This window comes from Phyllostomus discolor, chromosome 3 (assembly GCF_004126475.2).
Source record: "Phyllostomus discolor isolate MPI-MPIP mPhyDis1 chromosome 3, mPhyDis1.pri.v3, whole genome shotgun sequence".
Taxonomy (NCBI): Eukaryota; Metazoa; Chordata; class Mammalia; order Chiroptera; family Phyllostomidae; genus Phyllostomus; species Phyllostomus discolor.
The window spans coordinates 146,989,094-147,061,182 of NC_040905.2; positions in this window are offsets into that span (position 1 = coordinate 146,989,094).

A 72,089-nucleotide genomic window follows, 5' to 3' on the forward strand; every position below is an offset into this window, starting at 1 on the left:
TTCAAAATTGTTCACACAGAGGATTCTTTCCATATTTATTGAAAATGCTGACATCAATAATTGTTCCTGTTAAATCCATATTTTTATGTACATGTCTTATGCTTCCTTTTAGTTAAATTAAATTTATTGGTGCAACATTGATTAATAGGATTAAATAAGTTTCAGGTGTACAACTGTATAATGCATCATCTGTATGTTCTATCATGTGCTCACCACTCAAAGTCTAGTCTCCTTCTGTCACCAAATATTTGACTCCCTTTCCCCTCTCCATCTTCTCCCACCCTCTTTCCCTTCTGATAACCATCATACTGTTATCTGTAAGTCTGTTTGTTTGTTTTGTTTGTTGCTTTTTATTTTATATCCCACATATATGTCAAGTCATATTGTTCTTGTCCCTTTCTGACTTATTTCACTTAGCATGACACTTTCAAGATCCATTCATGTTCTCATAAATGGCAACATTTAATCATTTTTTATGGCTCAGTGTTATTCCACTACATAGATGTACCACATCTTCTTTATCCAACCATTGATTGAAGGACACTTAGGTTGTTTCTATATCTTGGCTATTGTGAATAATTATGCAATGAACTTAGGGGTACATACATCTTTATAAATAAGTGTTTTTAAATTTTTAGAGTGGATGCTCAGAAAAGGGATTGCTGGGTCATATGGCAATTCTATTATTAATATTTGAGGTACCTCCATACTGTTTTCCATAGAAGCTGCACCAACTTACATTCCCACCAGCAGTATACAAGGGTTCTCTTTCCTCCATGTCCTCTCCAACACTTATTGTTTCTTGTTGTTTGATAATAGTTATTCTAACAGGTGAGAGGTAACATCTCATTGTAGTTTTGATTTGCATTTCCCTTATAGCTAGTGAAGTTGGGCATTACTTAGGTGTCTTATACATGTAATCAATCGAATCTTACAATAATCCTTTAAGATATTATCCAATAATATTATCCATTATTATCCTGTACAGAAATTGAGGCTTTGAATATTTTAATCACTTTCCCATGGTCACACTTTCCTAGTCAGATTTGGTATAGGACCTGGGTGCCTGGGTTTTTTCCACTTTTAAAATTTCTTCCACATAATTTCAAAAGTACTGCACCAGATATCCATAGCAAGAAACTGACTAGGGCATCAGAGTAGTAAAGCAAAATGGGGATCTCTGAGGTTCCCAGAGGTTTGTATTATGAGACATTGGGGTTGTTTTTGGAAAATCTGATCTAATGGTTGAAAAAAAACGGCTAACAATTTCAGTATTTTGTTACTTTTGCCCAATTTTTTAAAACTGATTTTTTTATTACCTTGTCCAAAGGTAAGGTTTTGAGGGCAAATATGTGCTTGAGAGTTATAGAGAAAAAAGAAAAATACACTCTGAAGGAAAAGATGTTATGACTATAATGTTATAACAGAATAAACTTCAATGTTAAGTCTTCATGTTAGAGTATTTTGTTATACTATTTAATTTATGCTCATGCATCCAAGTTTGCTTTTTCTTGCTCATAGCTCCTGATTTTTAGATTAAGGTAAAAACCAATATTATATTCATGCAGCTCAGAAAACTCAGTGGCTTTCTTTCTGCAGGACTCAACCACAGGCTGACAGAGGGTGATGTCAGCTCCCAATTAACAAGGCAGGAGTAGCATTTACTGCTATGAAACTTAAGTGTGTGCAGACCATATCCTGTACTTTAAATGACATACCCCAGCAGTTAATTTATGCTGATTTATGAATGACATAAGAAAAAAGCCAACATTAGCTTTCTTTTGCATGGGGGCATGGACATAGATATTCATCTTGTATCTGGCTTTGCCAGGCGATTCTACTTACACATTAGAGTCTGGCCTTCCAGTTACTTGGTTTAAAAACAGTGGGATCCTTGCCCTGACCTCCAATGTCCTGGACAGGTTATTAATGGGTCTGTGGATTAGTCAATGTTCCTGACACATCCACCAAAAATTTCAGTCCTATGTTCTATGAATATCACATTGCCACTCCTTTTGCTGTGAAATGAATTTCTTGGACAGAGGCTTCACTGAGGACAGCATGGCAGTGAATAGGTACTCAGCAGTCTAGGAATGGTGGTCTAGGTAAAAGCACTGAGAGCATGGAAAAAATTGAATCTGGAACACATAACTATTCCAGATCAGCCTTGCCAACGTGAGTTCCATGTTGTTTACACATGGCCGCATTCCTGCCATTGGAAAAGTTTTCTGATTCTTCACTCGTGCTTTGAGTTGGAAATTTAAGGCCTAAACTTATTGTTTTCTCTTCACAAGCTCCCTAACACAATCAGATGCAGTTAACACATCTGCAGTCTTTGTCACCATGTTGCTGCATAGCAGTTGGATGTAACCTCTACTTGATGATGCAAAACCTTCAGCCACCCACCATCCCACACCATCACCAGTGAGAATGCAAGGCATCATGACACCACTACCTGCCACTCATTACCAGGGTTCAATTTCTACCTAGCAAGGTGGCCATTCATGTGACCACAAAATACGTGGGCAACCCTAGTATCAGACTCTCCTCCAGAAGGCCTGTTTCCTGAGGCTGCTCTTACTACAGACTATTATATCAGACAGAATATTCTCCTAGCAAGAGAACACAAACACAGAGCAGTGCAAACTAGGTGGATCATAACGGTGGGCAGTAGGAAGGAATGATGAGGTAGAACCCTTTAAAAGGGCGAATTACCAAAAACTGGGATGATTACTTCTACCATTTCAAGCCTGCTGCTTTATGGAGTTCTACGTATAATTAGCAGAAGCTAAAGAAGATAAGTATAAAAATGCATGGAAACCAAGCCCTTTGGAAAATTACATGTTTTAAGGACTTTTCATTGGTTCTACCACTCTTCCATGCAGATATATATGCATGATTCTTTCTGATTTCTGCTTCTCTTCCCCAGAGTTCTAGCTCTTGGCTTTTATGTGTTTCACCCAAACACACCATTGATTCAATGTCTGGCTTCACTGCTGACTTAATGGCCCTATAAAGTGACCACTGCAGAAATCTCAGGTGTTAGCACCAATGACAATACAAACTGTGTACTCGTGATCTACTGATCTGAGGACAAGCTCTACAGAGACATCTAATTCCCTAGTTTACTTAAAGTTATTTTCCACCACATTGTGGGATGTTGCTTGGCCTAACATGATGGGGCATGACATAGTGAGCATCATGGAAGTGAGGAAAATATTGGAGAAATTTTATCAAAAAATAAAGAAAACGTAAACCTTCATTCCTGACTCGCTGGAAACTTGGACCTACCATCGTAGGCTTCGGTAGTCAAAGCAAACTTCGGTGCTAAGAAACTTTGATGTGTGTAAATTGGCAGCCGTATTGCTTCTGATTCAGCATAATTTCTTAAGCTACTTGGCATGTTTGTTAGAGGTTATGAAGCACAAAAGCTTATGTCTCTTTTAGAAGAAAGCCTATTGAGTAATTTGACAACTTATAGGATCAAGAAGACTGACACTTAGCAGTTAGTGGCTGCAGCTGGTCGCTCAGGTGCTTGGTGGATGGTGTGGAGATTTTAGTCTTGTTGTCTCATGAAACTAACATTCCCTAAGACCTCTACTCCGAAACTCACAGTTCTGCTTTACTTACATGCCATTGTCTTGTCAGAGGTGGTTCCTTCTTGGATCTGCTAGATCTGGATTAGATGTCCAGTGTTTACCATCACCTAGACACGTTAACAATAATATGTCAGTGGCCAATTAATTTGTTTGTGGGGAACAAAACAGTTCTCCAAAGGCAGGAATATGTTCAGTCCTTTCAAATTTTAAACTTGCTATATTTCATGATCCTAATTAAAGACATAAATCCAACTATCCAACTCACAAGTGAGTTACAGAGGCCGGCAAAAGAGTGCAGTTGGGCTAATACAGTTCATTCAGAAAGTGCCCCTAAGTGTCCATTCTCCTGCTGTGAAACACAGCATGCCATACTAGACCTTACCACCCCCTGTCACAGCCTGTCAAATTTTCTAGCCAAAAAGAGAGCAGAAGTAGGTTATGTTAATCTCTGGCTTTACTCCAAAGCAAATAAATATTCACTCAAGGTGTCTTAACTGTAGTCAGAAGTTACTTTTTCTGGAAAGCATTCAATTTTTCAAGTATTTGTCGAGAACCTACTACATGTCCAGCACTATTCTAGGCACTATAGATTCAACAATAAACATGAACAAGCAAACGCAGCCTATATTCCAGAGGAAGAAGACAGATATTAAAAAATAAATGTGTAGAGTATGTATAATATATAAAATGGTGAGTAACAGAGAGAAATAAAGTATAAAGATAGGTGTCAGGGAAGCAGGCAGGGATCAGTTTTAAATAAGGTGGTCAAGGAAGACTTTATATATAAGGAGTCAACATTTGAACAAGAACCTGAAGAAGGTGAGGACCAGGTCACATGGGTGTCAGGAGAGGCCAGCATAGCAGGACCAAAGAGATGAGCTCAAAGAGGGAAAGAGGAACCAAAGTGCAGGGTGAGCACTACAAAGGTGTCTCATCTTTGTAGTGATGAGACACCTTGGAAGGACTTTGAGCACACCAATGAATCCTATAAAAACAGTACATGTTGTATGATCCCTCTGTTAGAATCAGCCTGGCTGCTTTTCTGGAACTGACTGCAGGGGAGCAAAGGTGAAAGCAGACAATCTAGCCAGAAGGACATTGCAATGATCCAAATGAGAGATTGTGGCTTGGGCTAAGGTAAAAGCAGTGGGAGTGGTGAGAAATGGTTAGGTTTTGAGTATATTTTGTAGCTAAAGCTGACAAAATTTGCTGATGGATAGAATATGGAGTGAGAGAGAATGAGAGATGTGAAGCTGGATCCCACAGTGGTTTTTTAAAATATTTCATTTATTTATTTTTAGAGAGAGGGAAAGGAAGGGATAAAAAGAGGGAGAGAAACATCAGTGTGGTTGCCTCTCGAGCGCCCCCTACTGAAACCCAAGTATCTGCTTGAACTGGGAATCGAACTGGTGACCCTTTGGTTCACAGGCCAGCACTCAATCCACTGAGCCACACCAGCCAGGGATATTTTAACCATTCTTGAACTTGCTGTGCCTAGCAAGTGTCTGGCACATCTAAATGCTCAGGTTGTTAGACTGATATTTAAGAATCTAAGAATATTTAAAGGCATAGAGAGGTATTATTTAGCCAGACTCAATAGTGGTTTCTTGATGCCTCACATTCTCACTGCTAATGGTGTGAGATGGCGGGTGGCTGAAGAGCAAGGTTTTGCATCATCAAGTAGAGGTTACATCCAACTGCTATGCAGCAACATGGTGACAAAGACTGCAGATGTGTTAACTGCATCTGATTGTGTTAGGGAGCTTGTGAAGAGAAAACAATAAGTTTAGGCCTTAAATTTCCAACTCAAAGCACGAGTGAAGAATCAGAAAACTTTTCCAATGGCAGGAATGCGGCCATGTGTAAACAACATGGAACTCACGTTGGCAAGGCTGATCTGGAATAGTTATGTGTTCCAGATTCAATTTTTTCCATGCTCTCAGTGCTTTTACCTAGACCACCATTCCTAGACTGCTGAGTACCTATTCACTGCCATGCTGTCCTCAGTGAAGCCTCTGTCCAAGAAATTCATTTCACAGCAAAAGGAGTGGCAATGTGATATTCATAGAACTTACTGGTATTAGTGCAAATTGCATCATCCAAAACCAAACCGAGCTGGAGAAGGAATGAAGGTGGTAAAAGCAATCCACCTGAGGTACAGGGAATAGGGGAATGTATTGCTTGCTGAGAACTAAAGATAGTAATAAAACTGATCAAAAAGTCAATCTGCTTTTTATATAATTTCCATGTGCTGGCAAATCTGAGCATCAGTGATCAAATTCTTTGCAAAGGTGACTGTTTCCTTTACCCTTCTTTGGTTTTTACTGAGTACTAATTAAAGTAGTATTTAAATATCCAGATTATTCTTTACAAAAATTATTAGGCCACTATCTGGGGCAGAGGTTTTCAAAAAGATTTTTCTGTAGAGCATGGGTGTCAAACTCATTTTCACTGGGGACCACATCAGCCTCGAGGTGCCTTCAAAGGGCCAAATGTAATTTAGGACTGTGTAAACATAACTACTCCTTAACAGGTAAGTGAGAGCTTGGCACTTCCACTGGGTAGAAACAAGGTGCCAGGCCCGATAAAACAAGGTGGAGGGCCAGATTCACCCAGAGGGCCTTGTGTTTGCCACTTGTGCTACAGAGTCTCCCTCCCTTCATAGAGTAATCTTAGAGTAGTCTTACATTCTATTTTTTTTAATTTAAAAAGATATATTTTATTAACTGTGTAATTACAGTTGTCCCAATTTTTCCCTCTTTGCCCCCTCCACCTTGTACCCCCATTCCCTCCAGCGTTCTCTCCTTAGTTCATGTCTATGGGTCATGCATATAAGCTCTTTGGCTTCTCTATTACCTGCACTATTCTTAACATCCCCCTGTCTATTATTCTGTACCTACCAATTTGTGCTTCTTAATCCTTGCAGTTTTCCCTCATTTTCCCCTCCCCCTCCCAACTGATAATGCTCCAAATGATCTCCATATCTATGATTCTGTTCCTGTTCTTCTTGTTTGCTTAGTTTATTATTTGAATTTAAGTATTGATAGTTGTGAATCTATTGCCATTTTAATGTTCACCATTTTGATCTTTTTTCTACATTCTCTTACATTCTGAAGTAGAAAACTATGATTGTACCTGAGAATTGCACTTTTAAAAGAATTGATTAGAGTGCAAGCATCACATTATAAAAAGGATCTTGGCATCTCTTAAATTAGATTCAGATCATTAAGTAAGAGACAGAACAACTCAAAGCTAAAATATTGTAGACCATTGTTGAATAAGAATCAATCAGAAAACAAGACAAGCAGACATGAAATTATAACAATAAAAATAAAGGAATCATTTAAAAATATTTCTTTCATTTTACCAGATAGGATGCAAAAATACTCATCTGCTCTGTTTAATTTTGTAAAACTACCAAATTCTTCAAGTGTGCCAGACAGCAATTCTTCAAGGAAACAATTCTCAGAAGGTCTTGAGCCAAAGGTGGAAAGAAGCCCATGATGGGACTAGGTTGGGCAGACAGGTATCACTTGGTAGACCTGGATATGCCAGAGACCATCCAGATTTCAAGGCTTATTTCATCCTTTAGGGGTGTCCATCTTCTGGTGTCTCTGGGCCACACTGAAGAAGAGTTGTTTTGGGTCACACATTAAATACATAAACACTAACAAAAACAAAACATTCTCAAAATGTTTTAAGTAAATTTACAATTTTGTGTTGGGCTGCATTCATAGCCATCCTAGGCCACATGCTGCTGGCAGGCCACGGGTTGGTCACCCCTGGTAGGTGCTCCAGGCATGGTGCTTATGATCTTTTCAAACCTGGTGTGCTGGACACTGTCCTGCCCAAATGCCTTGCCCCCAGTCTTTTTCACCAGCACTATGCTCTTTCCCAGAGTTCCCCAGCCTCTGTATTCTTTGCTGCCAAAGTCTCCTCTTTGGCAGAGGACTGTCCTTGGGCACATAAACTGCCTTGCCAGTAAAAGAACTGTCTGGGACTATTTCCATCCACTGGCTCCCTGCCAATGACAGACTGAGGTGAGGGTGGAAAAGCCCAGCTCCTTTGTCTCAAAAGGTAGGACAAATCCTGTTGTGTCATTTATGTTCCAGAGTTTCCCAAGGGACAGTGCTGAGACCGGGATGCCACCATGCTCCTGCTTGGCTTTTTCCTCTTCTCTCTCATCCGTGTCATTTCTCTCAACTCCCGAAGTCACTTCTGTAATAAACCACCCATTCATGAATCCTTATCTCAGGTTCTGCTCTTAGGAAACCTGGCCTAAGTTAACTAATAAAAATATTTGAAACCTAAAAATGAATTGACATGAAAACTAGAAAACTACCAAATTGGAATACATATTCATATATCATATATACACAACCACAATGAAATAAATTCCTATGAAACCTGACAACAAATCAATGTCTATTGCAACTGAACTAAATTGATTTAATTACATATATATTTAATCCACAATGTGAATATATTCCAATGTAATATTAACGATGCCGGGGAATATCATCTTCAAAGGTAACAGGGCTGTGGCCCTGTCTGATTCCAGAAGCTGGTGAGGAAGGACGCTGCCCTCTTACCCACATCATTTACAGCATGCATTCTGCTCAGGAAGTAGGGACCCATTTGGGTGGGGAAGATGACATATTTTCCTTGAAGAAAAGTCTCTCTCTTCTCAAATAAGATAGACCCAGTGTACCTGCAGTTGTCTGACATCTGCTAAATAGGTAAAAAAGCCTTTCATTCTATAATCATAGACCAATTGCAGAGTAGAAATATAAATACTCTTTGAGTAGTATATAGACTAATAGCCACCCTAAAGTGTAATTGGCTAATTCATCAGCTTAAGTGGATAGCTCATGTCAGATCCTTCTCATTTGGATTGGAGTTGGAGCCAAGGCTGGCAGGCATATTGGAAGAAAAGTGCATCCCTGAAGAAGAGATGGTAATAAGGAACATAGGGAAAAGGCACTCACAAGGAGGCTGTTGTGCATAGGACAATCTCAAGACAATTATGTTCAAGCACAGCTTAGCCTTTCTTCAACTGGATAGTGTCAAAGTAACTATATTTTGGAAACCAACTGAAAGAAGATTTAACATTACTGGTAAGGTAGCTTAGTATAATGAGAAATCACTGTAGATTTCTCCTGTTTCCTAATTTAGATCTTAGTTTCTTAGAGTAGTGATGTTAAGTTAGTTTCTAAAAATTCTTTCAGCAGGATGCTTTGTCAGAAGCTTAGTTAAATATTAGTGGCAATAATACTCACCTGGTTAATGCCAGCACTGCTTCAGGCACCTTAACTTGGGTGAGCTTTCTTGAGGGAATGGCACTCAATCTGTGGTTGTTCCAAAGTGGCCTGCAAATTCTTTTCATTGGCCTGTGGATTGGGAAAGCCGGGGACCCAATATTTAGTATTTGTTGCATGTATTACAAAGTATACATGAATGCTGATGGTTTACTAGAAATTTTCTTCTCTTACAAAGAATGGGAGCACATTGGACACATATTATTGATTGGTGAGGTGGATTTTTTTTAAGATTATGAAAAAATCTTTTCAGATTTTCTCAAAATAGAGCCATTCTTCAACAGACCATTTTCACATTAGGAACTTTAGGACAATATTTCCTTTGATATGCCCTCTTACCTTGTAAATCACACTTCTGTAGGGCCATTGCCTCTGTGAAAGAGTGGTTTTTGGTGCTTCAGGGGAAGGGTACCAGAACTCAGTCCCCAAGAGAATACAGGGAGTCTGCTCAGCTTTGATTGTTAAATTAGATTTTATTTTGTGTATACAGCTTGCAAATTAACTCAAAACATAGGCTTTGCTGAGAATTAAAGATGTCATAAATTTCTTAAGCATGTTGAGGCTCCAGTGTGGTGAACTCACCTATTTCTTCCATTCCACATACAAGGTGCCTCTTCCATCTGTGATTCCAGGCATGAAGCTTACTGCATAGAAGGTAGGATGATGAAGAGCAGGGCTTCTCAAACTTGTGGGGAAGGACCACTTTCCTAAAGTTTTCATATGCCTTGAACCTATGATTTTGTAAAATGTAATGAAAATAAATTATGAAAAATCAAATAGGAAAACAAATACATATAAAATATAAGCCCTACCTTTTAAAATTAGATGTAACATATAAAATTACTTTGCCAAATTACTTATGTGATCATAAAAATGTACTCTCAATTTCTGTGTGTATCTTGTTGTGGGCCAGTAGTAATTCATGGGCTGGAGGCTGTTTGAGTGGCACTGTACAGGAATTGAAAGGCTAGAAATCTGTACCTTCCTGCCCTGGAAATTTTAGAGAAGAGAGAGAAGCAGATCAAGAAGACAGAATACAAACCTCTTTTGTTCTTCCCACTGACATTGACTTCCCTCATAGCTAAGGGCAATGGCATATCTTATTGGCAGAGCTAGCAATGGAGATGAAGAACTCAGGGGTGCCTGCCTGTCCCTTGGAAAATGCTGAACAAAGCTGAATTGTGAGCATTGGGTCTACTATAGGTCACTGAGGCAAGGCATTAAGTGACCATGTGATAGAGGTTGTGGGTTGGGTAGGTGAGGCCAATATATAGATGGAGAACATGCCAGAGTCTCAGAGGGGTCTGCAAGCAGCAGTGTGACCCATGGCAAGATGAAATCACTCAGAGATAGTAAGATGTGATTGGACTGAGGGAGGAACTACAACTGTGCCTGTTGCAATCTTTAGCAGCACTTGCCTGCAAGCTGGGGGTGGAACTGGTCACACTTGGTGGTTCCTGGAAAGCACCAGAAAGCAGTCCAGAGCAGCCACTCTTCAACAAAAAAAAAAGAGAGGGGAGCACAAGGTATGAACCCACACAACCAGGGCCTTAGAGAGGGGCTGGGCAGGGGCAGAACCTATAGGACTGAGCCTTGTACCCAAAACAGATAAAGTATTTACTCCAATAGACTATTTATTATATAAGACAAAATTTATGAGGCTGAACTGAAGCCCACTGCCTTCCAGGTATTAAGGAGTATCCAATAGTTTACAAGGAAAATTTTAAAAAAAGTATTTTCTCAGCATGTCTAGGTGCAATTTTTAAAACTGCAACCATTACTCCCAAGAATGTGCATATCTGTGGACAGAGGACTGAGACCTTCATAAATTAATCACCCTGATGTCTTTCTTTGAAGAAATATAGAAACAATAAACTTATTTACTGTTGTATCATTTCTGGGGTAAGCAAGTTCTGCAGAAAGATTTCTAATTTCCTAACCTCACTATTACTCATTTTATTTATGAATGTCCAAAAATGACTGTAAATACTCATGGCTGCCTTCCAGTCAAGACATTTGGCCCTTCCTCATGTCATTCTTTCAGAGCTTCCCTACAAGTGAAAGTATATTAGCAAACAGAAAAAAAAAACAATGAATCAAATTTCCAAGGTCTTTGTAGGCTCTTAAATAACACAGTTAAAACCTCACTTTGAAGTAGATAACAAAAGTATTACTACAGGGACTAATTTCTAGACTTAGTAAATACAATTCCTGGTGCATGGCACATCTCCACCAACCTCTGGGAAAAGAGGGAGAACTCATTTGTTTTCATTTATGAAATCACCTCAACATTATTTTTCTAACATAATCATTTTACAAAATAGTATGGAAAAATTGTATGAGAGACATTCTTAAAAAGTTACTTGATACTTAAAATTTATAGAAGTTATAATCACTAAATAAATTATTAGTGAAAATATAAACAGAAGGGGATATTTTATATTTTCTGGACAGACTTAATGATAATTAAGTAACTACTCAAATATCACGACAGCCAATATTTATTAAGACATTCTAGTACAGTGTATCTCCCACTTTAATATGCAAAGGAAACACTTGATTCAGTAGTCGTAGGTGGGGCCCAAAATTTGGCATTTTTACAAACTCCCACTTGATGCCAGTGCTGTCGGTCTAGCAACTATACTTTAAATAGCAAGATATAGAGAAGCTTCTGAACTTTCTATTATGCAGAGCTACTTTTCTTGTTTCTGAAGTCAAAAACTGTCCAGTGGAGTCAAGGGACCTTGACATAAAAAGTTCTTGAAGAGAGTAGGAGAGATACTTCATGTCCTTACCTGTCGATCCTGGTACATATTGCTTGGAGGTCTTCCTGAAGGTGGAAGGGTTACACTTTCACTCCCCCAATGTATTTTCCCTGCTCCTGCATCCCACATTGGTCCAAGATTGATTCTACTGATTTTTCTCCAAGGCAGAATTAACTCCCTCTGCATTGCTGATCTAGGTGATTGCAGGAAAACAGTTAATTCTAACAGGTCTGATGCCACATTTTTAATGCCTCTTCATGCAGAAAACTGGCTGTCATAGTATTCTATGGCCTCAGTGACAGATCTTAGATAAAACAGTGACTACTTTTGATTTGTTAAATTGTATATTCTATGACTCATGATGCCCAGTAGTCTATTTTGAATTGGGGTAATATTTTGCCTGCCAATGTTTGGTCCTGCCTTTTCACACTTTTTTTCTTATAAACATTTCAAACACATGTCGCTATGAACTGTAAAATGATTAGTTCATTCATTCATTTGTTCATTCATTCCTATTTTATTGAGCAAACGATATATGCCAGGTAGTTGATGTAGAAATTGACAAAAATGGTTCATGCTCTTGAGGGGTGATTCATCCTGGGATTAAATTTCAGCCAAGTGGGACTGAAAAACTTGAACATTTTTGGTTTAGAAAACACACTTATTTTTCTCACTGAAGCCTGAAGGTGTACAGTTGCTAACATTGGCTTCACACCTTGAGAGATCAGAGAGAAGTCTGCAATTCTCTGACTTTTTCCTCGAGGCCACCTGATAGTTGTTGCAGCTCCAGCTCCAGTCATTGTGCTCAGGTTCCAGAGAGTAGAAGAGAAGAGAATACTGTTCATTCCCGAAAAATATTGTCAGATATCTGCACCTGACTTCTTATGTTTCATTGACCAGACCTGTGTCACAGACCTATCCTTAGCTTCTAGAAAGCTTATGAGATGCTTATATTTTTTGTTTGTTTTGTTTTGTTTTAAACTGAGCACATTGAGATCTCCAACATAATTATGAATGTTAGAAAGAAGTGGAGAATGAACATTAGGTAAGCATTTACATTTTTAAAAATATGTTTAACAAATTAAAAAAAAACATGTTTATTGACTTTAGAGATAGAGGAAGGGAGAGAGAGAGAAACATCAGTGTTAGAGAGAAAACATCGATCAGTTGCCTTCCGCATGTGTCCTGACCAGGTGTCAACCCGCAACCCACTCAGCCACTCAGCCAGGGTAACACAGGCTCTTTTTGAATACCTTCAGTTAGAAAATTAAGAGTCACTGCTAGTTAATTATGACCTTTCTAGATAACCTGCTGGAATTTTTACGAGAAAAATATCAAAAATATTGCACGTGTTCAGTTGAGGAGGTTTGTTTCATTGTGTGAATTAAGGTCCAGGTAGTGTTTCTTTTCTGAATTGCTGGTGTTCGAGGCAATTTTTAGCTATGCATGACTGAATATAGATTGTTTATATAAACTTCATTTATCTCTATGCAAGCCAGTACATTGCACAAAAGAACAATTCAGTATTTTGTTTTAATTTTACTATGAATATTATTTACTTTCCCTATCTTGATCCAGGCAAAAAACAACATGGAGAAACATTGACCTCAAGGACATATACTTGCTGATGTTTTGCTCTGCAAATTATGAACTTGTTAGATGTATTTAAAAACACTGTGTTTTATATTTCTTCCTCACCAAATCATGGTGTCAACAACTTACCACTTTCCCCTTGGTTAGTACCCTTCTGACTTTAAGGTCAAAAATAGTTATTAAGAGCTTTTATTAGCTTGGACATGTTCCTGCTGTAGCATTTGATGGTCCAGCAAGTGTGCAATTAAAACCAGAAGAAAACAGGCAGTTAAGTATGATAGGCTTTGACTGACAGTTAAGCAACTGCCAAATCACAGGAAATTTCATATTTACCTGGAGAATGGTCCTAAAGTCTCCCCATCCATCAATTTATTCATCTATTCTATAGACATTTACTAAAGGGTAAACAATGGTGAATAAGATATCATATTATTGAAAAACCTAAACCCTAATAAAGAAGATGGTGTAAAAACACATTCTTGTTATAAAGGACAGAGATTATTATAGTTTGAGGTGGGGTGAGTATCAGTGATTGTTGGTGGAGTGTGGCCAGAAAAGAGTTAACAGTGACGGAGGCATTATATAAAGTTCAGACTTGAAAGATTTGAATATATTGAGATCAGGAGGTAAGGCGAAGAGGATGTTTGCATTTTAGTCAGAATAGCATGAATAAACATCTTCAGCAAAGAAACAATAGAATACATACAAGAAACTATGGACTATTTAATTTGTCAGGAACAAAGAATTTAATAAGTGGAGTAATCAGAAATAATTTATATTCTATTACTTTCTCAGGAGAATCTTTCCCATGCCTCCAAGGCACCCAGATGCCCTCACTCTGTCATCCCGCAGTATCCTGTGTTTATCTCCATCATACCCAAACAACTAGAATATATGGCTTGAAAGTACAATGGAGGCTGTGTTTTTCAAACTGCAAATTGTATTTTGAAATCATTTATCTATTTTTTAAAATTTACTGTTCATTTAGGTCTATATACCTATTTATTCCTTCTTGTGTTCTTCATTTCTTCTTGTATGATTAACCTTCCATCTGGAGTTATTTTCTTTCTGCTTGAAGAATCTCATGAAGGACTTCTGTAGTGGCAACAAAATTCTCTCAGTTTTTGTTTGCCTGAAAACATTTTCATTTTGGCTTCATCTTAGAAAGCTATTTTCCCTAGATAAGAATTTTAAGTTGGCAGCTTTTTTTTCATCACTTTGCAGATGTCATTTCATTTTCTTCTGGTCTCCAACATTTTTGTTGCAGATTTTGAATTCAGTTGGTCTTTTGTTAACCCTTTGAAGGTAATATTGTTTTTTTCTTCTGAGTGCTTTTAAGATGTTCTCTTTGTTTTGGGCTTAAAATGTTTTTTCTTTGTGGTTATTCTGCTTAGGGAACAAAGACTTTCTTAAATTTCTGGTGTCTTTTGTTAGTTTTGCAAAATTTTTGGTTGGTTATTTCTTCTCTTCTATTTAAGATGTTCAGTTACACATATGTTAAATGTATTCTCTGAGTTCCAGGTCTTTCTTATGTTCCTTTGTGTATTTTTTATCTTTTTGTCTGAGCAGGTACCAATTTGGGTATTTTCTACTGATCTCTATTCCAGGTCATTAATTTTGTATTCTGCTGTCTATGGTATTAAACTCATTTATTGAATTTGAATTTTTAAATATGGTTACTGTATTATTAAATTTTATTATTTTAATTGGATTATTTTTTCACAGATTACAGCTCTCAGTGAAATTCTCTTATCTTTAAACCACTTTTTTTGAAAATATTAATTATGATCATTTTAAAGTTTTTGTTTGATAACTTCAGCATCTGGATCATTTATTGATCTATTCCCATTGTTTATTTTTGCTCTTGGCCTTCAGTCATTTGATCCTTTGAACAAGTATGCCTGCTAATTTTGGATTGAATATTGGACATTGTCTATGAAAAATTATAGGAGATATTAATTTTCTCCAGAAAGATTTTAATTTTCTTTTGGGAAAAAGTTATAGTACAAGTAAAATATCTAGATTCAATGAGGGACTGAATTAATTTGAAATCATATTTCAGGATTTGTGAGAACTGGAATATTTATAATCTGTATTTTTATTCCTAGGGCCTAACCATTAAAGGATATTCAATGAAATCTTGGAATAATTTCCCTAATAGGATATAAACTCAACTTTTTGTCTCTCTATCACCAATGCACAGCTTAAACACTAGCAAATATTTCAGGGTAAAACACATGCAGAATGTTGGGCCCAGTTTTCTTTATAGTACTGAGCCTTTAAGTAATGGCTGTTTTTTCAGCCTTGAATGCTAATTTTTGACCTCTCAGGCCAGTGACACTGCCAGGCATTAGAACACTACTTTTGCTGGCTTTGGTGCCCTGAGTTGTGAATAAGCAGGTTTCCAAGACAAAAAAGCAGAAGCAAATATCGAATCACTGCAATGTATTTTTCTTCTCTCTGCATCTTATATTTCTGGCTGCTTTGGCTGTTCTTTAATATCTTTATACCTATAGTTAGGTTTTGATTGCCAACTAACTGTGAATAGAAGCGAAGAGCTATATATACTTCATAGGGCTAGAGAAGACAGAAATTTGCTGTGTCTGCTGATATAAAACCCATGGCATCTGGCATCTTGTGCTTGTTATATTTCTGAGATACATAGAAATATTTCCTCCACTATTCAACAATATTTCTAACATTTAAACAGTATGGTACTGGCATAAGAACAGACACATAGATCAATGGAACAGAATAGAGAGCCCAGAAATAAACCCAAGCCTCTATGGTCAATTAATATTTGATAAAGGGGGAAGAAGCATTAAATGGCGTAAAAATAGCCTTTTTGACAATGGGTGCTGGGAGATCTGGACAACTACATGGAAAAAAAAAGAAACACAATCACCAACTTACACCATACACAAAAATAAATGCAAAGTGGATAAAAGACTTAAATATAAGTTGCAACACCATAAAAGTCCTAAAGGAGAACATAGGAAAATCTCAGATATTCCATGTAGCAATATATTCACTGATAGGTACCCTAGAGCAAGCGACATAAAGGAAAGAATAAAGAAATGGGATCTCATCAAAATAAAAAGATTCTGATACTTCTGGACAAAATGGAGGTGTAGGTAGAAGCACTGCCTCCCCGCACAATGAAAAGAAGGACAACAATTTAAAAACAAAAAACAACCAGAACTGACAGAAAATTTAACTGTATGGAAGTCTGACAACCAGGGAGTTAAAGAAGACACACTCATCCAGACCAGTAGGAGAGGCAGAGATGGGCAGCTGGGCAGAGAGGACTTGTGGCAAGGCAGTGGCTGGAGGACTGAGATGGGCAAGGTGGTGGCTGGCAGACCCAGCAAGGCAGTGGCTCGTGGAGTTGTCAGTCCCACATTCCCGTGTGGATAAACTGGGAGAAACAACTGGAGCTGGACAGTCTGTGTAACCCAGGGCCCAAACTCGGGGAAATAAAGCCTCAAACCACTGATTGAAAACACCAGTTGTGGTTGAGGAGGCAGTGGGAGAGACTCCCAGCCTCACAGGAAAGTTCGTTGGAGAGACCCAGGGTCCTAGAATGTACACGAACCCACCCACATGGGAATCAGCACCAGAAGAGCCCAATTTGCTGGTGGGAAGTGGGGGAAGTGACTGAAATCCAGCAGAGAGCAGAACAAGCGCCATTGTTCCCTCTCAGACCCCTTCCCCATATATAGCATTACAACGCAGTGATGTAATCACTGACAACCAGGGAGTTACCCCCCACCCCCAGGTGAATACCTAAGGCTCCGTTCCTCACTACATAACAGGCATGTCAAGACCAAGAAAATGGCCCAAATGAAAGAACAGATCAAAGCTCCTTAAAAAATACAACTAAGCAATGAAGAGATAGCCAACCTATCAGATGCACAATTCAAAACACTGGTAGTCAAGATGCTCACAGAATTGGTTGAATTTGATCACAAATTAGATGAAAAAATGAAGGCTATGCTAAGTGAAATAAAGGAAATATATAGAGAACCAATAGTGATGGGAAGGAAACTGGGACTTAAATCAATGGTATGAACCAGACGTAAGAAAGAAATATCTAACCAGAAAAGAATGAAGAAACAAGAATTCAAAAAAATGAGGAGAGGCTTAGAAACCTCCAGGACATCTTTAAACATTCCAACATCTGAATTATAGGGGTACCAGAAGAGGAAGAGGAATACCAACAAATTGAAAACTTATTTGAACAAATAATGAAGGAGAACTTCCCCAATTGGGCAAAGGAAATAAATAGACTTCCAGGAAGTCCAGGAAACTCAGAGTGTCCCAAAGAAGTTGGACCCAAGAAGAAACACACCAAGGCACATCATAATTACATTAGCCAAGGTAAAAATGAAGGAGAGAATCCTAGAAAAAGCAAGAGAAAAGAAGACAGTTACTTATAAAGGAGTTCCCATTAGACTGTCAGCTGATTTCTCAAAAGAGACCTTACAGGCAAGAACAGGCTGGAAAGAAGTATTCCAAGTCATGAAAGGCAAGGACCTACAACCAAGACTGCTCTATCCAGGAAAGCTATCATTTAGAATGGAAGGGCAGATAAAGTGTTTCTCAGATAAGGTCAAGTTAAAGGAGTTCATCATCACCAAGCCCTTATTATATGAAATGTTAAAGGGATTCATCTAAGAAAAAGAAGATAAAAAATACGAACAAGGAAAAGTTCATATTTTTGCTGTCAGACAGCAAACTCACAATTATTGACAACCACACCTAAAACAAAAACAAAAGCAAACTAAGCAAACAACCAGAACAGGAACAGAATCACAGAAATGGAGATCACATGGAGGTTTAGCAACAGGGGAGGGGAGGGGAGAGAGAGAGGGAAAAGTTACAGAAAATAAGTAGCATAGATGGTAGGTAGAAAATAGGCAGGGAGAGGGTAAGAATAGTATAGGAAATGTAGAAGCCAAAGAACTTATATATACAACCCATGGTCATGAACTAAAGGTGGGGGCAATGTGGGTGGCAGGGGGTGTGCTGGGTGGAGGTGAGTGAAAGGGGAAAATGGGATAACTGTAATAACATAATCAATAACATATATTAAAAGATAAAAAGCTTCTGCACAGCTAAAGAAAAATCAGCAAAAAGAAAAGGGAACCAACCGTATGGGAAAAGATATTTGCCAATGATACCTCGGACAAGGGTTTGATCTCCAAAATATATAAAGAACTCACATGACTCCACTCCAGGAAACAAACAACCCAATTAAAAAATGGGCAAAGGACCTGAACAGACAATTCTCCAAGGAGGACATACAGAGGGCCCAGAAACATATGAAAGCATGCTCAGCACTAGCCATCAGGGAGATGCAAATTAAAACCACAATGAGATACCACTTCACACCAGTCAGAATGGCCATCATAACCAAATCAATAAACAACAAGTGCTAGTGAGGTTGTGGAGAAAAGGGAACCCTAGTGCACTGTGGAAAACACTACGGAATTTCCTCAGAAAATTAGAAATGGAACTGCCTTTTGACCTAGCAATACCACTGCTGGGATTATACCCTAAGGACCGTGAAACACCGATTAAAAGGACCTAGGCACCCAAATATTAATAGCAGCACAATTTACAATAGCTAAGTGCTAGAAGCAACCTAAGTGCCCATGAGAAAATGAGTGGTTAAAAAAACTGTGGCACATTTACACAATGGAATACTACACAGCAGAAAGAAAGAAGGAGCTCCCATCCTTTGCGACAGCATGGATGGAACGGGAGAGCATTATGCTAAGTAAAATAAGTCAGGTGGTGAAAGACAAATACCACATGATCTCACATATAAGTGGAACCTACCATATTTTTCAGACTATTAGATGCACTTCCCCCCCCCCCCAAATTTGGGAGGAATATGGGGTGCATCTTATATCCAAATGTAATCTACCTGGCTCACTGTGGGAGGAGGTGGCAGTGGGGTGGGGTCAAGGGTTATTAAATATTTTACCACATTTTTTGCTTCAAATTTGTTTTTCCTATTTTCCTCCTCTAAATCCCAGGTGTGTCTTATGGTCCAATGTGTTTTATAGTCCTAAAAATACGGTAACCAACAAAACAAACAAGCAAGCAAAATACAACCAGAGACACTGAAATAAAGAACAATCTGACAGTAACTGGAGTGGAAGACAGAGAGGGATAGTGGGGAAAAACAGGGGGAAACAGGAGGAAACACAGGAAGGGCCACCAAGGAACATGCATGTTCCTTGAAGGACACATGGACAAAGCCAAACGGGGTAGGTCTGAGGGTGGGAGGCAGGGATAGGTGGGACTGGGGGATGTGATGGGGTGAAAATGGAGACAACTTTACTTGATCAACAATAAAAAAAATATTTCTAATATCTGGAGGTACTTCCCATAAAACCAGAAAAATGTGAATAAGAATTCCTCTAATTTCTTCTATCATATTCATTTAAAACATAAAATAAATATTGTGAGATGCTACTTAAAACAAAAATGGAGACAAATAAACCAAACACAATTATGATAAATAAAGAGGTACTTCCATTTGGGACATACTTTTTTCTTTTTTTTTTAACGAATTATTATTATCTCTGGTGTCCTTCCTTGATTATAAAGGGTAAGAATTCTTATTGATTTTCAAAGCTAGGAATTTACTAAAGTTCTTATATGAAAATTCCTGAGACTTTTGCTAGTTTAGCTTGCACATTAAATTTGTAATATATTTTCAGAGTAGGTTTTGCTATGGACTTTAAACTTTTCCACAATTTTGGCGGTCACTTTTCCATGTTCGTAGCATTCAATTTCAATCCCAACATTTGTATTATAGCTCCTACAGGAACACAAATTCCATTGGGCCTCATTTAAAAGTCAGCACTTTTTAAAAAAGTGTTTTATTGTTTTTATAAACCACCCTGAAATGGAGATAATAATTCTTTAATTCAGCCTTGTCATTTGCTACAAACACCAGCTGCTATAATTGCAGGTATTCCCACATGGGGGATTTTTACCAAGTGTTTCAGAAAGCACAAAGCAATCTGGAAGTGTGAAACAAAAGCACACAAAGCTTGTACAAATACAGAAATGTGAGTTCATCCGTAGCTCATAATTTATATTCATTTTTGTATGCTTACTTTGGACTTTTAGTTTCTCTTTTATTGTATCAGAAATATATTTTACATAGAAATGTACACTTCAGACCTATGTAATCTTATTAACCAATGCCAGCCTAATAAATGTAATTATATATTTGTATCTATATATTTAAAATCAGAAAGCTAAGATAATATAATCATAGTTGAGAATTAGAAAAAAAATCTATAAATTCCAGAAGAGGAGAAAAGATTATTTTCAAATTGTACTAACTCATGCCAAAGAAATTTCTATTATATCCTTACTGATGCATAACAGTAATAACAATATGACAGTATACTTTTTTAATATACATTTCATATTAGGTTTATACAGAATGCTAACTTAAGAAATATGTCTCCTCATAACATATCTGTTAACATGCTCACTTTCCCCCCTCCAATGTTCTCTTCCTACTGAGATCCTTAGTCTATTAATAATCCATAATCTACTCAGTTTATCCTTGGTTTACTTTGTGTCACCTGTCTCAATATATCAACCCCTGAATCTTGTTAGTCCACATCATCATCTCTGTCTGCTTCTCCCTATCCACAATGCTACCCCCTCGGCATAGTCATGATCTCTTCCTAGGGTACCTGCATTAGCCTTCCACGTAGTCTTTTGCCTTCAGTTTCAACTCCCTTTTGTCAGTTCTCCACTCCGTACTCCAGCCAGCTATTTAAATGCAAATACAAGACTCCTTTTCATCAAACACTTCAGTGACTCCCAATCACATCTGCAGAACACCCGGAATCCTTAATGTGGTTTACACACCTCTTGTGATCTAGCAGCATTATCACTCTAGCCTCACCTCTCACCCTTCCACGTTAGATGCTACCAGTTTCTCAATTATATGTAAAGTTCTCTTTAGTCTCAGAGCCTTTGAAGACATGCTTTTAATTTAGAACCCTTTCTTTTTTCCTTCCTTTCTTCCTCCCTCTCTTCTTTCCTCCCTCCCTCCCTCCCCCCCCACTCTCTCTCTCTCTTTCTTTCTTTCTTTCCTTTTTCCTGAATTCCTTTCATCTTCCCCTAATCCCACTCATCCTTTAGGGGGTCATGGGTAGAGGTTGGAAGACTTTAAGGCTACAAAAAGCCCACATTGCTATGAATGGACTCTTGAGGGTGATTCTGGGGAGGACAAAGAAGGAAAAGCGGAGAGATGCAGAAAAAGCAGCTCTCCTGATCTTAGAAAATACATATTTCTACCTGAACAGAATGTTGGTAGAAATATAGATGGGAAAGGCCATTCTGATGACCTTTCAGATGGAAATGAGAAATGCTCTATTGGAAAATGGAAATAGGGATACTCTTGTTATAAAGTGGCCAAAAACTTGGTTTTCATATTCCTGTTCTAGTATTTTATGGAAGGTAGAGCTTAGTGGTGAAATTGGTTATTTAGCCAAAGCTATTTTTAAGCAAAATGTTAAAGATGTAATTTGGCTCTTCTTAACTGTTTACAGTAAAATTCAAGAAGAGCGAAGTGACTTGAAGACAAAATCATAAAATAAAAAAACTAGAGATTTACAATTAGGAAAACTCTCAGCCTCTCCATATCGAAAAATGAAAATGTGTTTGGAAGGGAGCATCGCTTTGATAAGGGATATGATGAGAACCATAGGTTTAATCAGCCACCCCAGCAGGATAATTGCCCATTTGAACTGAAGAGGAAGGAGATGGGAGGGAATGAAAGAAGAATGTAGTACTTCTTGGATTTTATAGGACAGGATCATAGAACTATTCAGCTGCAAACATAAGTGCAAATCTTTTCAACAAGGAAAGAATGCCCCAAAGGTGATTCAGAGATCATCAGGGCTGCTTCCTTGGTTTCAAAAAGGGAGACAATTACTTCACTCTGAGCAAGCAAGACAACCTTTTCCCAAAGTGAGGCCTCCCAGGGTTGTGGGCACAGGGCAGCCCAAAGTTGTGGGACTGACTCTGCCCAGCAGAGCTTCCAGGGCAGGACTACTACCTCAGTGTATCTGGAAGGCAGAGCATTGAGCCAAAAATAATTATTTTCTAGCCTTAAGATCTCATAAAGCTTGCTTTGCTGGATTTTGAACTTACTAGGGACATGTGACCCTTCCTTCTTTCATCCTTTTCCCTCTTGGAAAGAGAGTGTCTATCTTATGCCTGTCCCATGATTGTATTTTGAAAGCACGTAAGTTGTCTGGTCTTACAGGTTTATAGCTAGAGAGAAATTTTGCCTCAGAACAAATCTTACCTTGAGCCTCACCAATATCTGATTTACTAACTATATGTGGCCTCTTGATTATTTACAAGTACCAAGAAAATGGTGTGACTGGACCCAAGCAAAGATATTGAAAACTTGAGTGTGAGAAAAATAACTCAAGCATTCTTGTCTATCATATATACACTATATATCTTTATTCTGCCAGATAGATAGATAGATAGATAGACAGATGATAGATAGATAGATAGATAGATAGATAGATAGATAGATAGATAGATGATAGATAGATCTGAAGGATTCTTGGCTGCTGCTCTCCAGACCTTCTTTTGCCCTTCTGTAATATAAGGATGGCATTAATTACCAAAGCATGTTCTATGGAACTCAAATCCCAAAGAACATTTTAGAAAACAGTTTCCATGAGAACATGCATTTGGAAAATGTCATGCTACACATTTCACAGCAGTGCAAATGCATGAGCGATCCTTAAAACAGAGGATTGTGTTGGTAGGTGGGTGGCAACATGGAGGAAGACAAGTAACAGATTTCCCCACAGTTAAACTAGTCATCAATAAAGCTGAGAATTAGAATAATTGTTCTGGGCTCAGACTTCGGGAGGCCCCTTGTGGTCTGAAACCTGAGCACTGAAGTAACTACATGAGCTATCTGGGTGAGGGTGAAGTGAGCATATGAGTCTGACTGGATAGAGTGGCAAGAGATGGAGAGAATTTGTAAATTCTTCCTGTTATTGAGCAATAGGTTTGCAATTACGTAGACATGCAGACTTTACACATGTTAATTATCATCATTAAATTTCAACTCCCAAAAGGGCTAATAGTTTTGTCTAAAGACCAAAGTCAGCATAGACAAATACTGCTAAAAAGAGTTTAGCATGCCCTTTGATGAAATAATATTCTGTTAGATTTCTTTAAATCTCTTTTATAGAGAAAAATTTCAGACATAACCAAAAGAAAAGAATATAACAAGCCCTTAATGTACATTAATCTTCCTGAATATAAAATAAAAGCACATAATAAAAGTATAATGTGAATCTGGCCAATATTTACAATGTATCAGACAATGTTTTAGATCACCTTCTGAGTTAGATGTACAAGCTTGCTGTTTAATCTACAGGCTTCCCTGTGGGTCCATGTTATTCAATACAAACTATGACTTCTTCAACTGAAAGAGAATATCAGACAGAAAAATTGACATGGCCTTATTAACTCAGGATAGGAAGGAAATTTGACTTGACCCAAAAGGGGATTTGTATTAGTGCTTTCCTGAGAAAGAGAACTAATATTATCTATATCAATATGTATATATACACCTACATTTATCTATCTGCCTACCTACATGTGCAGAGAAAGAGAAAGAGGAAGAGAGAGAAAGAGAGAGAAGACAGAGAGAGATTCATTAAAAGGTATTTGCTCATATGGTTACAGGGACTGGGAAGTCCCACAATTCACTGTCTGCAAACTGGAGACATAGGAGAAAAAGTGCTATAAGTCAGACTGAGTCCGAAAGCCTGGGAGACAGGTGAACCAATGGTATAAACCGCAGTCCAAAAGGATAAAAGGTGATGTCCCAGCTCAGCAGACAGGTAAGAAGAGGACAGATCCTTCCCTTCTCTGATTTTTGTTCTATTCAGGCCCTCAACAAATTGGATGATGCCACTTTTATTGAAGAGGGAAAGTTACTTTACTGATTCCTTTGATTTAAAGGCTAATTAACTCCAAACACATCCTAACAGACACATCCAGGGATAATGTTTGACCACCTCTCTGGGCATTTCTTGGGCCAATCAAGTTGACACATAAAATTAACCATTATAGGAGTTTTCCTGAGGGAAAATAGCATGTCTTATGAGCCTCCAAAATAAACTCTTTAAAAGTCTTAAACTTTTTCAGATTACTTTTGCTCTTGGCCTTTCAAAGAGTGATGAAACAACATTATTGAATATTTGCTAGATAAAACAACTTTAGGGGAAGACTATCCTTGTGACTAATACTGATGACATTCCCTACTTCCTACAACAACATTTTTATCCTTCCTTTATCCTGGCTCACTCTCAACTGTCAGTCCTGCAATGGATTCTGATATAAATATTGGTTGATACTTTCCTTTACATTAATGAGCAAGACAAAAGTAAAACAATGAAGATGCATGTCAGAACCTCACTCACTGGTCAATAAATAATGTGAGTGACTTTTTCATTGAATGAGGTAACAGTTCAGTAATACTTATTTAAGTACTAAAGAAGTATTTCCTTATTTTTTTGTGTTATTGACAATGTAACCACTTTTATTAGACCTGCACACTTTTAAGTCTAATCAGTATTATAAACATTATTCCACTACATTCTTAAATATAGACAACCTATAAAACAGTAAATCAAGCCCTGATCCACAACATTTGTCCATTTCCATAGCAGAAATACTCCCATCATGGCCAATTTCAAGCTAGCAACATGAAATCATTGAACAGAGTTGGAAAGAGATGTGCAGTATCACAGCATTAAAAGTATTTCTGCTACACAGATACAATAAATGTAAATAACCCCAAGAGCATAGGACAGTTTTTTAAAATGTGGCATTTTTAATAATAACAATGACAACAGCAACAATAATGGCATTAACATTTGTTTAGTGTACCAGGCACTGTTGCAAAGTGGCTCACTGAATTTTTCGCATTTTTTATTCACTAGTGATACTTGCTGTGTTGTTCCCACAGCAGGTGAATCTTTTGAGGCTCCATCTTACTATTTTGTTCTCATGCACTTTAGATGAGATCAGTGGGTAGTTAAATTAAGTGGCTACTATTAAATTTCTCTAATATGGCTCTTTATCCACCCCCATTCATTTCATCAGTACCCACTTACCTAGATAATTAAGAGACACATGGTGTTTCAACTGCGACAAGTTAATTATCTTAAATACGAGCATATTTTGAACTTACAGTGAAATGTAAATTGTTCTTATAAGAATGTTCTAAATACACTTTTATTAGAAATAGTTATAAGGGAGAGGTGTGCATAAGTGATTTTAAGGAGATAATAGGTTAAAGAGGAAAAGAGATGAAAAAAGACAGGGGTGTAGAAACACAAGATTACTGTGATGTATGTTGACTTGACAGAATACTGAATTTATGCATCTCTGAGTTGGAAGGGTTCTCAAGGGATGGCCTGGAGCAGTGCCCAACCTTCAGGCAGGTCTCATTATCCTCATTGCACAGATGAAGCAAGGAGGCTCAGAAAGCATACACAATCTGCCTAAGGCCAACGGAAGCAGGTATTGTAGTTTCCTTGGCATTGCCCTTTCCCTTACACTAGGTTGAAAGCCTTTAGTGTCACATTATAAATTTAAAATATATTTTGTAAGTTAAAAAATGTCTTCCCCATAAAAGATCCCCAGGAATCAGCTACAGAGTCTCCCATGTGATTCTTTTAGGGAATGAGGTTTTGTCCTAAAAATGTAAAAAAAAACCCCTCCCCCCAATAGTTAAATAGAAATATGAAAAAGCCAGTAAGATTAGCTCAGAAAGAGCTTTCCAAGTATGGTAAGTGCTTGTCTGGATGGCTCAGCAAGGATGGTGTACGAATGGGCACCAAGAAAATTCAGCATACACATGAAATAGAGCAAACCCAACACTCATGTGGCTATGGGCTTTGAGCTACACATAAATGCAGCAGCAGATCGGTAAAAATATTGATACACAAAAGTGCAAAGCACTTTATTCCTCAAGCTTTATCTGCATCACAATCACACAGAATAGTATTAAGAATTTGTATTCAAAGGCCTCACTATATCTCAAGTAGGATCCAGTGAATGTGTATTTCACAAACATCTTAGGTAATCCTAATACAAGTAGTCACTGATTTCCCTTAAAGAGCTATGAATTAGAACAGTGCTTCTGAAACTCTAATGTAATATACAAATCACCTAGGGATCAATGCAGATTCTGATTCCATACCTCTGGGGCAAAGTTGGAGATTTCGCATTTCTAATAAGCTTCCAGGAGATTCCTGTGCGGCTGGTCTGTGGAGCACATTTTGAATACCAAGGAACAAGGACACTGATACTTTATCAATTAATGTTGTTATTATTCAATATAGGAAACATTGATGGCAATTCAACAGGTTGATAAAAATATGTATCTAGTATAAAAATTACTTTCCTTTAATATATCTGTGTATCTGGTGATAAAAGATAATGAAGCAAATGTTAATAATACTAAGCTTTTGTTTTTTTAAAAAAGCTGGCAGTAGTGTGGGGCATTATAATGATTTTTTAAAAATTTGAGGTTATTTTCCACAATTAAAAACTTTTTATTTTATTTCAGGTTACGTTGACATTTGGGATACAGCAAATGATTCTGGCTAGCAGTGGTTTTTAACAAGGAATGTACATCAGAATCACCTACGCAGTTATTTTGAAATATAGGAGACTAGCCTTTCTTTCCAAACCTTCTGATTCAATAGGTCTCAGTAAGGGCCTAGAAAAGTGAATTATGGTTATTATATATGAAACTTACATATGTTTATGCTAAAACAAACAAACAAAACAGGGCAAAGAGGTATAAAATGAAAAGTAAAAAGCTCCTTCCCAAGGAGGATTTGGGTAAGAAATGGGGAAAAGAGGATTTTCTTTTGTCTTATATCAAAGCCTATATTGTTTAAAATGCTTTTGAAATAAAATGCTTTTTTTCTTTTTACAAAGAACTTGATTCGGTTTTGTGTTCTAAAGTGAACCCGGTAATCTCAAACACTTATTTCAGTCAGTAACTACAATGTCTACCCCAGCCAACTTGTCTTCGCTGAGGCTATTTTGTTTGCAGGTAACAAAAGCAGCATAAAATATTTTAAAAAGCTCTTTTTGAGGAACATGCTATTCTTACTTCCCTGGGTTAACCCTGGGAACAGGTTAACCCTGTTGACAGTTTACATATAGTTTTAGAAGCACTCTATGCATATAAACTTGTACCTATATCACAAAGTAGGCATAAGCCCATAAGTATATGTGTATCTCTCCTTTTATTATTATTTTAAACATAGATGGAATTACATTATTATAGATATTCTGTACTGCAATTTGCTTTGTTCACTTAATTATTTTGGCTTCCTTCCCATGGGATCTACCTATATTTACAGAAAATCTACTTTTTTTTAGTGGCTTCATAATATGCTTTTTCCCAGTTCCTAGTAATGCTTCAGCAAACATTCCTTTAAATATATATTTAGATGCTGGTGTGAGTACAGCTATGGGATATATTCCCACTCAAATCAGATTAGTACTTGTGTACATTTAAGTATTTGATGGACCCTATTGAATTGCCCTCCAAAAAGATTATACTAATTAATATGCCCACCCATACTGTACAAGAAAATTTGTCTTTTCTACTCTCAGATGGCAATCACATTTCAGAGAAAGCTCCCTGGGTCACCTTGAAATACATCCCTTAAGATCCACTAGAGTTGAAGCCTGGTTTGTTTTATTTCTGACACTAAATTTTTATTTTTTCAATTACAGTGAATTGTCAATACTAATTTGTACTGGTTTCAGGCATACAGCTTAGTGGTTAGATCATCATATACTTTACATTTCAAGTGCCCTTGATGTTTCCAGTACCCAACTGGCACCATACAGAGTTATCGCAACATTATTGACTATATTTGCTATGCTTCACATTTTGTAACTACCAATTTGACTTCCTAATCCCTTCACCTCTTGTTCCAGTCCCCCAAACAGTTCTCCTCTGGCAACGACCAGTCTGCTCTCTGTGTCTATGAGTCTGTTTCAATTTTATTTGTTTGTTTATGTTGTTTTTTAGATTCCACATACAAGTAAGATCATATGATATTTGTCTTTCTCTGACTTTCTTATTTTACATCATGTCTATCTATGTTGTCACAAATGGTAAAATTTTATTCTTTTTATGGCTGAGTAACATTCCACTGTATTTATGTACCTCTAGCTTTTTATCTACTTGTCCACTGATGGGCATTTGGGCTGCTTCCACATTTTGGCTATTGTAAATAACATTGCAATGGACACAGGGGTGCATATAATCTTTCAAATTAGTGTTTTGGGTTTCTTCAGATAAATCCTCAAAAGTGGAACTACTGGGTTATAAGGCAGTTGGCAGTTTGTTTTAATTTTTAAAGGAAACTTGATACTGTTTTTCATCATGGCTGCACCAGTCTGCATTCCCACCAACAGTGCATGAGGGTTCTCTTTTCTCCACATCCACACCACACTTGTCATTTGTGGATTTATTAATGATGGCTATTCTGACAGGTGTGAGATGAAATCTCATTGTGGTTTTAGTTTGCCTTTCTCTGGCTATTAGTCATGTTGAGCATCTTTTCTTTTTTTTTATAGGTAGTATTACTTTATTCTTTAAAATATATTTTATTTATTATGCTATTACAGTTGTAATAGCATAACATTTTCCCCCTTCACTCCCCTCCACCCTGTACACCCTCTCCCACCCATATCTCCCCCTTAGTCATGTCCATGTGTTATACTTACAAGTTCTTTAGCGTCTACATTTCCCATACTATTCTTACTCTCCCCCTGTCTATTTTCACCCTACAATCTATGCTACTTATTCTCTGTACCTTTTCCCCCTCTCTCCTCCTCCCACTCCCCTGCTACTAACCCTCCATGTGATCTCCATTTCTGTGGTTCTGTTCCTGTTCTAGTTGTTTGCTTAGTTTCTTTTGGTTTTGCTTTAGGTGTGGTTGTTAATAATTGTGAGTTTGCTGTCCTTTTACTATACACATTTTTTCTTTATCTTCTTTTCTTAGATAAGTCCCTTTAACATTTCATAAAATAAGGTCTTGGTGATGATGAACTCCTTTAACTTGACCTGATCTGAGAAGCACTTGATCTGACCTTCCATTCTAAATGAAAGCTTTGCTGGATAGAGTAATCTGGGATATAGGTCCTTGTCTTTCATGACTTGGAATATTTCTTTCCAGCCCCTTCTTGACTGTACGGTCTCTTTTGAGAAATCAGCTGACAGTCTGATGGGAACTCCTTTGTAGGTGACTGTCCCCTTATCTCTTGCTGCTTCTAGGATTCTCTTCTTCATTTTTACCTTGGCTAATGTAATTATGATGTGCCTTGGTGTGTTTCTTCTTGGGTCCAACTTCTTTGGGGCTCTCTGAGCTTCCTGGATTTCCTGGAAGTCTATTTCCTTTGCCAGAATGGGGAAGTTCTCCTTTATTATTTGTTCAAATATGTGTTCAATCTGTATCTTTTCCTCTTCCCCTTCTGGTACCCCTATAATTCAGATGTTAGAAAGTTTAAAGATGTCCTGGAGGTTCCTAAGCTTCTCCTCGTTTTTTTGAATTCCTATTTCTCCATTCTTTTCTGTGTGGTTTTTTTTTTCTTCCTTCTGGTCCATTCTATTGTTTTAAGTCCCAGTTTCCTTCCCATCACTATTGGTTCTCCGTGCATCTTCCTTCATCTCTTTTATGGTAACCTGCATTTTTTCATGTAATTTGCGCCCAAAATCAACCAATTCTGTGAGCTTCCTGATCACCAGTGTTTTGACCTGTGCATCTGATAGATTGGCTATCTCTTGGTTGCTCAAAAGGATGAGTCCTGGGGCATTGATCTCTTCTTCTGTTTGCGACGTATCTCTCTCTCTCTCTCTTTTTTTTTGAGGGGGGGGTGGTCTGGCCTCTCCTGTTATGGTGAGAGGCAAAGCCTTAGGTGTTCACCAGGGCTGGGCACCCCAGTCGCTATCTATTGTATGTGGGGGTGGGGGCAGGGGGGAACAATGGCAGTAGCTCCGTTCTCCTGGGACTTCAGTCACTTATCTGGGATCCTGGGTTGCGCACTCTGCCCTGGTCCACAATCGCTGCCTCACTGGGTCTGCCAGCTGCCGCTTGCATACTCAGGGTCCACCCACTGCCTTATGCACCCAGTTCTCCCTGTTCTCTGCGCCGGGACCGGCACCTGGCTGCTCTTCTCCACCCCTCCTACTGGTCTGGATGAACGGGTCTACTTCAACTTCTTGGTTGTCCGACTTCCATTAAGATAAATTATCTGTCAGTTCTGGGTGTTATTCTGCCTCTAAATTGTTGTTGTTCTAATCTTGGTTGTGCATGGAGGTATGGTGCATCCACCTATGCCTCCATCTTGTCAGAAGTCAAACATCTCTTCATATGTCCATTGGTCATCTGTACATCCTCCTTGGAGAAATGTTTATTTAAGTTGTCTGTCCATTTTTTAATTGCATTGTTTGGGGTATTTTTTTTGTGTTGATTAGTATGAGTTCATTATAAATTTTGGAGATTAATGCCTTATCAATTGTATCATTGGTGAATATGTTCTCCCATTTATTTGGCTGTCTTTTCATTTTGTTCATGGTTTGCTTTACTGTGCCAAAACTTTTTAGTTTGATATAGTCCAATTTGTTTGTTTTTATTTTGTTTCACTTGCCCAAAAAGATATATCAGAAAAAAATATTGCTAAGAGAAATGTCCATGATTTTACTGCCTATGTTTTCTTCTTGGATATTTATTTATTTATTTATTTATTTATTTATTTATTTTAGAGAGGGAAGTGAGGGAGATAGAGGGAGAGAGAAACATCAATGTGTGGTTGCTGGGGATTATGGCCTGCAACCCAGGCATGTACCCTGGCTGGGAATCGAACCTGTGACACTTTGGTTCACAGCCCGCACTCAATCCACTGAGCTATGCCAGCCAGGGGATTTTTATATACAGTTTCAAGCCTTACTTTTAAGTCTTTAATCCATTTTTGAGTTTATTCTTGAATATGGTGAAAGAAGGTGGTCTAGTTTTATTTTTTTGCATGTATCTTTCCAATTTTTGCAGCACCACTTATTGAATAAATCATCTTTATTTTGTTGTATATTCTTGCCTCCTTTTTTAAGTATTAGAAGACTGAATAGGTGTGGGTTTATTTCTGGCTCTCTATTCTGTTCCATTGATCTACATGTCTGTTTTTCTGCTAGCACCATGCTGTTTTGATTACTATGGCCTTGTAGTATAGTTTGATATCAGGTAGCATGATATCTCCAACTTTGTTCTTTGTTCTCAAGATCATTGAGGATTTTTGCATCTATGTTCATCAGGAATATTGGCCTATAATTTTCTTTCTTTATAGTGTCTTTATCTGGTTTTAGAATTAGGATATTGCCAGCCTTATAAAATTAGCTTGAGAATCTTTCCTTCTCTAGAATTTTTTGGAATAATTTGAGAAGGATAGGTGTTAATTCTCTCTTGACTGTTTGCTAAAATTCACCTGTGAAGACATCTAGTCCAAGACTTTTGTTTGCTGGGAGTTTTTTTTATTACTTCTTCAGTTTCATTGGTTGTAATCAGTCTGTTCAGATTTTATGATTTTTCTTGATTCAGTTTTAGAAGATATTATGTTTCTAGGAATTTATCCATTTATTTCAGATGTCCAATTTGTTGGCATATAGTTGTTCACAACATTTTCTTCTAATCCTTTGTATTTCTTGTGGTGTCAACTATTGCTTCTCCCCTTTCATTTCTAATTTTATTTATTTAGGTTGTCACTCTGTTTTTCTTGATGAATATGGATAAGAGTTTGTTAATGTTCCTTATCTTTTCAAAGATCCAGTTCTTGGTTTCATTTATCTTTTGTATTTTTCTAGTTTCTATGTCATTTATTTGTGCTCAAATTTTCATTTCCTTCCTTCTACTCATGGCTTTTTTCATAGTTCCTTTAGGTATCAAGTTAGATTGTTTGTATTGAGATTTTTCTTGATTTTATAGTAGGCCTGAATTGCTATTAATTTCCCTCTTTGAACTGTATTCCTTGTGTTCCATAGATTTTGGGTTGTTTTGTGTTCATTTTCTTTTGTCTCAAGGTAACTTTTGACTTTTCCCTTGATCTTTTTCTTAACCTATTAGTTGTTTAGTAATATGTTATTTAGCCTTTATGTGTCTGTATGTTTGTCATTTTTTTTCTTGTAATTGATTTCTATTTTCACACGAGTGTGGTTGGAGAAGAGAGAAGGTATTTAATATGATTTCAATCTTTTTAATTTAATTTGAGTTTTAATCTGACTTGGACACCAGCTGTGTAAAACCTCCACCAGTATGATAAGTGAACAATATGAGGCTAATTTTTTAAAATCTTAATTTATAAGCTTTCCAGTATACCAAAACTGCCACATCTAATAGTAACACCAGGGTCTTCATGGGCTGTGTGTGCAGTTTCTGGCAAAAACTTTATCTCTTTTGCTCCACTCATGGGACTATATTAGAGTGCAACTAAATAAAAGTAATGATACTCATAAGTAAATTATTATTCTTAGTTATATAACCTAAATAAAGCTGAGCCTCCCTGTGGTTCTCTTCATAGAATCGCATTCAGAGAAACATTAGTCTGACATTCAAAATAATTGAGAAGCAATTTAATTTTTCACTTCACCTCCCTTGAAAACGCCAAAAGAAACTACATTCATATTTCATCCTTAAAATAAATCCTTTTTTCATCTCTATTACTTTCAAGTTTTCAAAAAAAAAAATTCTCCAATGCCCCTAACAATGTTTCTTCTCTTATTGTCCCCCAAACTCACAAACTTTTTATTCCTCTCTCCTCTGCTTTCTGGCTCAGCTGTTTATCATGTAGGTGAGCTTTACTTGTCTTGCTTCTTTTAATTTTTAAGTTCCCTCCCTTACCTGTATTCTGGGCTGTAAAGTGGCAGCGGTTCCAAAAGCTAATTCAGGGAACAAAAAGTCTTTCTTTTTAGAAGTAGGTGTCAGAGAGGAAGAGAGGGTACAGTTTTACAAATCTTTAATATTTTTTCACTGTAACAAATTATTTGCTGTGTATCTCACAAGTGATATTGACTCATTGCTTTAAACCTTTTGCTATATTCCTCTGCCACGCATATTTTTGATTATTCCAAGGTAGTGTGAAAAAACATGATGTAAGTAGTTTTGTATTTCTTACCAGGTAATTTCCAACACTCTTAAAATAAATAATTTCCTAATCTATCTATTAAAAATGTAATGACAATTTTCAAAATAGGCCTAATTTTAATTCACTTTAAAATAAGGTGTACCATATATAAAACTTTATTTTGTAAAAAAAAAAAAAAACAGCCATGACTCAATATTTTAAGTAAATCTTTAGTCAGCCGAGAGAAAGAGTGAGCCTTATAGTTTGGGGCAGGCACCACGTGCCAATCCGGCAATCACAGCTATTGGGACTAAATTGGGATATTATCATTAATTTTGAAATCAGTAGTTATCCTTTTAATAAGTGGGATTATTTATAACATGCTATTGGTCATTTAGTGCAATTACAAAAACGCTGCATGGTTTAACCTATGAATACATAAACCAGAAATTATTATTCAAAGATTCATTTAAAATTTCACAAAACTAGCCAATCTATAAATCATCTGATGTAATCACTGATACACACTCTGTTTAAGAAAGGGGTAAAAACTTTCTAACAAGCATGGGGGTTAACCAGAAATGTTGACTATTTTAAAACTTCAGTTCTAAGGACTATATTCCAGTTTGAGCTTTTGGTATGAAAGTAACATTGGCTCCGAAACTTGTTTTATAGACTTTGATACAAGTGACTTGAGCACTTTCCTAACAATTGGGAGAGCTGGGCCCTCTGCCATTCAGTCTAGAGCGAGTAAAAGCCAATGCTCAAAAACTGTACTCTTCAAAGATAATTTTGATTTTGGAATCATAGGTAAGATTGTAAAGGTATTTTTATTCTAAAGTAGATTTTCATTTATCCACGCAAAGAAAACACCTTATAAACCTTTACTTAAGAACTCTGAGAAGGTTTGAATTTTGGAGTCACAATTTTTGAAAAGTGCGATTGCATGCCGACATAGTTATTGTGTGTACATTTGAAGAGAATCTGTTGGTTACACTGGCAGTTTTGATCTGGGATTAATCTAGATTTCCTGAATGTAATTCCCATAAGAGCAGATGAATGTGTACATTGACAGACATACTAGCTCAGTTTTCTAAGAGACATTCACACGAGACAAATACGAAACAAGAGAGTTCTGGCAGACAAAGGCAGCAAATGCAGTATCCTTCCAGGCCATTGCGGGGGCCGGCCTTTCAGTCTGATGTTTAACCCTCCCACTTCAGGTTTGCTTTTCCAGGAGAGCAGTCATAATTCCCACCATGAGGGCAGAGACTATTGTAAAGTAAGCCTTGCTGGAGCATATTCGTAGCCACTGGAAAACACTCAAATAAGCAGAGGAAATGGCAAAAATTGAGGTCCTTTGTGCCCATAATTGTTAATTCTATATGCCAACCTGGCTAGGCCATCACAGTGCTCAGATATTAAGTCAAAAGTTATTCTAGATATTTCTGCAAAGGCGATTTTTAGATGAGTTTAACTTTTAAGTCAGTAGACTTTAAGTAAGCAGATTCCTCTTGATAATGTGGGTGGGCCTAAACCAATGGTTGAAGACCTTAATACAGAAAGAGAGATCTCCTGGGAAGAGGAAGGAATTTGGCCAACAGACTACCTTTGGACTCAAACTGCAAGTCTTCCCTGGGTCTCCAGCCTGACGTCTACCCTGCAGAGTTTGGACTTTTCAAGTCTCCATAATCATGCACTAATTTCTTAAAATAAATGTCACAGTATCTCTCTCTCTATCTCTATATCTGTTATCTATATCTATAGATATCTACATATAGATATAGGTATATAGATATCTATAGAATCTAGATACATAGATATCCATATATCTATAGATATAGATAGAGAGAGATATATAAATAGAGACAGAGATATCTCACACACATTCCCACAGTTAATAAATGGCAAAATTAGGATTTGAACCCAGGGAATCTGACTTTGGCATCCGTGCTCTTAATTAATATACTATAGACCCAGAAGTGGTAAAATCCTTAAGAAGGTTCAGCAGAGGAAGCCATTAGTGTGTTCCACAAAGACCAGAGAAGTACTTTTAGAGAAGTTTCTTCATGCATTCCCATAATATTAGGACACAGAACAGGGTGTCTGGGAACTGCAAAAGTGTCTTGTGATATTTGGGGCATTTCTACGCTAAGCCACAAAATAATTTAAAGAAACTCTCACTTTACTGTGCATAGGTTGAGTTTTTCTTTTTTGTTTTTATCTACCCATAGTATAAAACTTTATGGGTTATACAATGTTTAAGTTGCAAGACTGGAGGAGAAAAATCTAAATCTCTTACTTTGATACGAGGGTACAGATGTTCAAAGTGGTTGAGTTTGATTGATTAAGACTAGCCAATTAATAAAAATATAACACATATAACCAAGAAAGTATCATAAGAGCTGGAAGAGGAACTCAGATTTCAGTCTTGATTTTGTTCTTCTAAAAAGCTTGCATTCACATGGCGAACCCTCTAGTGGCCATATTGTGCATGACAACCCCACCTTCATCAGCAAAGATGATGGCATGATTTTTAAAAATTTTAAATTAAGACCAATGGAGAAAAGATTTTTTTTCTTATTTTTTGGGGGGGCGGCTGTATTTGTAGAATATAAGCTCTGAAGCTGAGGTTGGGAATCTCCCATAACAGAAAAGGATTTATAGTGATACCAGCTGCTATAAACGACAAATTTCCAGATTCCAATAGCTTCACAGAATGGAATAGAACTTCACAGCATAGAGCTCTATTTCTCAGTCACATCAAGTCCATGGTGGTTGAGAGTAGGGGGTGATATCAGGAGGGAGGAGTGTGCAGTTATTCAGGGCCCAAGCTCCTGTTATCCTGTGGCTCCCACCTTCCTCCAAGGGCTGAGTCTTTATTCTGCCTGTCATCAGGTGGGGAAAGAGAATAGAGAATTGCATAGCAGGTTCTTATGGACCAGGCATTGAAGTAGAGGATAGAATTAGGCTATATGACTACACCTAATGGTAAATGTAGTCTAGATGTATCCCCAGAAGAAAAAGAAAATGGATTTGCTGAATAACTAGCCAGTGTGTGTCCACAGAGAAAGCCAGTCAACAGGGAGCAAGAGGAATGAACAGATGGACTGAGGAAAAAAGATGAAATAAAGAGAGAATATGGTTTTCCAGATTCTTGTATTGGTCCTCTTCTGAGTCTCCACTGCATTCTCTCTGCTGAAACTAGCTGCTGTTGGCTTCCACAGTTTACAACCAAGACAATCCTAGCAAATATTCACACTCAGGAGGGTTGTAACAGTTTGGAGGAAACATACATTTTCAAAATCTTCCTTTCCATCTCTAGGAATATACTGTGAGTTTCATTTACTTATAGCCATTTCCATAATGACATTAGCAGCCTGGAGATTAATGTTTACAATTCTGCTAAACCGCTTCATGCAGATGCTACAGCTGAAGTCAGCATAAAAAAGCAAAGCAAGAGAGTGTGAGCAGGTTGTGCCAGAAAGAGCTGGTTATTATATCACTCACATTGATTTATAGGTTCAGTTTGCCTTTACCTAAATGTCTAGTTATTTAACAGCTGTTATGAATCAGACAGATAGAGGATTAAGAAGGGGTGGAGTGGGGGTAGTAGGTGAAAAATGCTTTAATCTTATGCTACAATAGAGGAACAAGTTGAGTCAGGTCTCATCTAGTAATTTTGGTTTTCTGGCACTTGTTAAAGAAGAGCATTGTTCAGCTGGAAGGTGAAACAGCTTAGCACAGACCACTGGCTGAATGCACATTAACCCCGTCACTGAGCGAGGTAGGCAATGCTGAATACATGTTAGAAAACAAATGTATCAACAGTGGGAGTAGCTGGCTCAATCAGAATAGTTCTGACTCGATTTGGCTTTAAATAGACAACTTACTACAGAAGTTTGGATAAGAACATGAATATTTAACAAGATACAATATAAAGTATCACATATATTACCAAAAATAATCAAGACAGAATTCAGTTGAGTGTTCTCTGCTGATTTGCGTCCAAACTTCATCTAAGTCTTGGATAATAGTCCGGAGGGATTTACTAAGTGGGGGTAACTTTTTGTAAGAATTCATTTTACTCAGGAATTTATAAAGGCAAAAAAGGACTTGCTGAAAATGTCTGAAACCCTTTTCTGGGATGAGACAGAAAAAAAGTTACTCTTTGTGTATGATCTGCGTTGTAAGGTGAATATCAGCTGAACATTGAGGCAACTCTCCACTGTCTTCTCTCTCCACTGTCTTCTCTCTCACTAAGCACTAAGGATGATGCTTACAGGTCTGCCGAAGGGAAGAGATGCCGTGCTGGTCCAGAGAGGATTTTCTTCTGTGTCTGGACCTGCTTTTGCCTTACTCAGTTTGGTCTGTGCTCAGAAGTTTGTCTTGCTCCAACCTTGGCCTAAGCATGAAACTTGTCAAAGTATGTCTGATTGTCTCTTATTTGATTTTTCCAGTAAGTTTTGCTTCTTCTAAATGCTCTGCAAATTTCTAGCTCTAGCCCTTTTACCTGAACCACCATCCCTCCCTCAACACACACACTGGTAATAACTTTGCTCTGTTTGGAAGACAAAAAATGTCTACTTTCTATACAGACTTGAATGCCTTGTCTTAAGGTTAAAAACCTCCTCCCCACTCCTAGCCCCTGTCACACAGCAGAAGCTACGTAGCTGACATTTCATCACTTTATGGCAAACATTGAGCAGGAAAGGGTTTTTGAAAAGAATTCCACCACAACTGAAATTCACACCGCTATTTACATACACCACACTTTATAAGTCTCTCTACAGCTACTTGGTAAAGGTATTTGCTAAAATGTACCTATATTTATTATCCCAATAAAAACAACAAGGCCTGAGAAGGGAGTGAATGTGTGATTTGCCCGAAAATACACAGCTGGCACTAGCCATCTCTTCTCAGGCTGAGATCCACAGCTCTTCCTTCCAACCAAACTGTCTCTACATCTAGATACAGAAGGAGAGGAAAATTCAGTCCTATGGCAACTTGAGGCCATGAGTCTCTGAGTGAAAAAGAATATAGTTGCAAGACCAATATGAACTATACCTGCACCTTCAACTAGTTTGCTCTCTAGCCACCCGGCCTGTGCCTAGGTTATTAGGGCAAGATACAAACAGCTGGTCAAATCTGGGGAGGCAAGAGCAAGTCAGGACACAGAAGAAGATACAGGCCTTTACACAGAAGTGCTTTTCTACTGCTACTCATTTTTCATTAAATCTCAGCACAGTCAATTCCCTTTCTGACCTCCGACTTGTCCAATATTGCAATTTTATCCTTTTGTAGCTTCATGTACCTCTACTGTATAGCTGACTCTTAATTTGTGCAGTTCTCTTCAATTTCAGTTTATGTCCCCTACTAGGCTCAGCCCTATGAGGGCAGGAACTGTGATTTTATTCACTGGAGCCCCCGTTGTAGCACTGTATTAAGCAAATCAGTATTTGTGAAATGGATGCATAAATAATTCCCTTCGGATATATGATCCAAGGTTATTATTAAGCCATAGAATCCAGAAGCAAATCTATCATAGAGAAGAGCACCCATATCTATCATAGAGAAAAGCAACCAAATCATCTCTGTTATAATTTTCACAACATGAAAAAATAGGAAAAGGATGTGACCAAAAGATTTATTCACTTGGTGGTTGTGTAGTCAAAATGTTACCCCAGGTAAAGGAAGGGTGGAGGCTGGAGTGAGTTGAGCATGATTTTCCAAGACAAGCCCCAGCGGCAGACAGTCCTGCTAAAACCAGAGAGACGCACAGGCTTCCCTCCAGCCTCCGGCGTCTTTGAAACCCATTAAAAGGCCTTTAGTAGGCACCAAGATGTTTCTTCTCTTCCAAAAGATTCTATTGTTTTTGTTATAACCAGCTGGCCAGATTGTTATATGTTATTCATGTTCCTAAAAAGTGATTTGAAAATCAAACTTCTGACAAATCACATCCTAAATACACTAGGGGACTGCTCTTTCACTTGGGATTCATGAGGGAAAAAAGCTTCATAGTCCATGAGTTTATAAGATTACATCCAAAATGTAGTTTTTGTACAAATATGTGTCTGTTTTCTGGAAAAAATAAATTTGTAATTTTTAATCAGATCACAAATGACTTCACAAGTTCAAAGACATTAAATCATACCTAGAGGAACATAGGGGGAATCCTTTAGCAAGTTCCTTTGTAAAGCAGACTAATTTATATATCTTTATATAATGATTATTTTTATATATTATTTATATAGTATATTACAATAGTATATTATCTTGTACAAAGTCATTAGAATAATTTCTTTCTAGTGTAATATATCAGCATATTCATGGAACTTGTATGTGCAGGAAAATAAAATAAATGAGTGTTTTTTACAGGGAAATTTAAAACAATTTACATTTATGTTTATTAGGAAATATTCATCATTATTACTGAGACCAAATTGAAATTGAAAACTGCAGGCTAACTAAATTATTTTTTACATTTAATACATAACAGCTATTTTTATTGATTAAAATCAAGCTTTGTCCGTTGTGGCTCACTTTGGTAGGAGCATCATGCCATGAACCAAAAGTCATGGCTTCTGTTCCCAGTAAAGGCACATGCTTAGGTTGCAGGTTTGGCCCCAGATTGGGGTGCGTAAGAGAAGTAACCAATTAGTGTTTCTCTCTCACATCAATGTTTCTCTCCCTCTTCCTCTCTCCTTCTCTTCCCCTCTCTCTATGCATGCCCTTGGGTGAGGATTAAACACACACACACACACACTCACATATCAAATTGAATAGTCATCTTGTGTGATGACCATTTTGCGTGATCACCATATTTTATAAGTATAAATTTAGGATTATTAGAAGTGACAGTTTCAGTAAACCTTTTTTTGTTCTTTTGTCTAGATCTAAAAACATCAATTTATCCCAAATTAAAGAGTTTTAGCAGTGTGCTCGGAGTGGGGAACATGGCTTATCTTACTAAAAAAATAATGTTTACTCCACATTAAGGAAAAACATCCTCATATTAAAACATATAAGATGTATTAATGAGCAAAATTTGCATTAACTTTTAATATAAATCACAAGGCTTCAACTCAATTTTAATCATCTAGTGAGTCATTGCTGTTGTATCTTCCTCACTCTAGGTCACTGAAGACTTTTTGGACACAATATTGAATGTCAATGACACTCAGTATAGAATTAAAAAAAAAAACCCTTTGTCTTGAGGCTTGAAATGCAAATAATACAGTGAATTTTCTCTAAACAATTTTGTTTATATATATAATTTTAGATGGATGCCAGGCAATTACAGCAATAGATATTTCCAGATTCTTCAGAGGTCTTATATATATTGATTTCTTGATCTACACAATTAATTATTGGTAAGGAGAATGGGGATGGGATTTTAATTTTTAATTTACATTCATGTTCATTGATACCCATACTCTTTTATTTCTCTTCTACCTATTTAGAAGAGATATTTCTCTTTCTCTTCAACAGCTAACCTTTGAATACCTTTCTCCTTTTCCACATAAAGATATAATCTATCAATAATAATAAAAAACACAATGGCTATCATCTATTGAGAGCTAACCATGCTCCAGGTACTACGATAAACTCTTTTATATACATGATTTCATTAAGTCCTCACAAACACATTTTATGGTGGATATAATTCTTTTTTATAAATGAGGAAACTGAAACAATGAACTTTTTTCAAATGATGCAGTTATGTCCAGGAAATTGGATGTCAAATTTAGCTTTGACTCCAAAGTCTTTTAACCACTACTTTCTAATTCTATTAATTTTGTATCTTCAATGTCTCACAGGGAATTTTTTTATAGAAACCAGTCTGCATAAAAATTTTATACATTGTCTTCTTGTTGATGGTACCCAGAAGGAGGAAACAGGGAATTTTTCAACAAGGAGGCAATATCTGTGTTGTATTTGCAATGATGTAAGTGCACCAGGAGGTATAATGGAGAAAGTGGATGTTGGAAGGCAGTACCAACATGTGTAAAAGCACAGAAGGAAAAGTGAGAATTTGGTGTGTCTGGATTAAAAAGTACGTAGTACCAACTGGAGAAGATGATGCTGGAGAAATTTGTTTGTTTGTTTGTTTGTTTATGAGAGAAAGAGAGACAGATAGACAAAAACATCTATTTGTTGTTCCACTTATTTATGAGGCCAGAAAAGTTTAGAGGGTTTATTCATAACAAGTTGCCATACTAAGGAGCTTTGGGTCTTATCTGAGGAAAGCAAGGAATCTTTAGGCAGCATTACAAGGGAGTGATTTGATGAGGTTTTATTTAAGAGTCACCACTCTGGTTCAGAAAATGAATACGAGGGTCAGCCCAGTGTGAGGGTGACAAGTTAGACAGCTTTTACAAAAACTGAGGTGAGAAATGGTTGGGAATAATGACAGAAATGAAAAAGGGAATGAACATTGGGTATAAAATTAGAGGTCCTGAAAGGAACATTTACATAGCTTGGTGGTAAATGGACTGAGGAGTTTGAGAGAGAAGGCAAATTTGAAAATGACCTGAATATTCTACTAAGGCCATAATGTTTCTATAATCATTCTCTCATGAGTATGGATGTATCTATTCACTCCCACTAAATTTAATTTGAACCCATCATTTGGAACTGATGAAGTTGTTGAATTTAATATGCTATTATGCTATGTTAAAAAATAAGGGAACTATTTAAAAATGTGATTTACTTTGCAATTTCTAATAAGCATAACAACAAAAAAGATTGTGGAAAATATGCAAATGAAATATTTATCAATAAGTGTATCTACTCTCTGCAGTATCTTTTAGATACCTAAAAGACAATTTATACTGGAATCCAATTTGTGTTTGTTGTGTCGGTTACCATGGGACAGTAAAATGGGACAACTGCAATAGCATAATCCATAAAATACACGTTAAAAAAGAAGATTAAAGATATGAATAGTAAAATGGCAACAAATACATATCTATCAACAATTGAATCTAAAAAACAAAATAAAAAACAAGTGAAACAGAAATAGAATCATAATTACAAAGAACATTTTGACGATTGCCAGATGGGAGGAAGGCTGGGGGATGGGTGAAAAATTTGATGGGATCTTTAAAAAGTACAAATTTGATGGGATTAAAAAGTACAAATTACAGAATAGTCATGGGGATACAAAGTACAGCACAGGAAAAAGAGTAGCCAGAGAACACATATGCATGACCCTTGGACATGGACAAAGGTGTGGGGATTGCCTGAGGGAGTGGGGTGGAAGGCTGAGTGGAAGGAGGCAAATGGGGAAAAATTGGTACAACTGTAATAGCATAATCAATAAAATATACTTTAAAAATTATATAATACAAATTTATAATAAAAATTATATAATACAAATTTAATATATGGTAAAGAAAATACATTAGCAAAATAGCTTATGATTTTATATGAAAAAATAATTGTATCATTAAAAAATGTAGCTTTGTGCACATCCTCCAGCCTGTTATTATGTTCTATTTTACATACATAGAGAACTACAGGGAAAACAAATGAGTAATAAAGTGTCTTGAAACATCAGTGTGAATACAGTAACTTTGCTTTTGCTTAACCTAACACTCCAACCATAAACGTGGTCCTTGGCTAAATGCATGTCATGGGAAAAGCCATGTTTTACTTGGGAGCACAGGTCTAAGTGGCCGATAATAGTGACTTAAAATCAGCTGGTGACCACAACACTCCCATTTTCCTTTGAAGATGACAGCATGGTCACTTTAAAGTTGTCAGTGGAATGACTCTTTAGAAAACTGTGCATCACTACGAGTACTAGAGAATTGGGTAGTAACAGCAAAATACTTGACAATACAATTACACATTACCTTTTCCAAATACTTTGAAGTTTAAGCATTGGTATTAAACTGTCAATCTGAAAAGCAGCTTAATCAAATGTCTTGAAGCTTTTGCCTTTTGTGTCTTAAAGTACTATCCATCTAGTAATGACTTACTATCAGGATTTTGCTTTTCCAGAAGCCTAAAAAAATCACAGATGATCAGAAACCATTCAGGAACAAGATGGAGAAGACAGGTAAAATCTGGCTGACTTCTGGCAAGATGGAGGAATAGGTGGACGCACCGTATCTCCTCGTACAACCAAGATTAGAAAACCAATAATTTACAACAATAATTTACTATCAGAATAACACCCAGATCCGGCAGAGGATTTATCTGAATGGAAGTCGGACAGCCAAGAAGTTGAAGTAGACGCGTTCATTCGGACTGGTAGGAAAAGACAAGCCGGGCGGGCGCGGGGCTGGCTCGGGTCGGCAGCGCACGGAGGTCGGGGGAAGGTTTGATGCGAAATCGGCGCAAAAGCCATCCGGCGTGCAAGAAGGCAGCGGTGATCCCTGAGTACGCAAGCTGCAGTGGGCAGACCCAGAGGGGTGGCGATTGTGGACCAGGGCAGAGCTTGCGGCCCAGAAGCCCAGACAAGGGTCTGAGTCCGGGGGAACGGAACTACCGCCATTGTTTGCTCCCGCCCCGCTCCCGCTCCCGCCCCGCCCCTACATTAACCGTCACAATCTAGCGACTGGGGCGCCCAGCCCTGGTGAGCACCTAAGGCTCCGCCCCCCACTGTAACAAGAGCTACCAGACCAGGGGAAAAAAAAAAAGGAGAGACAGGGGAAAAAACACCATGTTTCAACAGAGCAGATCAGTCCCCCAGGACTCATCCTTTTGAGTGACCAAGAATTAGCCAATCTATCAGATGCGCAGTTCAAAACACTGGTGATCAGAAAGCTCACGGAACTGGTTGATTTTGGACGAAATTTAGATGAAAGAATGCAGATTACCATAAAACAGATGCAGGAAGACACGCGGAGGAGAGCCAATAGTGAAAGGAAGGAATATGAGTCTCAAAACAATACAGTGGACCAGAAGGAAGATAGAATCAACCAAGCAGGAAAGCATGATGAAATAAGAATTCAAAAAATTGAGGAAAAGATTAAGAGCATCCAAGACACCTTTAAACGTTCCAATATCCGAATTATAGGGGTACCAGAATCAGAAGGGGAAAAGCAACAGATTGAGCACGTATTTGAACAAATAATAAAGGAGAACTTCCCCAATCTGGCAAAGGGAACAGTCTTCCAAGAAATCCAAGAAGCTCAGAGAGCCCCAAAGAAGTTGGACCCAAGAAGAAACACACCAAGGCACATCATAATTACATTAGCCAAGGTAAAAACGAAGGAGAGAATCCTAGAAGCAGCAAGACGTAAGGGGACAGTCACCTACAAAGGAGTTCCCATCAGACTGTCAGCTGATTTCTCAAAAGAGACCTTACAGGCAAGAAGGGGCTGGAAAGAAATATTCCAAGTCATGAAAGACAAGGACCTACATCCCAGATTACTCTATCCAGCAAAGCTCTCATTTAGAATGGAAGGGCAGATAAAGTGCTTCTCGGATAAGGTCAAGTTAAAGGAGTTCATCATCACCAAGCCCTTATTTTATGAAATGCTAAAGGGACTTATCTAAGAAAAGAAGATAAAGAAAAGACATGTATAGTAAAAGGACAGCAAACTCACAATTATTAACAACCACACCTAAAGCAAAACCAAAAGAAACTAAGTAAACAATTAGAACAGGAACAGAACCACAGAAATGGAGGGCACATGGAGGGTTAGCAGCAGGGGGGTAGGAGGAGGAGAGAGGGGGAAAAGGTATAGAGAATAAGTAGCATAGAATGTAGGTTGAAAATAGATAGGGGGAGGGCAAGAATAGTACGGGAAATGTAGAAACTAAAGAACTCATAAGTATGACACATGGACATGAACTAAAGGGGGAAATGTGGGTGGGAGGGGGGTACAGGGTGGAGGAGAGAGAAGGGGGGAAATGGGACTAATGTAATAGCATAATCAATAAAATATACTAAAAAAAAATCACAGATGATCAATGAAGAAACAAAATGAAGAAATGTCTTGGTCTGGTGGGCAAAATTATGTTAAATAGGCACATCCCTTTTTATTTTAAAAATGATATTTTAAGTTCAGTCATTTGAATTTGAAGCCCCAGCTAAAGAGAAGGGGATTAATAAAAACTGTCCTGACCAGTGAGGCTCAGTTGGTTGAAGCATTGTCCCATAAATCAGAAGGTCACAGGTTCAATTCCCAGTCAGGGCACATACCTAGGTTGCAGTTTGTTTCCTGGTTGGGAAGCGTGCAAGGCAACCAATCAATAAAAAAATAATGATGCCCCCAATTCAACACTATGGAAAACTTATTGAATGAATGAATGAATGAACAAGTAGAAAACAAATTTGTTTAAAAATGATGGTTTGACCAGTGGGGTTCAGTTAGTTGGTCGTGGTGCCCCAAAGTGAAAGGTCACCAGTTCAATTCCCTGTCAGGGCATGTGCCTGGGTTGCCGGTTCGATCCTGGATGGGGCATGTACAAGAGGCAACTGATGGATGAGTCTCTCTCACATTGATGTTTCTCTTTTTCTCTCTCCCATCCTACTTTCTCTAAAAATAAATAAATAAATTTTTAAAAACTCTTATTAAAATAAATAAATAAATGGAAATGATATCTTATCTGGAGACACTGGAAGAAGGAGAATGGCATAAACAAGCTATCACTATGGCAGGAGGCAGTTTTTCTAAAAGCTAGTACATTGTGAAAATATACAGTAAAGCCAGACTGGGAGAAAGTGTTTGCAATGCAAAGGACTTTTATTCAGAATATAAAAAATCCTGCTACAAGTGAATGATAAAATGGTAAAAACCTAATTTTAAAAGAATGGACAAAATACCTGAATATTGTACAAGAGAGAATGCATGACTAGCCAGTAAACACATAAAAAGATAAATTCACAATAAAATTACCATAATACCATTTTGTACCAACTAAAATGATGAAAATTAAAGAGCAGCCATGGCAGTCAACAAAGGAATTTGGAGCAACTGGATGGCTCATACATGCTGGTGAGTGTGAAATGAAACAACTGCTTGGGGAAAGTCTGTGACAGTTCCTTATGGGGTTAAACCTTCACATACACTACAATTTAGCAGTCGAGTCCCTGGTATATACCTAAGAGCAATGAGTACGTGTTCCCACAAAAAGACATGCACAAGCAAGTTAATGGCAACTTATTCATAATAGCTCTAAACTGAAAACAACAGAAATTCTCATTGATTGAAAAGTGGATACACAAAAATGGTATGTTTATACAATGAAATACCACCTAGCAATAAAAAAGAACAAAGAAGAATGCAACAATACAGATCGATCCAAATTAACAAAATGAAAGAAACAGACACAAGAGAGTATATACTCCATGATGCCATTTATGTTCACGACTAGGCAAAACTAATCTATGGTGGAAAAAATCAGAATTATAATTGTTTATAGAGAAGGGGGTTCACTGGAAGGGAGCATCATAGAACTTTATGCTGTGATAAAAATATTTACATCTTGCGTGGAGTGGTAGTTACATGGTGAATGTGTGTGTGTCTGTGTGTACATATATACACCTATATATTCATTGAATTATATTGACCGAATGTTTGAATTACATTGCCTGTATGTTTTGTTATGTATACATTTTACTTCAATTAAAAAAATCTAATGGGTAGTTCATATACATTTTAGATACGGATAAATGAATAAAGTAAATAAAAGCACTTTTCCCCCAAATGGGCAACTCATCATCATCATCATCAACAACAAAAATACTAGTTCTCAGGTTTTACCCTAAATCAATTAAATCCGAATTCCTGGAAGTACGTCCCGGGCTTTGGTATTTTCTAAAAGCTCTTCTGGTGATTCCAATGTACTGCCAGTGTTGAGAACCACTGGTGTAATGTAATGTATTTAAGAACAACTTAAATAGGCCAATAGCTAGATAAATTATATATAATATATAGTGTATAATTTATAGAATATTATATAACTTATATATTATTATATATAAGTTATATAATTTACATATTATATAATACAGAAATATGTACAACTAAAGTTATGTATAACATATATTTTTGTAAATAATTTAATATATAATTTATATAAATTATATAATTTGAATTAACAAATTAGCAAACAAAATCATTGTTAACTATATATGATTTTTTGTGTCGTTAGAACATTCATATTTTTACTCACTAAATAAATTAATTTGCCTAGTAACTTAGGTTCTGACTTAACAACTTATTCTAATTTCTAAATAGTTTATGTCTTAGAGAATTTTATCTGAGTAATAAGGCATTTCATTTTAAATATGCTCAGATGCAGTTAGCATTTAAAATTCGGCCCCATTTACAAGTGTTCTATGGAATTCAAATGGCCTTTCCTGAAGTTAATGGAAGCATGTTCAACAGGTTTACAAGACAACAATGATTCAACAGTTAAACATAATTTCATCAGCCACAACACAGACCAAAGAGGTTTCTTCCTTGGAAGAAAATTAATTTTTATGGCAGTTGAAAGTTTGGTTTTACTTTTTAATATGGAATAAACTGAAATTTATCAAAACCTCATCTTCATTTCCCCTCAATAAATCAAATTCCAATTAAAATTAGGACTTATAGTATATTTGTTTTTTTGCTTTAATAGTCTTTTAATGTCATTGGAATTTACCAGTAATTAGACCTGCGAGTTGATATAAGTAAATTATATACCCATGATTACTAGTAGGTACATTTTAATGAAAAAAATGTTTTTGTATTATTGGCTTATATAAAAAAATTTGCAATGCCACCAACTGACACCTAGGATATCTAACATGTCATCAGTGTGTGAACTGAGAAATGCAGTAGTATTACTGAAAAAATCAGTATGATTTCATGTCCTTTACAAAAGGGTCTTAAATTTTCAAGGAATATAAATAGCACTTCAAATATTGCATTTTGACAGAATAGAAATCTTAAAGCCACTTTTTATCTGAAAGTTTAAATGTTGGAGATTTACTAATTTAATTATATATTAATTTATTAATGTATTTAATATATTTTAAATTGAGCATCTTCTATATGCAAGATACCATCCTAAGTATTTTAGAAAAGGTTAAGGATGAAGTAGACATCTGACAGGTGTGTAATATGAGGAAATAAGACACAAACACAAATAGCAGGAATATTACTTTATGATTCAGGTGCAGGCAGAATTCTGTGAGTTCAAAGAAAAAAGAAATTCCTTGTAGGTGAGAGAATCAGGGAAGATTTCATTGTGGAAAAGAGAGAATTTGAGCATTTTGACTTAGTTATTCGAACCCTTGCCCTCCTTATTTTAAAAGTAGTGTTATTGATAGTTCCCATCTCATAGGACAGGTGAGAATATTCAATTTGATAATATAAAAAAGATCACAGCACAGTGCCTGGGTTAAATAAAAGTGCAATAAATGTTAGCATTTGTGTGTAAAATTTTTATTACTATTTTTTTCAGTATCAGTGCTAAGGATTACTGCTGCATTTATTTCTTTAGCCCATTCCTCTCTCCTTGTCCAGAGCATCAAAGCTAGAAATTAAGAATAAAAAAGTATTAGCAGGTGAAGGGGTTTAGAGATACAGGAACCATCTGTTCAACTGCTGATTCAACCTCTTCACCTTGTATTCCAGTAATGGTTAGTATTCATTCTGTCAATCAACAGTATTTACTGAGCGTCTACTATGTACCAGCATTATGCACTAGACATATGTTGAGTAAATCAAGGAGACAGTCTAGGGGAGATGTAGACATATAAACAGGCAATACAAGATCATGCAATATATGCTGTAATAGAGGTAAGTTCACAAGAAAGGGATAATTGACCAGTCTTGCAAAGGGGGAACAGGGTCTCTAAGCTGAACCCCATTCTGAGCCCTAACCCCATACTCAATACATATTAGGTCCTTAATAAACATTTGTTGCATTAAGTGGCATCAAAGCTAGAAATTAAGGATGAAAAAGTATTAGCAGGTAAAGGGGTTTAGTGATACAGGACTTATTTTCCAAGACTAAGAAATAAATGTACAAAGGCTTATGGGCTAAAGTGTGCTGGGAGTGGTCTTGAGGCAAGTGTTTTAAAATGGCTCAAGTAGGCTTCACTATAGGAGCTCAGTGAACATTAGTTCTCTTCCCTTCTTACAAAGCAATTTTATGTACATTGTCTCTCTTAGTTTTTGGACAATCATTTAAATTCCCTTGCTAGGCATAATTACTCCTATTTTACAGATTAAGAAACTGAGGCTCAGGGAGACTAAATGCCCTACAGAGTCCTACAGCCTGGATTCACTTCGTGGGCATGCCATCTTTGCAGTTGCAGAGTGCCCATCACAAGCTTAGCTTACTATTTCACTGACACTGTCTGGAAATTCTTAAAAACTTTTATCTTTGAATTCATTAAGTAAAGTCCAGTGGGACAAAGGAGTATGTGTGTGAGCTGACGGTATACAGGCAACCTGGTGTGTATTCCCCATGGCCACAGAAACCTGGCATGGGGCGCCTGGAAGTTTAGTAACATTCAGGTAAGTACAAGGGAAACGTGCTATGACTATTCAGACCAGAATTTTCTTTGAATGCAAAAAAAGAGAGAAAAGAAAAAAAAAAAGGAAATGGTGTTCTAAAAAAACACAAATAACCCGAAACCCTATTATATTCTTTTATGCTCATGTTATTTCCAGCTTGTGCTGAGAATAATGACATAGAAGGAAAGGTAGAGTTATGGAAACCCACAATTCCTTTTCCGTTAAGTCCTTCTTTCCTTATCAGTAAGTTGAAAGAAGAGAGTATTGGTAGTATGTGAGTTATCAAGAAGTGAAATAACACAGCTGAATTAGTGCAACATTTTCACTGTTCTGGTAAGAATGGAATACATAGACATGTATAAGCTCACTGCTACTATATTTGCACTTTAAAATGGTGTTGATCACTATAAAGAAAAATGGCAAAATTCATGGAACCACTCAAACTGAAATTATTCTTTACTTTGAACAACATTAAATAGCAAATAAAAACACCATAAGCTGAGAGAGAGAGACTGCAAAGCAAATAAAAAGCTTCACATTTTAGCACATTTAATGGCAGTTTTCTCTACCACTTGAACAAGGTGCTCGCATTTTCATTTGGTACGAGACCCTGCATTTTATGTAGCTGGCTCAGCTAATAAATGGTCAAGTCACAATTTGATTTTAGGTTTTCTGCATCCAAATGATACACTGTACCACACTTCTTCCTGTGATACTCACAGTATAGTGGTAAGTTAATGATGTCCACGTATCATTCATTTTTCCCAATGCCACAGCTTCTTGTGTCTTTGAGGGAAGAAAGGACATTCGTTTACTATAGCAGATGCTGAAGTTCACGACCAAATTCCCTTTCATGCCTGAGCCATTCATGCTATGTTGGCTTATGAAAGCTCACAGATAAATCCCTTGTCCAGAAATGCCTTTGGCCCAGGGGACTGCGTCCCCCAGTTGAGTACAACTCTGAAAAGTCATCCCAACCAGAGCTTCCCACAGGACCTTTGTTGCTGGTGAATCACAGATCAGCTTCTCCTTCTGCTCAGTCCTGCTTCCTTCACTCTTTCATGGATATTACTTCCTGGGGATACCTCCAATAAACCTCTAGCACAAAAATTTCTGTTTCTGAGTTTCTTTCTCATGAACTCCAACCTAGAATATCGATATAGTGAACATTAAATTTTAACAAATGTGTCCTGTGTTTTTCAAGTCAAGAATGTAGTGTCTAAATTTGCTAAATGTTTAGTTTTCTGCTTTACTTTCACTGTAGTCATAGCTGCAGTTACCTTCACTTCCATCTGTATCCAATGAGATTCTGTTGTTTCAGTGTTTTACTCTGTGGAGGCAATTTCTGTGTACTTGCCATCAGAGCCCTCGCTAAACTAGAGAAACCACAATTCCTAAGCAAGCCACGAGCCTGCATTAGAGCCACTTTAGAGTGAAGTTCTTACTCTTATAAGTATTTTCCTCACTTGAGGAAAGATGTATTAAAGCCAATTCTTTAGGGTTTGATCAGTTATCTTCCTGAATCAGTTTAAAGAAATTACTAAACAGTCATGCCTCTTTTTCACTTTAAACTGTTTGGGGTTAGATTTATTCCAAAGTGTTTAATGTGAGCTTTCTGAACTGTCATTAACATGACTCTTTTCAATGCAGACCTATTAAGATGCAGGTTACCTATAAGAATCATTCTTACTCATGTTCTTTTAATTAAAATAAAACACTACATACCTAAATGTCCCAGGCAGAAGTTGGTGCTGCCCCAGAATGAGTGTGTTGTATACAATGGCATTTCTTGTGAGTAAGTGTAATAATCTGAAACTCATTTTGGAAGCATTTGGCTGACTAAACCATAACTTTTGGCTAGCAGAATTAGGAAGATAAAAATATAACAGCTTCTGAGTCATCAGCCCATGGGTAAATATATTTTATAATGAAGAGAAAGCTGTCCAGGTAGAAGTCATTTGATAATTTTTAAGCCTTGTAGATTTTCCCAAAAGTCCACCTCAGTTCCTGGGTCCTAGTAATTAGCAGAGGGCAAATATAACACAAATTTAAAGAGCAAGCATTCTTTATTTTCACTTGATAATGAACAATAGCCTTTCTCCCTTCTTTCTTTCCACACTTACCTCCCAGCACATGGATACAGCACCAAACTCTATTTCTCAATGTTATCTGTCAAAAACCTAACTGGGTGTGAAAACAAACGAACAAACACACCATAAAAACCCCGCCTTATATCAAAGGCAGCTCTGAATGCCCAAAGGGAAACCAGGACAACTGTTTGTAACACACTGATCCAGAGCCACGTGTCTTCCTGAGTATACAGGGGTCAGACTCCTGGACGGTAGTTTCCTGAGATAGTCATTCCTATCATACAAGATAGTGATTCTTGACATATGTGTGGCTGGTGACCATTATAGAGCAACATGGATTCTCAGTCAGGACAGGAGTCCCCAGAGCCCAGAGTCACTCCATTCAGACTTTGCCTAGGAAGAGACCGAGGCAGCTCTAAGGGCGTTCCACGCACATGAGTAAATTAACTACCAAATCAACACTTGATTTATGGTGGTACAAACAAGCCCTCTTTAGATCTTAGTGGAGCAGGGCAGGTGTGAGGAAATAGGAGATGCAGTCCTGGGAGCCCTGGAGCCACGTCAGGGAGACGGCGACTGCCCGGCCTGTGGCCGCAGTGAGGTGACGTACATCTCGAGTTGCCACATCTTTTATTTTTTTCTAAAGGCATTAGAAATCAAAATGTTTATATAAAATAATTCTACTTTTTAAATGTTAGCAGCCAATTAATGATTTTAAAGCATAGGGCTGACTAAAAACACACATCTACCTACCAAGTCTTCACCATGGCAATGGCTCCCAGCAGGCCCTCGTCACCTCTCTGACCTCCTTCCAACAGCTCTGCTCACTCACCCCATCCAGCTGCCCCTTGGATGCATAATGCATTCTCCTGTCTCAAGGCTTTCTCACCAGCACATTCCTTACCTGAAAGGCCTTTCCCTAAATACAGAGCTCACCCTTCGCTGCCCTTGGGTATTGTTTTAAACGTCTTCTTCCCAGTGAGACCTTCCTTGGGCACCTTATTTGAAATCACATCCTGACCCTACACTCTCTATGTCTCTTCCTGCTTGATGTTGATAGAAAGGTCTTATCGCCATCTAACATATATGCATCTTTAAAAGGTTTTATTTATTTATTTTTAGAGAGGGGAAGGGAGGGAAACATGAATGTGTAGTTGCCTCCCATGCAGCCCCTACTGGGGATCTGGCCCAGCAAACCAGGCATGTGCCCTAGACTGGGAATTGAACCAGCAACCCTTTGGTTCACAGGCCAGCACTCAATCCACTGAGTCACATCAGCCAGGGCTAACCTGTATGCATTTTATGTATTTGACTTTTTTCCTTATCTCTTTTTATGGTGGAAGGTAAACTTTTCAAAGGCAGAGATTTCAGTTTATTTCTCTCATGGGTATATCCCCAGTGCCTAGAACAGGGTCTGGCACATAATAGAAACTTGATAAATGGTTTCGAATGAATTAATGAAAGAATGGATAAAGTTGCAGGTCATCTTTGGTCTATGGATTGGGCTTCCCATTTATGATTTCTGGTTTATACTAAAAACCTTATGGTACAATCCAAAAAGAGACATGATGAAAGTATGGGCAATGAACTACTAACCTCTTACTTTCTAAGAAATTCAAGGAATCAAGTTATATAATTCACAATCTCACAGAGCATTTTTCACAGTTATAGTGTTCTTCACATGCAAAAATAAAGCACATGCAACATTGTCAAACTTAATTCCACAGTATCTTATTCACTGTTGACTAGATGCTTATCCAACACTGACAAAGTTTAGAGTTTAAGCTACTTAGAACAGGTCCTCTTACTTACAGTGTTGAGCTACAAGTAAATAGTGTCTAAAATTAAGCATAGTTCCTTTGCTGGTTAGGAATTGAAAATAAAATAAATATAAAGAGACAGGAGGAAACAAAGTTTAAGCCTGATTTTTGTGAAGGAAGAAAATTCACAGAGATGATGTTTCGTCTCAAAGTCTTATCTACCTCTTTATTCTGGTCTAGAAGATTCAAAATTTTGGATGCTATTGTTAAGAACTCAGCTCATTTCTATCATTCTCACCTACTTTTGCTCAGAAAAGGTTCCAGCCCTGGCTGGTATGGCTCAGTGGATTGAGTGCTGGCCTGGGAACCAAGGGGTTGCTGATTTGATTCCCAATCGGGGCACATGCCTGGGTTGCAGGCCAGGTCCCCAATAGGGGGTGCACAAGAGGCAACCACACATTGATGTTTCTCTCCTTCTCTTTCTCCCTCCCTTCCCCTCTCTTTAAAAATAAATAAATAAAATCTTAAAATAAAAGTTCCAGTTGTGTGTGTTGTTTATATTTCCTGATCAACTAAAATACTTCAACCTAAATATGATCAGTATCCATATGGGGATAAATGATGTACATCAGATAAATATACATTTAACTAATATACCAGAGATGCCTTGGACCTTGAGATATTTTTAATAGGAACAAATAAATGAAACATCCATCATGACTGGGTAGCACATTTTGTAGTTCATTGCTACAAGAAGTAGTATACAATGGAAATACAAACAACTTGAGAAGAATGAATTTCTAGATGGAAGTATAAAGAATCTCCATCAATCACCTTTGCTACCTGTGGCGCCCAAGTGGGTGATATGCAGGAGGGCTCTCAGAAGTCACCCGCAAAATCTTAGGTCTGTTATCTACTAAAGACTCTGCCTCTCGTTACAACCAGAGCAATTACAATGCCTTCTCTTACATCTGCTAAATCTTGTTCAAGTGTCTCCTACTGGAAGACCTTAAACAAGGGCACTGGGTTAGGAAACAAGGGCACTGGGTTAGGAAATGTAGTCTTCAGACTTCTAGGCCCTGCTTCCAGGGAGAGCACAGAAGGTAGCAAGAAGCCTGCTGAAATACCAAGAGACAATCTGGCCCAAAGCTGAAACCAGTAGCTAGAGGAGTGACTTTTGTCTGCTTTCTAGTGTCAAACTAGATCCATTCAGACTGGACCATACAGATCCAACATGACCCAGGATTGGAATCTTCTGTTTTTGTGAAAGAACCAGGCATTCCTGGAACCATCAATGGGTTTAACAATCTCTTCTTTATGGCATTTTTATTCTTCAACTAAGACAATCTCCCAAATGTGTAAGAATTGTCTTTTTTACTAAAATTAATTGATTTCTTTAAGCCGTTAATTCTGCTGAAGAGTACTGTTGTCTGTGGACACCTCTCAGTTGGCATCCCCACTAAGAATGGGGACTAGTAAGCAAAAGTTTGGATATAAGGAAAGAACTAGTTTATTTACACAAGCCCGACTGACATTCTACGAGACTGAGCCCAAAACCATCTTGGTAACAATATACACTAGCAATGTCTCTCCTGCAACTCTGAAGCTTTCCTGTTCTGTGACTCAGTTTCCTACACAAAGGGGCTGTTGTCAGGGTAGTCAGGGGAAGGAAACACTTGCTCACCTTTGCTGTGTTTAGAATAACCACACCACATCAAAGGGCTGACTCACCCTGACCACTTGCCAGCCCTGAGCTTGCTTCCTACCTCCCACCACCCTTGCTGGCTGTGCTGTTCTTGGCTAGAGAGGCCTTCCACTAGCAAGTCCAGGTTTGTGGAGTCTGGCACACACACCTCCCGGTATGATGAGGCTTCCTGAGGTAGGTTGCTCTGCAGGTTGGGACCTGAAGGTGACCACCAATTTGTCTGACCGACGGTTCAAGGTATATGGTTCAAACACGAGAAGCTGGGCTTTTACCTCTGCTCCTCAAAGAGCACAAAGGGAAATGGAATAATTTTTTCCCCTACTCCTGCTAACAGTAAAAATGTAACCTGAAAAGGTATGATTACCTATTTTTATTGGTTTTATAGAAACATGTTGCTGCTAGAAACTCCAGAAGCCATCAGGTTCGTTTTGGCAAGCTCACCACTGTTTATTACAGCATGGGCAGACGGACGGTGCTCGGAAAGATTTATTCCCGGTGGACATACCTCTGTCTGGACAGAAGCCATCTTAGGGTAGATAACTGCACTTCAGACGTTCTTAGAAAATTCGCACTTTCTTTAATGAAATCCACTACCAGCTTCAATACTGAGGTGAATTTGGTTATGAAGAAATATGTGGGTTTGGAGTGAACAGAGATGGTTTTGAGATTAGGAGCTCAGGACAAATCCCTTAAATTCTTACCAAATAAATGTGCTAAAGGATTTTGGAGTCAGGTTGTCCCCTCCTGCCACTTATCAGTCACATGATTGTTTGCAACTTACTTCTCTTACATTTGGTCTTCTCAGTACTAGGGTAACAAACAAATTTTCCTCTCAAACTTGTTTCAAGGGCTAAATAAGATAATATGAACGATGTTCTAAATATGTTGACATTCAATAAATTTTATTTTTCCCCAGAGCCTGTTTTCTAACTTGGAAAAAGGGAAGAATAAAACACAGCATACTCTACTGCAAATGGATGTTAGCAGTCAGATGAAGTAGTACGGGGAAAGGGCTTCCCAAGTGTGATTTACTAGCATTATTTAACTCCCATTCCTTCTTTCCAGTGTCTGAATGTGGGCTTGTGGTTGTATCTCTGGGCATAGTCCTTGGTAATTTGCATGTAGATTTAACAATCCAGCATGCAGAATGCCTATGTCATATGATTACTTCCATTAACAATGAGTATGGCAACCTGCATGTGTTTAATTGAATGTTGCCATTGCCTGCTTTTCTGCATCCTGACATATTCAGGGGCACTGAGATCTACTATGGGTGGTATGGGCTCAGTCCAGGTTGGAATGGTGCCAGGACTGACACGTTAAAACCAGACCCTCCCAGGACTGTACTGGCAGTAGAATCGCCTGCCCATGATAGAGAAAAGCTCTTTATGACCTGCATTTTCTTTCAGGCAGCCAGCTAAGCTTTTTCTGGCCTATCCTGCTAAATAAAAGTGCTCTGGGAGAGGTGGGGGGGTGTGAATGGGTTTATATATTACCAAAATGGCCTCATTATTACTCATAGTCAATTGGAAAACTTCCAAACTTCTCTACTTGGTCCTAGCTACCTAAGGGACTTGACATCTGCTGTCACAACTTATCAGGAAAGAGCATACCTAAATACTATTAGGCTTCATTCAAAAGACATTAAGTAGGAACCATTAGTGACGAGGGATGGTGTACAGTAGAATAAAGTCCTTCTGGCCTCAGAAAAAGATCAATTTAGGTTTAAATTCTAACTATGCCAAGGTCATTTGTATGTCCCTGGGCATGTTAATTAACCTCAGAGCATTACTGACTGATCTATTAAAAAAAAACCCTCTTTATAATGTTATGAGGAAAAACAAAGATTTTTGCACATAACTCTCCCTAGTAGTAATGTATTCAATAAATAGCAACTATTATTAGCATTTTCTTCTTAATATTTTGAACTTTTCTAACAAAAGGAAATGTTCACAGAGACTGACCAGCTCTCCTTTAGATAGCCTTATCACATGAGATTGCTGTATTAAACAGAGAAAATGGGCAGGAATGTGCTCTGTAAAGCCACAGATATAAAGTTACCATGGTTATTTAGAGAAAAACCACTTGAAATCCAAGGAACACTGAAGCATATACCAAATGGAGTGACCTGTCTTTCTTTGTTAGACTATAGGACAAGAAGAAAAGAAAGGAATCGGCTTAAGGAATAACTGAAGTTCTTTTGTTCACATACTAATGTGTATGGCTATAACATTTCTTTTTCTTTATTTAGATTATTTATTTATTTTTAGAGAGCAGGCAAGGGAGGGAAAGAAACATCGATTGGTTGCCTCTCACACATCCAGTTGGGGACCAGGACCACAACCGAGGCATGTGCCCTTATGGGGAATCGAACCAGCAAACTCTCAATTCACAAGCTGGCACTCAATCTACTGAGCCACACCAGCCAGGGCTATGATTATGACATTTCCAAAATATTTGTTTTTGGTGGTACTTATTTATGTGTACCTATGTGTACACACATGTGTGCATGCACATATGCACACATTAAAGATTTTATTTGGCTGAACAATTTTTATTTTATTGATTTTTAAAGAAGGATTAGGACATAGGAGGAAAGAAGAACAAAAGCAGATTTTACTTTTTATATCTTAGTAAAGATTTTATATGGTCAAATTTTTTCAGAAAAATTGACCATAACAACAGGAAAATAACAAAGCTGAAAACATCTTAAAATCATTAGCTGGGTGTATTATACATTACACCCAAGATTCACAAGGCTTAGAAAATTGCTGACATTAATACCAAGTAATTTATTCTTTCTTTATCTCTGAATAATGATTAACTTTTTAAAAGTTGCATTTCTTTGCTAATCTGAGAAACCACACTTATTTGGGGGGCATTTATTCTCAGTAAGCTGTCTTAATTAAAATTCCAGCATTGGGATTGGCCATGGCAACATAAGCAATGTGACAAGGAGGTTAATAGATTACTTGGGTAATTTGATCTGTAAAGACAGCTGATGTAGGTATGTAATTCAGTACCCCAAGTTTTGTGGTAGGTTTTATTTGCCTGCTTTGCCCAAGTAATTACATCAAATTTCCACATCACTTGGCTGTGTAGACATAGTGAAGATTTTTAGCTCATGCTCACCGGGTTGAGAAAGGCTGACTTGCATAATTAGTATTCTTTCTTTAAACCATCTATCTGTGAATGTTTAACTGAGTAATATGCCTGAACTTGTCTTTTGGAGTTTCTCATGTGGGTTGATATTTGCCATCTGTAACTATGGCACTTTATTAGCTTACCTAGAAATACATCCTTCTTAAAGTTGTTCCTCTCTCCCATCCTCTTTCTCCCTTGTTTCCTCCCTTTTTTTTATTTCTTCCAAATATTTTTCATAAAAATCATATAATGACGGAATTTGCTGAGACCATAGCAATTGTCACTACTCTGTTTCTCAAATTTCATTCACTCCCATACCACATCCACAGGTTTTTACATATGTAGCTACTTAATTATTTTTAAATAGATTTTTTTAAAACCTTAAATACTTTTTACATGCATTTTTAAAAACTATATTCAAGAATCATACATTTAGCCCTGACCAGTGTGGCTCAGTTAGTTGGATGTCTTCCACTAGAGCAAAAGGTCACTTCTTCCAGTTCCCGGTCAGGGTACACACCTAGGTCTTGGGTTCCATCCCTCTGTCCGGGTGCGTACAAAAAACAACTGACGATGTTCCTCTCTCACATAAATGTTCTTTCTCTCTATTTCTTCCCCTCTCCCCCTCTCTCTCTAAAAAAGCCCCATGTATTTAATATGCTGATTTTAGTTTCCTGGTAAATGATAAAAGATACGGATAACAATTAAAGCAAATTTACACAAGTGCCACCTGAAATCATGTTAGTTAGCATTAAGAAATACTGTCCTAGTCTAGCCTACAAATGAGGAAGTTGAGGCCCAAAGAATTTTTTAGAGACATAGAGCCAGTTAGGAGCAGAGTTATTTGTTGAAACCATGCTTTCGGACCCTTAAATCCAGACTTTTGCTACTACACTACACTGACTTAGGATGTTAGTTACCTTAAGGCAGGGCTTGTAAAAACCACTAACATATTATAGAAACACCATCAGTGGCAAAGCTATGAAAACAGCCCATATTCCTACTTATTTGTCCTGTAATAACTCTTAGGCCACCAAGGAACCAGAGATACTTCGAGACAGTGGTCCTCAAACAAGAGCACTAATGTAGGAGTTTACAAAGACTTTCCAAGAACATCGATAGTGCTATGGATATTTTCCAAGCCATACCTTTCCTATGAATTCTTCCCTAAGAAAGGGTCTATGGATCCCTATTCATAATTGCCCTTTTGCCACCTTACAGAAGAGAGTCACAATATTCATCCTTGTATTGCCCTGGAGTGAAAACATATCGTCAGTGACACCAAATACTTGGATACCTGAGAAATACCATCCTGGTGTATTTCTGGGGTAAGTATGGATGAGTGGAAGAATTTCATTTGTGGATAACAAATCACTGGTCATCTCTAATTCTTTGCTTTCCATAAAACTGAAGGAGGACTAAACAAATTTTAAGCTGCTAGACTTATAAAATTAATTTTTCATGGTAGACCAATATATAAATTTGGGCATAAAAGTTGTTTAAAGGTCCAAAAATAAGTGTCATAACTATAGTAAAACTCCTTCCAAACTCATTTAGGAATAAAGTGTTTTAGCACAAACATCAATTAAAGTAACAAACAAGAATAGAATTAATACTAAAGCTATAACTCATTCTTGTAGTAAATTACATTCATAAACAGATCCACAGAGAAAAGACCTGGCTTAATTCATGTCATTAAGAGATAGATACCCAAAAAGAAGTATTTTTGAAACATTGCTTTTTATAACTTTTAATTTAATATGCTTATCAATATTTTAATGTAATTATATTAAACATAATATTAAACATACATATTAAAATTGAACAATCTATTTTGTTCAATTTTAACTACTAATAATTGTAATATTACTCAGGAGAAATATTTTTAAACATTAGGACCTATTTAGAAATTTAAAAAGTAAATTTAGTTTATATATTTTTCCTGCAAAGGAGTATAATAAAGTCATGAATAAAAGACTTTAAAAAATAAAATTATATTAGTTACATAAATAAAAGTCTATGAAATTAGAATAAAACCCATTGAGAAAGTGAAAAACAAGTTAAAAAAATAGAGATTTAAATTTTCTTTAGTTGTTAAATAAGAGCTCTTTTAAAAGCTGCTGGTTTTTAGATGCATCATGGTAGGGGATCAAATCAGTTTGGTATTTATATCCCATAGGATGCATTTAGAATTATGAAACAACTTTGTCTTAAAAAGTTAATATTTAAAATAAGTTGGAAATTACACAGCTTATAATTATTTATATTTTGGGCACATTCTAGAGGTCACCTTAAAGTTTTGCAAGGGTTGTGTTGATTTTCAAATTCCTTTAGGGAATACACGAACAGGAAGTTTGAAGACCATTGCTCTCAGGGCCAGAATCAGTTTCTTGCTGCAGAATGCTTCAAGGAGAATTCTCTGCTTCATACTGGTTTCCCAGAAATGAAAACAGTAACTGTCCAAAGGAGCACTTTAGCATCTGGATGCTGCTAGAATTCTTGGGACAAATGTTTAGATATCTAGGACCCAGGTGAGCTGAGATGTTGTGTGGCTCTTGTGCTTCTCAGACTAACATCTACAATGAAGTCCAAAACCTACTAGGGGAAGGGGCACTGGTTATAAAGGAATGTAGTCCAGCCCCCATGCCACTATAGGCTATATCTTCTGTGTTTACCAGATAAAATAAAATGCTTCTTTTTCACATTGTTTTAAAAGTTGGAACAATCTAAGAGTAGAAATGATTTGAATTAAAAAAAAAAAGCAGCTTGCATTTAAAATGTATATATATATATATACACCTAAAAAATGCGCACTTTTGAAAGTTGTGTAATCATAATGTTGTTTAGTTATTAGATTTTTTGTTTAATTTAGTATTGAAGTTTAGATGGAAGCTGTCTTTAAGGAGTTAATTCAGGTTATAATTTTCCTGTAGTGCTGGTTCTCCTATCCCAGGAAAATACAAAGGGTTCCTGTTCCATTCCAGCAACATCATGTCACCCAAAGCTTATAATTAGAGGATGGATATACATGAAGTTTCCTTTAATTTTCTTTTCTAATTTTTATGGGGTTTTTTGCAAGAAATAAAAGAGAAAGACAGGAAAAGCAAAATTTAAAGACATTTAAAATGATTGGGGTTTTAAATACAAAAGTACAAAACTTGCTAAAAATGATTCTAATCAAATTAATTTCAATTATCTTGATACTAATATATCAACACAATTGTAGGGTAGAGGCAGCTTTAACTTCAGAGCAATATGAAATGTAGATGTTACACTGTTCATTTAACTCTTAATTAAATTAAAATGTGGTTGGCTTCTCTTTCCCCAAGAGAATTTATCTTCATTTGGGGAGAAACAAAACAAAACATAATGAAATCGAACACTCAGTGAGCACATTTACACACTGTCCTTCTGCAGAACGAATCTGGAAATAAACCTAATGTCAAGGCCAACGTACTCCTTTGTGATGTTCTCTTACCCTCAATAATTATAGTCCTGCCTCATGCTGTTTATACCCTTCTCCAAAATGTTGCAAAGAAGCCATGGAAACTATTATCACTGGAAGAAAAATATTAGGAAAAAATACTTCCATTTAAGAAAATTTGCTTCAATGCTAGACTAGCAAGTGATTTATTACAACCACCATATTTCATGGAAAACCAGAAAACTGAAAATCTTCCAAGTAATTAGGAAATAATATTCTTAAGTGTGAATTGCTTCTTCAAATTGAAATGTCTTCAGATAATGTTAACAAATATAATTGTCAGACAATCCCCAGTTGTTTCCCTTATATTACCTGTCCAGATGATTTTTTAAAAAGCAAAACCCAACATTTTAATGGTGTCACAAAGATAAAATACCCCAAACAAAGTTTGTTTTGACCCATTTTGAAAGAAAATCTCAGGATTCATCCATAGAATAGGGCTCAATAGAGAAGATGGACAAGTAAGATGACATATTTTGGATTTAAGCTTAGGGTAGGTGCAGTATAGTATTCAGATCATTCACTTATGAGAAATGAAAAGATGAGTAATACCTTGCCTTTTGATAAAAATCATGCAGTGCTTCATGCTTTGTTCAGTGTTTAGTATATTTAGCTATGACATTTATAATAACCATGTTCCAAGTTGATTAAGGTTTAGTCACTACTGACTAAACAAGTAGGTATGAAAGAGAGTAAGACCTAATTACTACTGTCTTATTCATATCCTTACAATATTCAAGGATTTAGAGTCAAATTTATATTCTTTACAGCTAATTTTATCTTACCTATTCTATAGAAGATCAGTTAACCCAAGGCATATAGAGAAACTGAAACTATAAAATATATGTGTGTATATATATTTATTTAATAGTCTCTGATGTTATCTAAAACTCTGCTAAGCTTTTTACAATGTTATTAAGAAAGGAGCTGCTTTCTCTACCTCACACATACTTGTCAGGACCTAAGTCTATTCCAAGCTTGGCTCTGAAGTTTTGGTCTGAGGTAAAAAGCCCTTGTCCCAGGTGAACTGGGAAAAAAGGCAAGAAAGTTGTGTGTGACCCGCCCCCCCCCACCCCTCGCCCCACCATACAACCAGAACAGAAGCACTCAGCTTCCCTGTGCAGCCCTGTGGAGTCGTCTCACTTTCTGCGGGTTTAGGCAAGTCTGGTCTTCAGCCCATGGTTTGGCAGTCTGTACAAAAGGGGAATTTAACAAATTAAGTTCATATCCTTTGCAGTGGAGTACTATCTTTGAATGTGAATAGGTAGTAGCTGAATCATTTGGATGATTTTAAGATGTCAACTAAATATCTGCTTAAATATCTGTTTAAGTATCAATGACAACATACAATTTTTAACCTACTTAGAACAAGGAAAAGAAAACATTTCCTTCTTACCGTTTGATGTTTCAAGCTAGGTTTCCAACATTTTTCAGTAAAATACCCAAATATCTGGTATTTTGTTTTGTTCTCTTTCAAATACAATAAAATAATGCTCTAAAATTTTGCTTAGCTCCATAACGTAGGAGTAATTAAAGAGCGACCCTGAGGCACATTTTGGGGACCTGATGAAACATTATATGAACACTTACAGGAACATGTAAAACTTGCAGCTGAGAGCACATAGCTATGACAGTTTTCTTTCAGATCTCCTGATTAGGCCAAACTCCTATAGATACAGATTCACAAACAATGGAAAAAGGGAAAAAAGAAAAATGCCACTTTTTATAAAACAATAACAACAACTCATTGTAAGACTTTAATGTTTAGGCACAAGCAATTTCATTTACAAAGCCAAGATTCTAGGAGTAATGAAGGAGAAAACACAACTCCTTTGGAAACTGAATTCACGAGTTAATAAAGTTTCTTTTTTATTTACAAATATTAAACTTCTAATTACCCTTCTCGTTGACTGCATTTGTGAAGCAACTATAATTGTCACATTAGTTTCTCATATATTAGAAATGTAAGTGACAGTTTATCCTGATATTTAGTAAACATCCATATAAGGATTTTCCAAAAGAGTGGTTGCTTCTCAATTTCAGTGAATTTTATGTGCTACATTCTGTTCAGGAACATATTTCAGAGCAGAAAGAAAACTATCCATTTGCCTGGAAGGTTGTTATTCTTGATTATCCCTCATTAGAAACAGTGTTGTACCTGATCCAATCATTTTGCCTTTTGTTCCATTTTGCCACCCAGTGATCATGAGGGAAAAATTTGGATGAGCCTAATGCTTTCAATCAGAGTACAAAAACACTATTAAATGCAGCAGCATAAAATACGAAAAGTATTTTTCATAAACTTTCTTCATTTGTCAGTTAAAAGAAATGTGTCAGATTTGAAACTTCATGATGATAAAATTTTTCAAATAGTAATTTCAATAACTGATGTGCTTATTGTTACATTGTATAATTTTATTATTTTATGGACTTTAAAAATATATTTTATTGATTAAGCTATTACAGTTGTCTCAATTTCCCCCCTTCCCCCCTTCTGCCTGGTACCCCATTCCCTCCAGTAACCTCCCCATAGTTCATGGCCATGGGCTGTGCATATAAATTCTTTGGCTCTTTCATTCCCTGTACTATTCTTAACTTCCCCTTGTCTATTTTGTATCTACCAATTTATGTTTCTTAATTCCTGCACCTTTCCCCCCATTCTCTCCTTTCCCCATCCATGCTGATAACCCTCCTCCATATCTATGACTCTGTTTCTGTTCTGGTTGTTCGCTTGGTTTGTTTTTTTTAGATTCAGTTGTTGATAGTTGTGAATTTGTTGCCATTTTAATGTTCATACTTTTGATCTTCTTCTTTTTCTTAAATAAGTCCCTTTAACATTTCACATAATAAAGGCTTGGTGATGATGAACTCCTTTAACTTTACCTTTTCTAGGAAGCACTTCAACTGCCCTTCCATTATAAATGATAGCTTTGCTGGATAGAGTAATCTTGGATGTAGGTCCTTGCCTTTCATGACTGTGAATACTTCTCCCCAGCCCCTTCTTGCCTGCAAGGTTTCTTTTGAGAAATGAGCTGATAGTCTTATGGGAACTTTGTAGGTAACTCTCTGTTTTTCTCTTGCTGCTTTTAAGATTCTCTCTTTATATTTAATCTTTGGCATTTTATTTATTTTTTAAATTTTATTTTAATTGTTGTTGTAGTACAATTTTCTATCTTTTATTCCCATCCCAGCTGACCCACCCAACCCTCCCCACCTCCCTTCCATTTCCACCCACCCATAATTTTTTATCCATGTGTCCTTTACAGTTGTTCCTGTAAACCCTTCTCCCTTTCCCCTGAAATTCCCTCTCCTTTCCCCTCTGAACACTGTCAGCCTGTTCTCTATTTCAGTGTCTCTGGTTATATTTTGCTTGTTTGTTTGTTTTGTTGTTTAGGTTCCTGTTAAAGGTGAGATCATATAGTATTTGTCTTTTACCACCTGGCTTATTTTGCTTAGCATAATACTTTCCAGCTGCATCCATGCTGTTGCAAAGGGTAGGAGCTCCTTCTTTCTTTCTGCTGCATAGAATTCCATTGTGTAAATATACCATAGTTTTTTGATCCATTCATTTACTGATGGGCACCTAGGTTGCTTCCAACACTTGGCTATTGTAAATTGTGCTGGTATGTACATTGGGATGCATAGGTTCTTTTGGATTGGTGTTTCAAGGTTCTTAGGATACAATCCTAGCAGTGGAATTGCTGGGTCAAAAAGCAGATCCATTTTTAGTTTTCTGAGAAAATTCTATAGTGTTTTTCATAGTGGTTGTACCAGTCTGCAATTCCACCAACAGTGCACTAGGGTCCCCTTTTCTCCACAACCTCTCCAACACTGTTGTTTGTTGCTTTGTTTATGATGACCATTCTGACTGGTGTGAAGTGGTATCTCATTGTGGCTTTAATTTGCATCTCTCTGATAGCCAGCAGTATTGACAATCTTTTCATGTATCTCTAGATCCTCTGTATGTCCTCCTTGGAGAAGTGTCTGTTCAAGTCCTTTGCCCATTTTTTAATTGGGTTGCTTGTCTTCTTAGAGTGGAGTTGTGTAAGTTCTTTACACATTTTGGAGATTAAACCCTTGTCTGAGGTATCATTGGCAAATATGTTTTCCCATAGGGTTGGTTCCCTTTTTATTTTAATACTGTTTTCTTTAGCTGTGCAGAAGCTTTTTATCTTGATGAGATCCCATTTGTTTATTCTTTCGTTTATGTCCCTTGCTCTGGGGGATGTATCAGTAAAAATGTTGCTGAGTGAAATATCTGAGATTTTCCTGCCTATGTTCTCCTCTAGGACTTTAATAGTGGCATGGCTTATATTTAAATATTTTATCCACCTTGAATTTATTTTTGTGTGTGGTGTAAGTTGATGCTCAAGTTTCGTTTTTTTACACATAGCTGTCCAGTTCTCCCAACACCATTTGTTGAAGAGGCTATTTTTACTCCATTTTATGTTGCTGACCCCTTTGTTGAATATTAATTGACCATAGAGACTTGGGTTTATTTCTGGGCTCTCTGTTTTGTTCCATTGGGCCATGTGCCTGTTTTTATGTCAGTACCAGGCTGTTTTGATTACAGTGGCCTTGTCATACAGTTTGGTATCAGGTATTGTGATCCCTCCTACTTTGCTCTTCTTTCTCAAAATTGCAGTAGCTATTCAGGGTCATTTATGGTTCCATAGAAATTTTTGAAGTGTTTGTTCTATGTCTGTGAAATATGCCATTGGTACTTTAATAGGTATTGCATTGAATGTGTACATTGCTTTGGGTACTACAGACATTTTGATGATGTTAATTCTTCCAATCCATGAACACGGTATATGTTTCCATTTGTTTGTGTCTTCCTTGATTTCTTTCTACAGTGTTGTGTAGTTTTCTGCTTACAGGTCTTTTACCTCCTTGGTTAGATTTATTCCTAGGTATTTTATTTTTCTTTTTGCTATATCAAATGGGATTTTTTTCTTGATTTCTGCTTCTGCTATTTCATTCTTGGTATACAAAAATGCCTTTGATTTCTGGACATTTACTTTGTATCCTGCTGTTTTGCCAAATTCGTTTATTAGGTCAAGCAATTTTTTGGTGGACTCTATAAGATTTTCTATGTACATAATCTTTGCCATTTTAATTATGATGTGTCTTGGTGTAGTCCTCTTTGGGTCCAACTTCTTTGGGACTTTCTGTGTTTTCTGGATTTGTATGTCTATCTCCTTCACCAAATTAGGGAAGTTTTCTTTCATTATTTTTTCAGATAAGTTTTCAATTTCTTGTTCTTCCTCTTCTCCTTCTGGCACCTCTACGATTCAGATGTTGGTATGCTCAGAGGTGTCCCAGAGGCTCCTTATTCTATCCTCATTTTTTAAAATCTTTTTTCTTCTTTCTGTTCTTATTGAATGCTTTTTTTCCTCATCTTCCATGTTGTTGATTTGATTCTCAGTTTCATCCCCTTCATTGTTGGTTCCCTGTAGATTTTTCTTTATTTCACTTAATATAAGCTTCATTTCTGCCTGGGTCGTTTTTATGCTGTTCTTGCACTCAATGAGTTCTTTTAGTGTCCTGAAAACCAGTGTTTTGAACTCTACATTGAATAGACAGGTTGTCTCCATTTTGTTTAATTCTTTTTCTGGAGTTTTCTTCTGTTCTTTCAATTGAGCCATATTTCCTTGCCTCCTCAAGTTGGCATCCTCCCCTGTTTGTTTCTGTGTATCTGGTAGAGCTGCTTTGACTCCCTGTCTTAGTAGCATGGCCTAATGTAGAAGAGTGGACTGTAAATTGTGTGGGGTGGAGACTTAGGTGATCAGTAGGGTGGCACAGCCTGCTTCACTGCTTTGTAGCTCTGTGTGGGGAGAGGGCTAGAAGACTGAGCAATGCTGCTGCCTGGCTTCTAGGGTTTTGCCTGGGGAGGAAGCTGTCTCCTTGCACTTAGCCTATTTCCAGTCTCCTCAGTTTCTCCCCATATGCCACTTCTGACTTCCAGTTGTTGTCCTGGTACTGAATTCCAGAGAGGATAGGTCTACACTAAGTCCTAAGTCCATGTGAGCCCTTTAATATGAGTCTCCTGAAAATCCAGCACTTTCTTCCACCACCCAACTCCTACTGTTTTTTACAGCCAGAAATTATGGGGTTTTATCTTCCTCGTGCTGGAATGCTGGGTTGCTGGGTGGGGACCGGGATCCTTCACTCCCAGTCTATCCTTCCCAATTTTTATCTACCACATGTGAATGTGGGACCACCCATTCCACTGCCTCTCTCCACCTCCTCACCTCTCTCTGTGTCTCTATCCCTGCTGTCAGGATTAATATGACTTCTTTAAATCCTTGGTTGTCAGACTTCCATACAGCTTTATTTTCTGATGGTTAAGGGTGATATTTCTTTTGTTGTCTAGATGTAATTTTTTTCTGTAGTTGTGTGAGGAAGGGAAGTGTGTTTACCTATGTCTCCATCTTGACAGGAAGTCGGGAGGCTGATACTTCTGCCTCTTGGTGCCTGATATGTCCAGATGGAACTCCCTGGGAGCATTCATTAGAGCAAAGTCTGACTTGAACTGGACTTTGGTGGATGTTGATCCAATAGGTGTTGGACTTTTTTTTTTTTTTTTTTGCGAAGTGTAGAAAGAATAAATACTCAACATTTGTACTGCCCTTTTGGTTCTAAATCTTCCTATAATTTTGGATTTGGTCATTCATTCTCCTTATAATTTAGGAAGGTGACATTAGGTTAGAAGAAAAATTTTGTTACAGATAAAGCACACTGTGTATTTCTATAACCCCTACCTTCTATGGCCATGCTTGTAAAATGACAGAGTGCAAGGGTTAAAAGAGACATTAAAAGTCATCTGGTGGCACTCTTTCCCTTTACAGATAAGCAAACTGAAGCTCAAGGAGCCAATATGTTTTTTCTGCAAGGGCATGAATTTTGGAGTCAAATAGAACCAGGCCTGAACTCTGTCCTAATAACTATGTAAAGTTGAACAAAATACTTCAACTTCTTGAACCTTGGTGTTCCCCTCTGTAGAATGGGGATAATAATAATTATTGGCTAGGAATGTCCTGGAAGATTTCATGAAAATTATGTATTTGAATGCCTGATAAACAGTAGACAGTACTTCTTGGTCTTCTTCCCTTTTCAAGGCAATAAAGTAAATTAGTCATAGAAACCTGCTCTAAATTTTGAGCACCACAGATATGTATTTTGTGCTATTTCTATCACAATTGCTGAGTCCCCAAGGAAGCCTCAGCTTTCAGAATTAAAATCTCTCTATTTCCTGCCTCTTTCAACCATGTAACTTTTCTCTGTTCCACTTCAGGGTAAGTTGCTCCACAAAAGCAGCTGACCAATAGTTCTGGATGCTGAATCCAGTTCAAAGTCATTCTTTTCATAATGCTTCCTTGCTCTCCGAGGACTAGTGCAAAACCTATTACTTAAGAATCAGTGGACCTTCTCTAGGGCTTTTCAGATTTTTAGTTCAATGCATATGAGCAATAATGTTTGGAGAAATGAGAAGGCAGAGGAGAAATGGCAGACCAGAAAGTCCACACATAATACTAAGGTTTCTGCCAAGATGATGATGATCAATAAATAATCAAAGTTAGTGACTGAAAGCAAAGTCCAAACATACTAGTCAGCCACAGCAGACTGTGAGATATGTGACAAGAAATGTATTACTAATAAAGTACCAATGTTTGCAAAGGCCATATTTTTAATATCTGATAAATTACAGAAGTTTTAAGATTATCTTTCTAACAACATTATTTCTACTCAATTGCATTTACTGAATTTTCTTTGGAAGAGAGATAGGTTGGATGGGTAATAAAGATATTAGGATTGGTATTTGGCACATTAGAGAGCCTGCCTTAATTATGTTGAAATCTATAAGAAATCTTACTAATATACTGAAAAAAGTTGTGCATAAATGAGTATATAAATACAAGGCTCTGTGTGAGAAGTGTGAGACTTGGAAGTAAGGTGGGCCAGCACACATCTCTTTCTTTTGCTAGGAGGAAATATATTGTCAGGGCATCTGACTCATATTCTCATTCTTCCTCATACTATACCCTAAACACAGGTGTACAAACATTGAGATAAGGCTTGGTGAGACAAATCACGTCCTTTAACTTTCTCTATCTTCCTGAACAAACAAAGCAGATGAAAGCCCCACTAGTGGCATAGTAAGGTGCAATCCTAGGCATTTGGACCAAAACCAAACACAGGTAAGAGAGAATCACAGAAATTCTTTGTCAGGTAGCAGGAAGTGCATTTGGACTATACCCTGGTTGCAGGAGACATTAATCTGAATTTCACAAAGTCCAATACTTCTTATTCAGCTTGGTGGACATTACCCAAAGATTGCTTCTAAAGCCTTTGCCTGGGGCTCTACCTGCTCTTCATATTTTACAACAGAATAAAATTTGAAGTAGCTGACTTTAAGTCTAATTACTTATTAGGATACATAATAAAATTCTATTTATTTTTTGATGAATTTGATACATGCTCCTCTTAAATAAAGTCATATACAATAAAAGAAAGAATCAAAAGAGCAAATAAGCAGTAAGGAAAAGGAGAAGGCTGCACATGTGAGAACAACCGAAGCTAACATAATAGCCATGGTTAACTTTGAAACTATGCTCTGACGTCTCTGGCAGCTAAGATAAAAGGGAATCACTTAAAAGTTGTATAGTTTGCACCATACACCAAAATTTATGTGATACATATCAAATAAACTAAGAGTATAAATTTTATAGAAACAGAAAACATGGGAGAATATCATTGTGACTCAAATATTTCATACAAAGGACACAGAAAACTCTCACTGTAAAAAATTAAATAGAACATCAAAAATTATAAACTGCTCATCAAAAGATACCATTAAGAAATGAAAAATCACACACTTGCTGAAATAATCACATCACATTACATTTGTTTAACAAGAGGTATATAGTCATAATATATAAAGATCTCACACTACTCAAAAATAAAAAGCGAAACAGTCCAAAATGTTTAAAGTTAGCAAAAATTTGAACAAAAAGCAAGATAATCTTGGCCAGGTGGTCAGTTGGATGGAGTGTCACCCCACACACTAAAAGGCTGGGCATTTGGTCAGAGCACATACCTAGGCCGTCTGTTTGGTCCCCTGCAGGGTTGTGTGTGGGAGGCAACCTATCGATATCTCTCACACTGATGTTTCTCTCTTCCTCTATACCTTCTTCTCTTTCTAAAATCAGTGAACATATCCTCAGGTAAGGGCTAAAAAATTTAAAAAGGAAGATATATCAATAGCCATGAAATACATGAAAAGTGTAAATTAAAAATGTAAATTCAAATTACAGCAGGATGCTTCCATATACCCACTGGAATGACTTAAGTTTTAACACCTGACAACATGAAATGGTGCAAACGATTAGACATTTTCCTCTGTGTGTAAAATGATGCAACCACTTTGGGAAACATTAAATATACCTACTATCTGGTTTATTAAAGGACTTGGACAAGAATGTTCATATCAGATTCACTCAAATAGACCCAAAGTAGAATCAGTCAAAAATATTAATCAAGCCCTGACCTGCATGGCTCCATTGGTTGAGCATTATCTCGCAAAGCAAAAGGTTGCCAATTTGATTCCCAGTCAGGGCATGTGCCTGGGTTGTGGGCCACTTCCCAACTGAGGTGTGTGTGAGAGGCAACTGATTAATGTTTCTTTCACATGTCAATGTGTGTGTGTCTCTCTCTCCCTCTCCTTTCCCCTCTCTCTAAAAAATAAATAAGTAAAATCTTTTAAAAAATATTCATTGATATAAGAATTGATAAAAATTATAGGATATTCATACATTGAATGCTACTTAATTATAAAAAGGAACAACTGTTAAACATGCAATAGCATGATAAATATCAGAAACATAATGCTTAGCAAAGCAAAAGATACAAAAAAGCATA